Consider the following 72,089-nt stretch of genomic DNA (forward strand, 5'->3'; position numbering starts at 1 on the left):
TGATTTTCTAAACCTGACTGAATTGAAAATTGGGCCAAATCCCATCTTAAAGTTTAGGAAAAGACTCGTTCATCCATATGTTACCTCTCCATTTTGTTCCAAGGGTGTGGATTTTACGGCCCTTCCCATTTAAAGCCTGTTTTTCGTTCTCGTCCCCAAAACTTCCAAAAATTTCAAAAATTTAAGCCCGACCTTTGCGGCTTCTGATAGGACAGATCATTACCTTTCCAACGCATGTTTAATTTTGAAAATCGGTTATACCATTCAAAAGTTATCGAGCTCAGAAATATGACTCAATTTTTATTTAAAAAATGGAAAATGTTTGTGGATATGTATGTATGTATGTATGTATGTATGTGTGTGGAAAAGTTGCACCGATCTGAATTTTTTTTCTGTGTTTCAAGAAGGTGTGAGGGTCGATTCAGAATAGGTTTAATTTTTGACTTCTGACTACCCGTAAGCCAGCTAGAGGACTAGGTAGATACAAAATAGCATATTTTTTGGGCGTATATATCTTAGGTTCAAGAAAAGACAGGAAAACCGCAAATATACCAAATCAATAGGGTTGAGTTAAGCTTTCAAATGGCGCCTAAGCGATCAAGCTGAGATATACACACTGCTAACCAGAGCCAAAAAACTGAAAAATTAAACTTTGAAAATTTTGGCTTTTCTACAATTACTCAAAATTTCAACCTACGAATTGCGCCAATAACTGAGCGTTTGTAGAAGGACTCAGGACGCGTCTAACGGTGTATACCTTATATCTGGGAAAATTCGAATTTTTAAGTTATAGGCTTCATAAGTATAATCAAATCTATTTCTTATGGGAAAAACGGTTTTTCAAGCTCAATAATTCCTGTAATACGTTTAGTTATCATACTAGATCTTGGATGCGTCAGATACTACCTGTCAATACGTTTCAAATTCATGTTTAGTGATCAACATCAGGTAAACCGTTCAGAAGTTATAGAGCTCCAAAAGTATAATTAGTCCAGGAACTGAAATTTTTCACTTCGCAATTTTTACAGAATGGATAGATTTGCTTGAAAATTTGACAACAAGTAGTGGATAGTCCAAGGACCAAAATCTATATGATGCCGAAAGACGCTTTTACCATGGGGTGGTTGCCACCTCATCTCGAGGGTGGAAATTTTTTATTATATTTTGACCGCAAATGCTGGTAAAAATATTAATTATAAGCAAAAAATGTTCATTATACATTTTTTTGATAAAATTAATAGTTTTCGATTTATTGGTTATCGAAGCTGTTAGTTTTATATCGAAAAAATTACCAGAGAACGGCAGTTCTCGCCAGTGGCGCAGAAATACACCCCCCTACACACGACACTATATATACACGAAATTTTCGATTTTCTAAATCTGACTGAATTTAAAATTGGGCCAACTCCCATCTTAAAGTTCAGAAAAAAAAGTCACCCATTTATATGTCAACCATCGATTTTGGTCCAAGAGTGTAGATTTTACGGCCCTTCCTATTTAGGGTCTGTTTTTCGTTCTCGTCCCCACAACTCCCAAAAACTTTAAAAATTTAAGTCTACCCTTTGCGGCTTCTAATAAAACTGATCATTACCTTTCCAACGCATGTCTAATTTTGAAAATCGGTTATACCATTCAAAAGTTATAGAGCTTAGAAATGTGACTTAATTTTTATTTAAAAAAGGGAAAATGTTTGTGGATATACAGCGTGTCTACTTGAGTTGGAAACATATGGGAAACTTTTTTATTATTAATTTTACGAAAAAAAGTTATTCTTTATAAAAAGTTCTGCATGCCCCAAAACCTAAGATTCAATTATCAGATATCAAATTTTCTCAATATTATACGAGGTATGTCAAAAAATATGAATTTCGGCTAAGGGTAAAGTACCTTTATTTCTCTCAATATCGAAAATTCTTATGATAAAAAGTTGTTTGGAATTAAAAACTAAGATGAAATATGCAATTACATGCTTCTTATTGAAAAAAAAATATTTTTCTCAAATTTATGGATACCCAACATCGTTTTTAATTATTACAAATATCATAACTCGTTTATTATTCATTTTACGAAAAAAAGTTATTCTTCATAAAAAACTTTGCATGGTCTAAAATCTAAGACACAACCATGATATATCAACTTTTATTAATTTTATACGAGGTGTGTCAAAAAATATGAAATTCGCTCAATATTATAGCACCTTTAAATTTCACAGTATTTCAATTAGAAGGATGTAATTGCATATTGACACATAGTTTTTAATTCTAAACAACTTTTTTAATAACCGTTTTCAATATTGTGAAAAATAAAGGTACTTTACTCTTGAGTGAAATTCATATTTTTTGACATAACTCGTATAAAATTAATAAAATGTCATATCTGTTGGTTGAATCTTCGGTCTTAGGACATACAGAGATTTTTATAAAGAATACCTTTTTTTCGTAAAAGTAATAATAAAAGAGTTATCGTATGTGTAATGAATAAAAACGAAGTTAGTATCAATAAATTTGAGAAAAATTTGGAAAATATTTTTTTCCAATTAGAAGCATGTAATTACATATTTGAGCTTGGTTTTTATTTCCAAACAACTTTTCATAATAAGAATTTTCGATATTGAGATAAATAAAGGTACTTTACCCTTAGCCGAAATTCATATTTTTTGACATACCTCGTATAATATTGAGAAAATTTGATATCTGATAATTGAATCTTAGGTTTTGGGGCATGCAGAACTTTTTATAAAGAATAACTTTTTTTCGTAAAATTAATAATAAAAAAGTTTCCCATATGTTTCCAACTCAAGTAGACACGCTGTATATGTATGTGTGTTTGAAAGTTAAACCGATTTGATATTTTTCCTCTGTGTTTGAAGAGGGGGTCAGGGCCGATTTAGAACCGGTGTAGTTTGTGACTTTTGACCACCCATAAGCCAGCTATAGGACTTGGTAGGTACAAAATGGCATATGTTTTGGGGGTATATATATTCGGATCAAGAAGAGCCAGGAGAACCGCAAATACATCAAATTAATAGTGTTGACTTAAGCTTTCAAATGGTGTTTAAGCCATCAGGATCAGACATACACACGGCTCAGTATAGCCGAAAAACTGAAAAACTAAACTTTGAAAATTTTGGTTTTTCGACAATTACCCAACATTTCAACCTACGAATTGCGCCAATAACTTAGCGTTTGAAGAAGGACTCAAGACGAATTTAACGGTGTATACCTCATATCCCGGAAAATTTGAATTTTTTAGGTTATAGGCTTCATAAGTATGATACAATCTATTTCCTGTGGGAAAAACGGTTTCTCAAGCTCAATAATTCCTGTAATAGCTTCAGTTATCATACTTGACCGTAGATCCATCAGATACTACTGGTCAATACGTTTCAAACTCATGTTTACTAATCAAAATCGGTTAAGCCGTTTAGAAGTTATTAAGCTACAAAAGTATAATCCAATTAACGATTATTCCCGAATTGATTTATGTAGTTGTAGTGGTTACGACGCTAAATTTGATCTGGCAACGGGCAATCCTACTTCATTTACCGGCCATCTCAATATTTTTTTTTCAATCTATTTCGAATAAAAAAAAATCTAGTGTACATTCGATGGACACTAGATCATTTGGGAGATAATGCAACAAAGGTGACCATTTATAAAGCTTGACGTGTAATAGAGGAACATTGTATTCAACTTCATACATTTAATTTATAAATAACTTTGAAAAACTCCTGATACAAGAATAAAAAACCGCTAAACGCCGTAAAAATGAGTGGCGCATAAAATATTTCAGCTACAAAAGATCTGATATGAATATTACGTGGCGCGAAAATGGATTTTCATTTGATGCAAAACAAAATTCTAGTTTTATTTTAAAAGATTTTTCCATAATATTTGCTAAATTTGAAGTAAACGCGCCACAAAAGAGTTTCAAAATTCAAACTGTATCAAAGTTACTCTTTTGTGGCGCGTTTACTTCAAATTTAGCAAATATTATGGAAAAATCTTTTAAAATAAAACTAGAATTTTGTTTTGCATCAAATGAAAATCCATTTTCGCGCCACGTAATATTCATATCAGATCTTTTGTAGCTGAAATATTTTATGCGCCACTCATTTTTACGGCGTTTAGCGGTTTTTTATTCTTGTATCATATATAAACGAATATACACGTCCCGCAAGTAAAACTTGTCTAGATCATTTATTTGTCAAATGTTCTTTAAATTTTGAGAATAATATTAAATCTTATATTTTTAGATACCATGATATTACTGATCATTCACCTATAGCACTCAGTATTAATAATTTTAACAACACAAATTTAAATGTCATGCAATCAAAAATGTTTAAATATTTTATCAATTACGAAAAACTAAAATTAGATTTAGAACAAGAAAATTGGTTTTTAGTTTACTCTGAAAGAGATGTCAATAAGCGCATGGAATGTTTCATTACAAAACTACAAAATTATATAAACTTAAATACCAAGAAAATAAAAATTAAACACAAAGAAAGATACAAAAAACCATGGATAACACCATCGATACTTAAATTAATAAATGAAAAAAATAATTTATACAAATCATTAAAAACTCATCCCGATGATAAAAATTTACAGAACAGGTACAAAGTAAGTAAAAATAATTTATCAAAACGTATTCAACAAGCAAAAAAAACTTATGCAGAAGGGTTAATAAATACTACCAAAAATATGTCTAAAAATTTATGGAGATGCGTAAATAAACTATGTGGAAAAACAGTTTCAAAAACAAACATAAAACTAATAAAAACACAAAATAATGAAGTACTAACTGACAAAACAGACATATCAAATGAATTTGTTGACTACTATACCGATTTAGGAAAACGATATGCAGAAATGATCTCTGAGCCAACTGAATTTCGAGCAAACATATTGGAAATAAATAATAGTATGTACCTATCTCCAACAACTGAAAATGAAGTTGAAGAAATTATAAAATCTTTAAAAAATAAAAAGTCACCAGGGCACGATAATATTAGATCTGAAACTTTAAAAGAAATAACAAAACAGATTTCAAATCCCTTAACATACATAATAAATTCATGTCTTAATTTAGGCATTTTTCCAGATATATTAAAAATTGGAACTATTAAACCACTATTCAAATCTGGCGAAGAAACATATTGTCAAAATTATAGGCCTATAACCCTAATCTCAAATATAGGTAAAATATTCGAAAGAATAATTAAAATAAGACTCGGACATTTTTTAAAAAAATTTAATATACTATCTGAATGTCAATATGGGTTTCAAGAGGGAAAATCAACCGAAGATGCAATCTGTGCTCTAACAGCTAACATCTACAAAGCTCTTGATAATGCAAAACCATCTCTTTGTATATTTGTAGATTTAGCAAAGGCATTTGATACAGTTTCACATAAAATACTGCTAAATAAACTTCAAAAATATGGTATAAGAGGACTTGCATATAACATCCTAGAAAGTTATCTGCTCAATAGACAACATGTTTCTATAGATGGAGAAATCAGTAAAGGAAGAATTATATCTTACGGAGTACCACAGGGAACAGTTTTGGGGCCAATTCTCTTCAATATTTATATCAATGATCTATTTAGACTGAATGTAACAGGTAAGATAAGTTTTGCAGATGACACAGCTATTTTCTATGATGCAAATACATGGAATAATTTAAAACAAAAAGCTGAAACAGATTTTGCTACAATTCAGAAATGGTTTCAGTTTAATAAACTTACCTTAAATATAGAAAAAACAAAATATATACCATTTATATCATATGTTAATAACCTCCCAAATCTTGGCTCATTAAAAATTGATGCAAAAAATGAAATTCCACATACATACAAGATTAAATACCTAGGTATAATAATTGATAAACATTTACGATGGAACACCCAAGCAAATAATATAGTAAATAAATTAAGAGGATTCTTATCAAGATATAAATTTTTAAAACAATTTTTAGGAATAACTCATTTGCGAATTCTTTATTATGCACTTATACAATCTCAACTTACATATGGCCTTTTAGGATGGGGTGGAATACGCAATAATTACTTACATTCTATAAATATTATTCAGAAATGGCTAATTAGAATTATATACGGGAAAAATTTAAGATATTCTAGTGAGCTGTTATATAACGAAAGTAAATTTTTAAATGTACGTAAATTATTCTATTATAAAGCCCTTATACATATACATGAAAAAAAGATAATATTAAATTTTAGCAGTCATGCCCACCAAACTAGATATATAAAACATAATACAATTCTACCAAAATGTAATAAATCCATCCTTCAAAGATATGTTGGTTACATAGGGCCCAAATTGTACAATTTGCTACCGGATAATTTAAAACAATTTAAAAATTATAAAAAACATAGATACACACACCGGCAAAATTAGCCGAACACCTTAAAAATGGGACATGTTTAATGTCTTGAATTTCCTAAACCACTGGTCCGATTTGAGTGATTCTTTTAGTATGTTATAGCCTTATTATTTAAGAATATCGTTGTAATAATATTGTTGCTAGACAGCTAAATATAATTTTATACCGGGTGTAACAATAATAATGTGTTTTTTTCTTAAAGTTTGGAACACCCTTGCCGATATAAATGAGTCAAATTAAATAAATTATTAGAAGAATTTTTACTAAGCAACAACATTTTTGTTTATGTTAGTAGTATTTTGTATTTTGACAACGGCACCCGATTTGGGCGTCGAAACGTTAATAAAAATCATTTTTTAATAATATTGTGGCTTATTTCTCATTATAAATAGTTAAAATTGAAAATTATGGTGCAACGTGAGACTTAAAGCCGCTCTATCTATAAGCTGAGTTGGGCTAAGCTGGAGCTTAAGATTTGTTGGTGCAACCAGATTAGAGCAGTTATATCTCTATATCTATTCTATTTATTTGTACTAAGACATCTCAATAACTGTCAATTTATGTTGCTATAGTATACATTAGAAGTAATGACAAATTTGTCAATTTAATATTATAAACGCATATATTTTTTAAATTTATACCTACATACTTTATTTTACTACGCCGAAATATATTTTAATTTATCTATATAGTATTGAGACAAACTATTTTTAATTTATATTTGTAGCATGGGTGACACTGATTCGATCAGATGCGGGGATCCAAGAATTGATTCTGATGATCCCAAAGAACGGAAATTTGCAAGGCGACTAAGAATAAAAAGGAGGGTTGAACTTCAAAAACGACAAGACCTATCAATTGTAGATAAAACTACTCAGTAAGTTAATCTTTGATTAATATTACAAATGGTGCACTATTCATCAAAACTAGTATGATTTAATCGGTATAGTGTTATAAACGTTATTTCAGCTTCCATACGAAAAAATAGAGAACAACTTACCCAAACCCAAACCCACAGTTTGGGTTCCGCAATAACATTGAAACTACAGAAGCACTTTTTAGTGTTTTTATGAAATTCAGTTATTGTTATTATTGTACTTTAAACTTTGAGAAGGTCTTTGATCGAGTAAAACATACTGAAATGATAGCCAGTTATATTATATCGACAAGCATTGGTGCTAAAATACTTCCCTGTGGGAGGCCTTTTTTGAACTCTTTACCTACTTATTTTGCCATCCAACGTGACGAAAAAAAAGTGTTATGTAGTAAAGAATCTACGACCCTAACTAGATCGTGATCATTGACAGTGACGTACAATTTGTGGAGCAATGTCTTGTGCCTTACTATGTCATAGGCTGTTGTCAGATCTACGAAATCAGACTCTATTATAAGTTTTTCTCAATATTTTCTACTATGTGTTATACTAGTGTAACGACTATGTGTTCTACTATGTGTTATATTTCTCAATGTGTTCTAGTTTAAGGACTTGACCGGTGCAAGATTTGCCGGGTCTGAATCTTCCTTTTGGTGGGATGAGGTGCTTATTGACTTTTTTTTTCTATTCTGGTCCGGAAGAGTTTCTGGTATAATATGAAATAATGACAACAGAGAAATAGGTCTGTAGATACTAGGATTTTTTGGTCCCGATTATAATAAAATAGTAGTTGGTAGTAAAATTACAATTTTGATTAAATTGGAGTAATGAGGTTTCTTCGAGAAATGCTTCAAATAATCAATTTTTTTTATAGTATCGCTGAAAAGCCAGTATTTGATGAAGAATATCAATTGATCTATAAACAAAAGCAAAAAAGCGACCATTATTTAGAAAGACGTTGTATAGTATCAAAAGCCAGTTTAAATCACAGGAGACAAATTGCATTTAAACGAGAATTAGATAAGAGGATCGATTCTGGTAAGTTTAAAATTTGCATATCATGGAAAGTAGCCAACACAGTCATGATCCTTAAACCAAGAAACCCCATATTAGCACAAAATCCTATAGACAAATATCTTTTCTTAATACTCTAGATAAATTCTACGAGAGGATCTTTAGGGTGAGACTCAGAATTCCTAGATATCAGCCACATTCTTCACAGTTTTCAATATGGATTCAGAGCTGCACACTCTACTAATAATGCATTAATTGAAGCAGCCACCATTATTTCCCAAGCTACCAATGAGCGTCACAGATACGCAGTCGGTATATTTCTTGACGTCCAGAAGACCTTTGATCAGGTCTGACATTCAGGCCTGATCGAAAAACTTCACCTTGCTGGACTGCCAACCATCTTCATTAAACTTATAAATCTCTCAAATCGGACAATATGTGTCAAAGTCGCCAACCAACTATCCACACCATTCATTTCATATTCTGGAGTTCCACGAGGTTCATGTTTAGCTCCAATTTATACACAATCTACAATAGTGACATCTCTCACCCCATTAATCGAACCGAGTAGGTCTAAGGGTGTCTGGTCGGACAAACTTTGATACATGGGAACACTGGAACAGGGGAAGTTTTAATTGTGGAACAGGTTAAAAATTTGGAAGGGCAGACCACGAAAACGTCACATGTATTTTCTCCGACAGAACTTCCAATTGATTTGTTTCCCTTTCACTAAACTCTCATGCAAAAATCAGACTGCTATTTTTCACCTATCATAATCCCTGTCATTTGACATATTCTACGTGTTCCTCCACTCATTATAATTCCAATTTGGTGATAAACAGCAACCTGACTTTTGCATGAGAGTTTAAAGAAAGGGTAACAAATCAATTGGAAGTTCTGTCGGACAAAATACATGTGACGTATTCGTGGTCTGACCGTTCCAAATTTTTAACCTGTTCCACAATTAAAATTTCCCCTGTTCCAGTGTTCCTATATATCAAAGTTTGTCCGACTAGCCACCCTTAAGCTATTAACAAATTTTCAGCTTGCTATTAATCAACTTTTTTTTCATACGCGGGATCCAGACCTAGAGTCTATCCTACGATTTGCCGATGATACTGCCCTCCCTACTGCGGGTAATGCACATGGTACGTTGAGACATCCTTCTGTATTCGATTGAGCCCAAACTCAACTCAACAAAATCGTTCAATGGTATAATAAATGGAGAGTTATACTAAATCCAACTAAAACACAAATAGTTGCCTTCCATTTGGGCTAGGATAACCCTTCAAGGAGAAAAACTCGAATTCCGTTCATAGGTGATCTATTTTGGAGATTATTTTAATAATTGGAACTCACAATTAGAACATTGATATCTCAAATACCCTAGATAGGGTAAGGAATAGAGCCAAACTCCTTGGAGCGTTATCTGGAAAGTTTGGAGGTACATCTAGTAAAACTTTCCCACACACATATAAAACCTACATAAAGCCAATAATCGATTACAGCGCATGTCTCTATGCGTCACTTCATACATGCCACAAAGATACCATCGTGGCAACTAAACGAAAAATCCTTAGAAAGTGCCTGAGACAGGTCGTACCCTTCTGCATGAGTACATCTAGTCGCAAAAATTTCCTCTAAGTATACAGGAGAGGATTAAATCCCTCAGCGGAAAATACGTACTACGTACGATAGCAGGCTCTAACAACAGCTAAAAACACCTTTTAAGTCCTTGCCACCGATTAGGTTACATATTCATATTCACAAGGACGCCCAGACATAAAGTTCCATTCCCTCCAGCAATCTTCCACAATTGGTCAGAAACGAACTTCCTGATGAGTATTACAACATTTTAAAACAATTTCCCCTAAATATTGCAGATAACGTAAGCTGCGTCCCACAAATTAGGGATGGGAAAACCGACCGGTTTAAACCTAGAACCGGTTTTTTGAAATAACCGGTTTTACCGGTTTTTTTGTCCCGGTTATAACCGGTTTTTTCTTTTTAAAGTAAATACCGGTTATTAGGTTTTTACGGTGATTAGGATTAGGTTAGGTATTATTTTGGATCCCAATCATAATTATTATTCTCAAGTAATTATTCCAAACAAAACCATAATTCAAATTTTATTTTATTTTATAAAATACAGAAGCAAACTGAAAGTGCAATCTCACATCAGCCAGAAACAATTATTAAGTTTTATTATAATATTTCGTTGAAAAGGTATTTGTAATCATAATATTTACATAAGGAGTGATCTGGTTGAATTAGACGCAAACATCATCTATTTTTCACACTTAACTCTTGACATTGAAAGTGGGTGAATGACTTTTTCTGATTACCAAAAATAATGCTCTGACTATGAATATCGAATTACTGATTACGAATACGAATCTCCAAGAATTTCGCTACGTTTTCAAAACGATACACTCATACAGGAAGTATTAAATGAGTTAAAATGTACCTATTCTACAAATATATAAACGTGTTAAAAGTAATACATATGTTCTTTCGATAGTACTAATTTTGATCATATTGATATCGAGTCGAATGGAGTATCGAAAACTAAAGTGTATTGTAAATGTAACTTAGTAACCTATTGGATTAAAAAAAAAACCGAAAACCGGTTTTTACAAAAACCGTTTTTTTTTGGCCGGTTATAACCGCCAGGTTGAACCGTAAGCAAAAAAAAACGGTATAACCGAAAACCAGTGTTTTGTCAAAAACCGCCATCCCTACCACAAATGCTGATCCAACAGCCGTTTCCCTAGTAGTGATGTTGATTATAGTTACTTTCGAGTATTCGTTACAAATCGTTACTTTTGTATAAAGTAATTATTTACAGTATTTGTTACTTTGATTACTAAGATTACTTTTGTTACTTTTGTATTTGAGTACCGGTAATCATATCTAGAATCGTATTTCTCAGTAGCTAGGTATTTTTTATAAAGTAATCATTTATATACAGTACTCGTTACTTTGATTATCTACTATGATTACTTTTGTTACTTTTGTATTTGAATACTGGTAATCATATTGAGAATCGTATTTCTCAGTAGGTAGGTATTTTGTATAGGTATTCCGATATAACAACGACCTTCACCGATCTGTTTAAGGGATAAAAATGACTTGATTACTATGATTACTTTTGTTACTTTTGTATTTGAGTACCGGTAATCATATCGAGAATCGTATTTCTCAGTAGGTAGGTATTTTGTATAGGTATTCCGATACAGAGAGAGTCTGTAAAGTGGAATAAATTCAATATCTCAAATACTAATTGTTTTTTTGGAAAATGCTCAGACCCGTCGATTAGTATTTCAAATTGTCCTTTTTGACATTCAATAAAAATGTATACAGGGTGTCCCAATTTAGAGATATGACGTCATCGTCGATTTTCTTAAATGGCAACACTGTCATTTTGATAGCTAATTTGATAGGGTTTGTAAAGTTATACATAACTGCAAAATATCAAATTTTTATTCTCTACCATTTACAAGATAATAGAAAATAACAAAGTTATATCTGTAATTTGGAATATATTCAATAATTAAAATACTAAGGGCCGGTTGTTCGAATGCTAATCAACAATGATCATTATCAAATAATTAATTACTGTCAATGTCAATTGTTAAAACATACATAATTACAATTCTGAGACTATAATCAATTAATATAACAATAATTATTAACATAATTAATAATAAATCTCATAATTGTAATTAATTATGTTTTCAGCAACCCAAACAAAGTTGACATTGACAGTTTTGGTGACAGTAATTAAATATTAATAATGATCATTGTTGATTAGCGTTCGAACAACCGGCCCTTACTGTTTTTTTGAAAAATGCTCAGACCCGTCGATTAGTATATCAAATTGTCATTTTTGACATATAATAATAATGTATACAGGGTGTCCCAATTTAGAGATATGACGTCATCGTTGATTTTCTTAAATGGCAACACTATCATTTTGATAGCTATTTTGATAGCGTGTGTAAAGTTATACACATCTGAAAAATTTCAAAATTTTATTCCCTACCATTTACAAGATAATAAAAAATAACAAAGTTATGAAGAACAAGAAGTAATCAAATAATAACTGAATTTATTTATTTCAATTAAGCAAATGCTCATAACGTTGCCCATTGACAATTTGACAATAATTGAGGGCAACATTATGAGTTTTTGCTTAATTTATTGAAATAATTAAATTCAATTATTAGTTGATTACTTCTTTTTCATAACTTTATTTTTTATTATCATCTAAATGGTAGAGAATACAAATTTGAAATTTTGCAGTTGTGTATAACTTTACACACCCTATCAAAATAGCTATCAAAATGACAGTGTTGCCATTTAAGAAAATCAACGATGACGTCATATCTCTAAATTGGGACACCCTGTATACATTATTATTATATGTCAAAAAGGACAATTTGATATACTAATCGACGGGTCTGAGCATTTTTCAAAAAAACAGTTAGTATTTTAATTATTGAATATATTCCAAATTACAGATATAACTTTGTTATTTTCTATTATCTTGTAAATGGTAGAGAATAAAAATTTGATATTTTGCAGTTATGTATAACTTTACAAACCCTATCAAATTAGCTATCAAAATGACAGTGTTGCCATTTAAGAAAATCGACGATGACGTCATATCTCTAAATTGGGACACCCTGTATACATTATTATTGAATGTCAAAAAGGACAATTTGAAATACTAATCGACGGGTCTGAGCATTTTCCAAAAACACAATTAGTATTTGAGATATTGAATTTATTCCACTTTACAGACTCTCTCTGTATAATAACGACCTTTACGAACACGAAGTACGAAGTAATCAGAGTAATCAAAGTAATCAAAGTAGATACAATAGTCGTTACTCGCTCTGTTACGATTGGTACGAAGTAATCACAGTAATCAAAGCAATCAAAGTAGATATAATAGTCGTTACTCGCTCTGATACGATTGGTACGAAGTAACGAAGTAATCAGAGTAATCAAAGTAACGATTTGCCTCTCTGTATAGTAATCGTTACTTTCGGTATTCGTAAGTAACGAGTAACTACTTTGTAACGAATAGTTACTTTTTCAACATCACTATTCCCTAGTATACTGGTGACATCTTAGTTTCTTCTCTTGTTGGTAGGTAGAATAGAATTGGCAGCGATTCTCATCTAACGCTTTGTCAACATGCAGGCGGTTACGCCGCGATTCACTTGTTTAAACGCTGGTAAACTCGCGGTTGCATGTGTACTAACGTTGAGCAATTGAAGTCAACAATTTTCTGTTGAGCGGTTGCATTTGTTTCTATGTTAACTTGAACCGTGGCGGTTGGGATTTTCAGGTAAACCGCGACGTCGACGTTGGCAAACCACCCTCATGTGAACGAGCTGTTACACTACTCTATAGCTTCTGTACTAAACTAATTAACCGCCTTCTAAAGCCCCGCTAAAGTAGCAGTTTTGCTTCTCCAGTTTGCATTCCTCTGCAATTTCAATGCTTCCCTCCTATGCTCTTGCCAAAAAAAGGGTGAACCCTCACCTTCAAGAGGCTTAGGCCTAAACGACGTATAAATATCATGTTACAATCCGATATCGTTTTTAGTAGGGGAGCAAAGTATGCTAAATGTGCAGTCGCTCGACCGCTTTGGGGACCTATTGTGTTGTGAAGAGTAGGTCCTAAAACCAAAAAAAGTTAAGTAAAATTTTCCATTTTAGTGGGGACTTTCCATTTTTAATTTAATTTTCTCTTTCCAACAATCGTTTTTTCGATTATAGCGCCATCTATCCATAATTTGAAAAAATGTTTCGAACAAAAGATGCTTATTTTTACGTAAAGAATCCAAATCTGGAATAAAAATTTTGGGGCTCCTACTTAAGATTTTAAAGTAACTTCGCACCCTGCCTCCGTGGGGTATCGTGTTTGGTACCATTCGATAGATTTTTCAAAAATATTGATGAAGTGTATTTTGCAGTTTTTCGATCTAATGTTTATCTTGCGAAATATCGCGGGATTTGTATTTAAAATTTTAAATTTACCCCCGACCCCTCTCCGTGGGGGGTCATGTTTGGTATCATTCGATAGATTTTTGAAAAATATTGAACACGTATTTTTTTAGCTTTTTGATCTAATGTTCATTTCGCGAATTATTCGCTTTTTTTTTTGAAACTTTTTAACTCACCCATTTCCTTACGCCCCGCTCAAATCGTCAGATTTTTGAAATATATATTGTTTTGCATGTCCTTAACTTACCTTATCTTAATCTGACAATTTCGAGTATTTTTAAGGATAGATATTTTTTTCGGGCCCCCTTTAACGAACTACCCTGTGTTAAGAGCTAATATATGGTAGAGGTACATCAGCAGTTCACCAATTTTCTCCCCATATGATATTCTGACGCGCTCGAGTAACTGCAAAAATCCCCGCTTGGGCTCCCCTACCATTTTTATTATTTTAATTGTACATTTTTTATTAGATACCAGTAAGAACCAGTTGATCAAAGAAATAGAAGAGGAAGCACGACAAGCGCAAAATAAATTTGAAGAGATTGCCGTCAAATGGTCTCTCATTAAAAAATTTAAGGATCCGTATAACATACAAGAAATGATAAATGTTCAAAAAGGGAAATGTGACGATATAATAAGGCAAAAAGACGCTATCATTGCTACGCTAAAAAATAAAATCAAGGGAGCAGAAATAGAATATACTAAAGAACAACAAAAGCAAACTGAAGAAGTTAATGACTTAACTAAAAGAATACAGAAACAACTAGATTTATTAAAAAAAGCTTATCAAAGACAGATCAAGATCATATCTCTCACGATTAAGGGATTGACAAAAAAATTCGTTCAAGCGAAAAATTACAAATGGTAAATATTTTTCTTATTATTACTATTCACTTTTGCACTATCTCAACCCTAGACTGGACACTATTAACGTTTCCCGTATACAGGGTGAGTCAGTGAGGAGAAAACGAATCGATATTTCCAATATTAAAAATTTCTTCCAATATTTATCTAATATATTATTTTCCAATATCCAATAAAATTCCAATAAAATTATGTTTTAATTCCACAAAAATCAAACTAATTTGATTATTGTTTGTGAAAAATTATTTAAACAATTGCATATGTTTAAAAATAATAGACTTTTATTTTCTAAGTTAAAATATATGAACAAAGAAAGTTTTTGCTAAAAAAATTGTTATTTCAAAGGACAGAGTATGTGTTTTTATTTTGCAATAAACAAATTTATTTATTTATTTCGAAATGTACTAAAAATTAAAATTTATCAATCATCATCCAAGGTCATTGGAATGCCCAATCAGAGCGAACGTATCCGCTGTCCTGCGCGTAGCACCAAAAATTAATGTCTATTTAAAAAAATTACTGACGCCGTGGTGGTTAACCGATTTTAATTTTGCAACTTGGAAATGAAAGGTAATGTATTCTTTTATATGTAAAAAAATCAACTTGCTGTCTGCTTTATTTTCAGTGCTGCAACATTTAAAGAAAATGATTTTTTTTTGTGAAAGCTGGATTGCAAAATTTATTTTGCAAAATCTATTAAACCGATCTTAATGAAATTTACAGTACTGTTTTGTCATATCATAATGTTTTTCTGGGTGAAATATGAAGGTCCTTAGTGTAGCATAAATGGCTGAAAAGCGCAAAATGATAATACTTGTTTTTTTATGGTTTTTTCGAAATTATTCCTATTTTGCAACAAGGGTGACAATTTTTAAAATTTTCAGTTAATCTTGTATTGTAGGAAATTTAATTACTCAACTTTTATGTCGGTGCAACTTTTCTCGAAAATGAATACTTTTAAAGTTATAATCAAAAAACCAAGAAAAAAATCGAATTTTTCCTTCATTTTTTGACATTTTGATTATTTAAACAATGTTCCGGACCTTTTTGAGTGGGAGGATAACTCAAATATTACTATATGAGTTATTTTCAAGCAATTTCTGCAAAAAAATATGAGTCACCTCTCAACATCCAAATGTACTAATATTTTTGCAGATGCGCCCTGGTCTATAATACTATTGAGAGTCGTGTGCATAAAATTTATATTTTTGTGATTAAATAAGCAGTTTGACTTTTTTAAGCGTGCATCATGAGTGGTTGTTTTATTTGTACGAAACCTCTGGGGAAAATTATTTGTCAGTGAGAAAGTCGAGTCACCTTTACTCAGTGTTGTTGGCGAACGTTTTTTCGCCTCTTTATATGGCGGAAATAAAGACGATTCTCTGGAAACCCTAAGACACAAACGATTCGTTAAAACACTCACTTCCTCCAACACAAGATGCAGCCCATTTCCACAGACTCCGAGTGTATCACCAGATTCAGTCATGGCTCGGTAAATAATGCGATCCAGAAGATTGGAGCTGGAAAAATCATGGACAATGTTGGATAAAAATCCAAACTTCCAAGCCTCCAGTATCCCATGAGATTAAATTAAATTCATCTTTTGCAGATGCAATGTAAACTGGAAGTGCTTGCGGTTGCCGAAAAGCAAGTCTCAACTGTTCAACAGTGTGCCTTCATTGTGGTGGTGAAAGCTGCGGCAACATCGCGGACATATCAACATTAATTGAAGAAAATGAATTGGAAGATGAATTACTTACAATGATGCCAACGCTAACTCTCATTATAGCACAAAAATTCACCCCGGATACTGATTCAGATTTTGACTCGCAGATATTTTTCAATATATAATCATAAATAATATTCTTTTGTCTAGAAATTGTCCGTGGATTAGGTCTACTGGGGATACCACACAAAAATAGCGCGCCTCTAGACTCTACCTCATAGATGGCGGGGAAAAGGGTCAAAAATAGGTTAATAATAGCATAGGAATGTTAAAATCATAATAAATGGTATGGATAAAAAAATATATAGATAGAAAAGTAAGAATAACGTTTTGTTTTTATTGTATTCCTATGAGCATTCGAAAATCTGGTCAAGTTTGGAGCGCTGTAAAACCTAGATAAATAAATAAAATTAAAGAACTTTATAGTGGAAATTGTTTGTTGAAAAATCCTCTACAAAATTGCTGTGATGTCATTTTATTGTAAAATAAATTTAAAAAGTTATAACCTCCAAAATATAACTTATTACAAAATTTTCACTTATTTTTGTTTATACGCTGTGAGCTCGTACGTAGAGGGTGAAGCACGACAAATTAGATAAACATGTGATGTACATAAACTTAAAAAAAATTCGTGCTACATAATTTAAAATCGCACCGGCGGCTCTAATCATCAAGAGATTTTAGGGTGTGAGTTCATACAATAATATTTATGCTAGAGAAAAGAAATTATTAATTTTTTGGGCGCCATTAATAGATCAGAATCTATTACTATTTATCTATATAAAAATTACAAAAATGTTACGAAAAAAATGGTATCCCTTTGACTACTAATGGTACTTACCCTTGTTGTCTGTAGTAGGCTGCGTTTCCTAATACAATAAGGATACATAGATGGATTGTGCGAACAGAAAAAGACGAAATAAGTTTTAACATAGTTACCATTTATTTAGATAGAAAATTGTCATTAAACTGAGTTGATTAGAAAAATAAAAAAAATAAGTCTTTCGCGTTTCATCTTAAAAGTTCAAAAAAAAAGAAAAAGGAACGAAACAGTTTATTGCAAAATACCTGGTGATGATCCATTGTTGTTGAATTGCTGGAATCGGGTTAGCTCGCCAGAGTTGTGGATACGACGAAATCACTTTCACTTTTCACTTTCATTTTTAGCGTTAAAGTACTGTTACATAGTTGTTATTATATTACACGAAAAATAAAAATTCCATAGTTCTTTTTGTTTTATGAAAAGAAAATAACTGCATTCATGATTATTAGTGATACTTCTCACTGACTTGATAATTAAACATATTTTATTTAGACCATTGTCTTTAAAAAAAATGGAACTGCGTTCCACGAAGATTGAATTAAGTGCGGTTTATATGAGACATATTAAACGGAAGTCTTATCCGCAAATGTTGAACTAAGTTCTGTTTGAACGAAACATATTACACGCCGTACTAAGAAAACTATTATTTTATCGTACCGGACACAACACAGAATATACCGGTATGGTATTTAAGACAACATATCGCACTTGCGATTTTCACGACAGAATCTTTAAGATTCCATTTTGCCTATTTAGGCACAGACAAGAAAAAATGCAGGTCTTCACTGCATGACCGCTAGAACTTAATTGATTCCTTCTTGTCCTAATCTCGGACAAGATTCCTCTCTGCTCTCTATATTCACCTCCCTTTTTCACAGCTATCACCTAATTTGACCAATAATCATCATTCCGAAATTTTCGTACCAATCACATAGCTGGGAAATAATGTTTAGACCAGCCTTATTATGATCATACGTTTCTTTTTCGGCCAATCACCACGAGTGTCCTTTTTGTAACCGTTTAAGGATTCCCACGAAAGTTACTGCGTCGTACTTTTGTGGAATTCTTAGATTTCTATCACTCAAACATTTAGCAATCTTTCCTATTCTTCTTTTTATGAGGCATATCCTGTGCAAAGTAAATAATTCTTAGGAAAGCTGTCTTCGAGCTCTAAAGTGTCTTTGTGATTTTACTGCCTGCAATAGCTAAATTATCAGCTTGGGCGTCTAGAATTTCTTAAAATATTAATCCTTCGCTTTCTTGTGGGTGGCCCAAGAGAAACGCGTTGGGAAGTACATTTCGTCTTACTTCTATCTATAACGACAGAGACGGACTTTTGCGATATTTAGATTGTGATTCTTCCAGCCTGTTTCACTGCCTCCCCCACGATTTCAACTTCGTGCTAACCAGTTTGAAATCGGAAACGGAAATAAAAAAATGAAACAGCAAAAAAAAATGAAAACCACATTTGTTAGTCACCATATCGTAATATCGTTCAGAGGCCTTAGGCTTTCTCTAACGATCAATACATGTCTTACAATCTAGACATGGACGCGTTAATCATAACACAAAAAATTCACAAGAATACAACGACGCAATTCGTCATCGTAGACACAAAAAAAATAAAAACACAAAAATAGGGCAAGATATGTTAACGTTTTTTCGGTTGCATAGGTTTCTTTCAACCTAGACTAACACCACGAATAACATAAGAATAATGATGTCTTAGCATCATTAACGCCATAAAAAATTAACATGTTATCCTTGACTTGGATGCATAAAGTCTCTCATTCATGACTTATTCCAGAGATAACACAATATAATAACGCCATAGGCAGTTATTACTTACGGACAAAAAAACAAAAAAAAGGAGTTACTGATAGTTCTAAGTTGGACCTTGTAATTCTATAAAGAAAAGCCTGTAATTAGTTTATTGTGGAAAAATGGACACATTGCTTTTCAGAAACTTAATACTCTTTCAAGAACAGGGGGGATTAGGAAAATATTGATATTTTAACTTCGTTGTGGTAACCAGAACAAGCGATAACTGACGCGTATCATACGCCTATCATAGGAACATTTTCGGTGGGGTCAACTTAAGGTAGGGTCATAGTCGGTAGAGTCTATTACTCAAAGTTACACAACCAAACGGAAGTTTTAGGAAATGACATAGGAAGTCATCACCTAAGGTCTGTGGCTAAATTGCGATTATGAATGGCTTCTCATTCCGACGAGTCAACTGGCGGGAATCCGCTCACTTCATCCCTAGCCTTTCTCAGTGTCTGGCCATCCATACCGTAAAGGGGGTTAGACAACATATTTTAATAGAGGGGGCTTAAATTCATAGGTCCTTGAAGTAAGAATAAACTTAGGCAAAACAAATAGGTTCTATTACGAACTATCACTAGTAACTGTACTAAGGACTTCTGATATCAATCTAGATACCAAAAAAAAATAAGAAACGATTTTCAAAAAAAATATAAAAAACATTTTCCCTAAGCTTAAGCTGGATTGCATATAAGCGAAGGTAGTATATCCTAGAAGGATACCAAAAAAGTAAAAAAATAAAAAAAATCAAACTTTTTATTATGTAAAAAAAAGTTTTACTTCTATATCGGACTAACGCACGACATAAAAACATTTGAAGAAGGATTTTTAATATTTCCTTTCAACAAAACAAAAAAATTTTATTCTTATAACTAGGTAAAACAGTTCAAAGAACTGGGGTGTGAGCCAAACTGAGTTGCTCTGGAGATCAACGTGCGGAATCCCCTACACTACTTCCAGAGGCTCGTCTCCTTCGCGACAACATCAAAAAAAAATATATCAAATAGATAAACATTGACCGCAGCGGGACAATTCCCTACTATTGGTCTACACCACACATCAAAAAAAAAGGTTGTCGAGACAGCTCTAAAAAATTTATGCGCGTCTCTCGTCCTGAAGGGAACGAGGCACTTGGGGACGGTTTTGCCGAAGCAAAGTTGTATTCAACGTACTACGTACTAGGGTATCAGTGCATTACTGATCCCACGCCAAAATTTGTTGGAAGAGAAACAAATCCCTTCCAGGAAAAAGTTCGCAATTTGCGCGACTTTTCCTTTAACACGGACCACGGAGGAAATGGGGTGTCGCTAAAAAAAATTACCGAAGTATTTAGATTATAATAGGCTTTCAGATCAAAAATTCATTTGTCCAAAATCATTTATTTGAAATCACACTTTCCAAAATTTAAAAATTTCGACTAATAAAAAAGTTTGGTGCACAAAACACAAAAAAAATTATTTCTCTCAAAAAAACTTTAAGCACCTGTACTAAAAAATAGAAAAAATCAAAAATATCTAAAAAATTTATTTAAAGTTGGTTCATATCGCACTGTAAATAACGGAATATACATTTCTATTCGTTATAGGACAGATCTGAAGCATCTGACGAAACATTGACGGATGAATAAGCTTTTAAATCTTTAATATGCCAATTTCCAGCATTGGAACCATCTGGATTCCTAAGAACGTAAACTAACGAGGATAGTTTTTTAATTATGGTACATAAAATATATTTGGGAGCCAATTTTGCCATGAAATGTTTCGGGGCGCTAGATAAAACCATATTTTTTCTCCAAACTTGATCGCCAACGTTAAACTGTACGTCGCGTTTACGCAAATTATATGTTTTTGCATTTCTCTGATATGCACGAGACAAATTTTTACGCACGGCCGTGAAAACTTCTTTTATTCCCGTTACTTCGGACGCGTAATTATCGCGATCACCCGGTAGGATTTCTATATCAACAAAATCATGGGGTATTTGACCGTAATAATTTCCAGACAACGGTACGTGTCTAGCAAAATTTAAAAATGCCGGTGAATATTTGGTTACTTCATGTTTCGCTGTGTTCATGGCTTGCCGAATTTCATGTATGTATTTGTCCCAATCGCGGTGTTCGTCAATATAACTTCTGATTGCCGTACCAATAGTACGATTGCTCCTTTCAACAAAATTTACTTGGGGAGAATAAACTGCAGAGAACCAGATTTTTTGGACTGCATATCTCTCACAAAGATCTTTCATTATTTTACAATTTAAATTAGAGGCATTATCACACATAAGATGTTGTGGAACTCCAAATATGAGAAACACCTGTTCCTCTAAAAATTTACAGATATTTGAAGCAGTAGCCTTGCGAAGAGGATGTAACAAAGTGTACTTAGAAAACCAATCTGAGACCACCAGCAACCACGTAAAACCGTTTCTACTTCTGGTTAAAGGGCCTATTAAATCAACGGCGATAATTTGCCATGGGTATTCGGCTTTTTTCTCTTTACCCATTTTACCCATTTGCGCCATATTTGGTGCTTTTTGTGCTCCACACGTTTTGCAGGCACGGACATATCTAACAACATCTCTTCGCATTTTTGGCCAGTAATAATTTTCTTGGATTCGAGCAAGAGTTTTATAAACACCAGGATGGGCACAAGTTGCAGGATCATGACACGACTTAATAACATCCTCACGTTGAGGTTTGGGAACAAGGACTTTCCACTCGATTAAATTTGAATTAAAAGGAAGACAAGCCGGAATAAATTTGTATATGAGGTCGTTCTCTACTTTCCACTGTGGAAAACTTTCTGGGTTAGACAAAATCTTTGTACGCAAATCATCGTACCAGGGATCGATGCGATCAGTATCAACTTCCAGATAAGCAATTTGATCATTCTCATGAATCCTACTAAGTGCATCAGGCACCTTATGACATGCTCCTTTACGATGGACGATTCGGAAATCAAACTGTTTGAGACGCATAGCCCAACGAGCTAAACGGCCTGTGGGATTTTTTAAATTTCTAAGCCATAACAACGAATAATGGTCAGTGATGAGGGTAAATTCAACACCATCTACGTAAGGACGAAATTTTTCAACAGCAAACAAAGCTGCAAGGGCCTCTTTCTCGGTGGTTCCATACGAACGTTCTGCTCTTGTCAAAGACCGACTAGCATAGGAAATCACCTTTTCTCCACCGTCTATTTCTTGAGTCAATAGAGCTCCTAGACCGGTGTTACTTGCGTCACACTGAATAGTGAAGGGACGAGAATAATCGGGTTGTACTAGAACTGGGGAAGATACTAAAGCTTCCTTTATGGCGATAAAAGCATTCTCAGCTTCTGATGTCCAAACTATAGGTTCTTTCTTTTTCTTTCCTTTCAAAAGATCATTGATAGGGGAAACAAGGGTAGAAAAATCTTTGACGAAGCGTCTATACCAAGAACAAAGACCAATAAAACGTTTAATATCCGTTGTGTTAGTTGGACGGGGATAATTAACCATAGTGGAAATTTTGTCGGGGTCCGACCGAAGAGAGTTATCACCAACGATATAGCCTAAATACTTCAAAGTTGTTTTGAAAAATTCACATTTGTCTACATTTATCGTAAGGTTAGCATCCTTTAGTTTATCTCGCACTTGTCCTAACAAGGCAACGTGTTCCTCAGCAGTGGAAGAACAAACAATAATATCATCCAAGTAAGTAAAAATAAAAGGTTCGAATTCTGGTCCAAAAATTTGATCTACTAATCTTTGCTGGGTTTGAGCACTATTACAAAGACCAAAAGGCATCACAGTAAATTGAAATGATCCACGGCCAACAACAGCAAAAGCAGTTTTTTCTCGCGAAGATGGATCAAGAGGGATCTGCCAAAAAGCTTTTTTCAAATCTATCGAACTTATATATTTAGCGTTATGCAATAATGACAAAATTCGGTCAATATTGGGGAGAGGATATGTGTCATGACGAGTAACTTCATTAAGATTCCTGCCATCAAAACAAAACCTAAACTCGCCTGTCTTTTTCTTTACAAGCAAGACTGGACTACACCAAGGACTGTTACTCGGTTCTATAACTTTAAGTTTGAGCATCTCCTCTAATTCGCGATTTAAAATATCTGACATGTATGGCGACATAGGAAAAGGACGTTGTCGAAAAGGCTTTGCGTCACCCGTATCGATAGTCATTTTGATCTTATCTGTTCTTCCTATACCATTCTTTTTGTCTACCTCCTGAAAACTATGGATGACAGCATCCGCTAGAGGTCTTAACTCGGCGGCAAGAGAATCAATCGAACACAAAGATTGTGGGAACGAAACATCGCCTTCAGGTTTTGAAGTTACTATCTCGCAACAAGGATTTCTGACACTCCATTTATTTTGTTCGAAATTTATCGCTAAAGAAAATTTTGAAATAAAGTTACTTCCTAAAATAACATTTATTGGTAGCGATGGCACTACAAGACAACTAATCACATGACAAATTCCATTCGCCACAAACGGCAAATCTACAATACCAGAAACCTTTTTACTCGATCCGTCGACTAAAGACACATTCTGACTACACGGTAAATCGATCTCAATGTTGTTTCTCTCAAGAAAATCCAATCCCTTGGATCCGACTACAGTAGTGGAACACCCGGTATCTAATAAAAGCGTAAAGGGTTGCGAAAGAATTTGAACCTCCAAGTAAGGTCTGTTATCGAATGGCTTTGAAGCAATGACCGGAGATAATTTTGACGAATGTTTATAAAAATTTTTTACTGTACCTAACCATTTGTACCAATCAGAGACATTAAAATTTTCTGGAAACTTATTATCGGCCGCAAAACATGAATGTTCGGGGTTTGAAATTTTATTGTGAACACTCTTACCGAACTTAAGGGTGTTGGTTATTCGTTTTTTGAAGGTTTGACACAGTTTGGGCATGTCCTTACCGTAACATTATCTGCGCCACATCGGAAACAAAAATATCTATCAAAACGCTGTTTACAGTCGTTGAAATTGTGCCCGCGTCTTCGGCAATTAAAACAAACGATCATCTTCGATTTATTCGAAGTACTTTTACTAGGGTTTTTCGCCTCAGAATTTCGCGGAGCCGAGCGATCGTCATTATTTTTAAAATTTGCTTTTCCGTTAGGAACATTGGCTTTTCTGGAGGGACCGGGGAACTCATGATTAACATAAGCGACGGACGTTTCCTTCTTGACACTAGGAACGACCACATTATTCTCTAGTTTACGAATAACAGCAGACAACTCCTCAACAGTATTGGTATCGACTAATGCAATCAACGGAATATATTCAGGGATAATATTTTGCCTCAAGTGTTTCACGATAGTTTTCTCTAAAGGCTGCACCGTCAGCCGTTTTGCCAAAGACATAACCTGTGCCTGAAATAAAGCGAACGACTCATTTTTCTTCTGCTTCCTGGATTTGATCTGGTTCCATAAATCCTCGTCGTAGTCTTGGGGAAGAAACGTAGCCTTCAAAAGACCAATCAATTCGTTCCATGAAGAAACGGTACTACGAACACTCCTGAACCACACAGCAGCGCTACCTGTAAATAACTCGACAGCTGATCTGAAAAGAACCTCTTGTCCTACATTACGGGATTCAGCCAGGTCTCTAACTTTTTCTAGGAAAGGGAAAACTCCTTTAGAATCTCCACTAAACTTAATGTTCCAATCAGCTAAATTAGTTGGATGCGACACCTGAACGACGGGAGCTGGAATATTAACGACCGGCTGTGAAGGAATTATATTCGAAGAAACTAATGGCCCAACAGGAACGACTTTGTCATCTAATTGCCCTTCTAAAAGTAAACAATCTGCAGAAGCCTCTGCCTTATACTCTTCTTCTTCCTCAAATTCTACGGGTAACCTAGCTATTCTAAAAAATAAATGCGTAAGATGAGCCTTTGCCCTACGATAGACCGAATCTCTAACGTCTCCTTCGAAATCTCCAATTAAACTACGGATGTCAACAGCAGTTTCGTCTATCTGCTTCTTCTCATCGTTGAATATTAACCTATTTTCCTCTAAATCAATAACGGCCTTTTTACTAAGTAATTTACGAAGCATTGTTTTTTTGTCACTAAGATTTTTCTTAGTCTTAACCCCTCGTATAAACAATTCATAATCAATTTCGTCATTTTTTAAATATTGAACCACGGAGGATTCCATTTTGAATTATATTCTCTCAAAAATTATGCAAAAAAAATTCAACAAAACTATTTAAACTCAAAATTTACTGTAAACTTGGAATTGAAAACTAGCAGTTATTATTTTATTTACCTTTGGAATTTTCTCTCTTCATATTTACATTACTATCTTATTTCTTATCTGCGCATCCATCGAAATTTTATAAACAGTATAAAATCTCTATTCAGACACCTTTAGACAACAAGGAGCCACATTTTAAATAAGTGCTGGGAAAAATACCATTTACGTGTAAAACAAAAAAAGGAATGCAATGACGTTGTTTTTAAGTACTCGTTAACACGGAGCAAAAAGAAACAAAAAAATGACAGAAACCTCTAGGTGCGGTCGCCGTTTTATGAATAAAACTTAGGTTGCGTTAAAAATAAAAAAGGCTTTTTGTGATATTACTAATTAAGAGTTAGATGAAAAACTTAGCGTTATTTTATGAATCAATAATGAGCAGAACAACGTGGACAAAATAAGAAAACAAACTAATAAGAATTAGACAAGAGATAGCCCCACATGTTGCGGCGTCATTTTATGAAGCACGACAAATTAGATAAACATGTGATGTACATAAACTTAAAAAAAATTCGTGCTACATAATTTAAAATCGCACCGGCGGCTCTAATCATCAAGAGATTTTAGGGTGTGAGTTCATACAATAATATTTATGCTAGAGAAAAGAAATTATTAATTTTTTGGGCGCCATTAATAGATCAGAATCTATTACTATTTATCTGTATAAAAATTACAAAAATGTTACGAAAAAAATGGTATCCCTTTGACTACTAATGGTACTTACCCTTGTTGTCTGTAGTAGGCTGCGTTTCCTAATACAATAAGGATACATAGATGGATTGTGCGAACAGAAAAAGACGAAATAAGTTTTAACATAGTTACCATTTATTTAGATAGAAAATTGTCATTAAACTGAGTTGATTAGAAAAATAAAAAAAATAAGTCTTTCGCGTTTCATCTTAAAAGTTCAAAAAAAAAGAAAAAGGAACGAAACAGTTTATTGCAAAATACCTGGTGATGATCCATTGTTGTTGAATTGCTGGAATCGGGTTAGCTCGCCAGAGTTGTGGATACGACGAAATCACTTTCACTTTTCACTTTAATTTTTAGAGTTAAAGTACTGTTACATAGTTGTTATTATATTATACGAAAAATAAAAATTCCATAGTTCTTTTTGTTTTATGAAAAGAAAATAACTGCATTCATGATTATTAGTGATACTTCTCACTGACTTGATAATTAAACATATTTTATTTAGACCATTGTCTTTAAAAAAAAATGGAACTGCGTTCCACGAAGATTGAATTAAGTGCGGTTTATATGAGACATATTAAACGGAAGTCTTATCCGCAAATGTTGAACTAAGTTCTGTTTGAACGAAACATATTACACGCCGTACTAAGAAAACTATTATTTTATCGTACCGGACACAACACAGAGAATATACCGGTATGGTATTTAAGACAACATATCGCACTTGCGATTTTCACGACAGAATCTTTAAGATTCCATTTTGCCTATTTAGGCACAGACAAGAAAAAATGCAGGTCTTCACTGCATGACCGCTAGAACTTAATTGATTCCTTCTTGTCTTAATCTCGGACAAGATTCCTCTCTGCTCTCTATATTCACCTCCCTTTTTCACAGCTATCACCTAATTTGACCAATAATCATCATTCCGAAATTTTCGTACCAATCACATAGCTGGGAAATAATGTTTAGACCAGCCTTATTATGATCATACGTTTCTTTTTCGGCCAATCACCACGAGTGTCCTTTTTGTAACCGTTTAAGGATTCCCACGAAAGTTACTGCGTCGTACTTTTGTGGAATTCTTAGATTTCTATCACTCAAACATTTAGCAATCTTTCCTATTCTTCTTTTTATGAGGCATATCCTGTGCAAAGTAAATAATTCTTAGGAAAGCTGTCTTCGAGCTCTAAAGTGTCTTTGTGATTTTACTGCCTGCAATAGCTAAATTATCAGCTTAGGCGTCTAGAATTTCTTAAAATATTAATCCTTCGCTTTCTTGTGGGTGGCCCAAGAGAAACGCGTTGGGAAGTACATTTCGTCTTACTTCTATCTATAACGACAGAGACGGACTTTTGCGATATTTAGATTGTGATTCTTCCAGCCTGTTTCAAGGGGATATTTAAAAACTCGCGAGCGCCAGTAGTGACAAGTCTGTAAACGTTTACTGGAAATTTGACATAAATGTCAAAGTGATTAATTTAAAATTAAAAATAAAAACATTAATCAAAAATATTAGTTGGTCAAAGCTGTGGTATATATTTTTACCTTAAATATACTTACGTTTTAAATACTGAATTTAAGTTTTTTTAATGTTCCGTAATATGTAATTATAAATTAATCTATTAATCTTAGCGCCATCTACATGATAATTGTGGAAGTACCCGAAGTAAGAAATTAATATTTCATCAATAGAACGTCAAAATGATTAGCAAAATCTTATAAAAATCGATTACAATTTAATTACTTTTTTGCGTTGTAAATATTTAAGCGCTAACAATTAAATAATAAATTTAAAAATTACCGGTGAAAGTTGCATTACTAATCCGCTAGGAGCGACACCAGCGAAGTTCAGAGCGTATAACTTTTTTGTTGGTCACTTGACGATAAAAAGTAATAAAACAAAAATTGTATAAAATTTAATTTACTACATTTTATGTTTCACTAAATTTTCTGTAGGGTTACTAGTTTACGAGATACAGCACGAAAACCTTTTGCACCCCCTTTTTCAAGATGGCGGCCATGGGACAAGGGTGGCGACCCCGCAAACTTGAACTTAAGCTTCTACTGACCCCTCCTACACATTATAAAAATAAAATTGCGTCCTCTAAAAAATGCAAGCTACGGCCTAATACATGTAACATTTTAATGGACTGTTTATAAACATTTAAAAATATTTAAAAAAAATTTTTTTTTAATTCATTTTTAATTTTTTTGCTAGGGAGGACCTACATCAAAATATGTGCGATATGGAAGCTCCCCAATCAGAAGCACAATTCCGTGCATTAGAAGATTTTCAAGAAAAAATGATGAGTATACACGAAGGTTTTGAAGAGGATTTCAGAACTCGTAAATTTGAACTCGTTGGTATAATTGATGCTGCCCGTCAAGAGATGGAGCATATTAAAGTTGCATCCTTATATAATAGCGAGAAATTAGACTACAATTACCAAATACTATCTAGAAGGCAGGATGAGAACATTTTACTAAAAGGTTAACTTAGGTTATTTTACTAAATGAATACTTCGTTAATGTGAGTAAAAATATAACATCAACTATTTTGCCACAACAAGATCCCAATTCATATCACTCTAATTAAAAAATTGTCTCAAAATCATTCTTTCTAAGACCAGTTGTTAAATCTGGACTGATACAAACAATCAATAGTACCAAAAGCAAATCTTCCTGTAGCACTAATGGACTATCCATAAAAATCTTCTCAAATCTCCCAGAAAATGTGTTGGAAGTCCACGTCGGCCTAATTAATGATTCCTTTAGCAAAAGTAAGTTTCCAGAGTGCCTACAGACAGCCATTATTATTCCTCTTCATAAGGGTGGTGAAAAAACTAATGACTGTAACTATAGACCCATTGCTAAACTACCGGTACTCTCCAAAATTACTGAAACACTCCTAAATGCCCGATTTATGTCCTTTCTCATTGAAAATACAGTCGAACCCGCTTATTAGAGTACCGGTTATAAGAATATCCCGGTTTAAGGAATAGAAATTTGAGGTCCCGAAACGTTTCCATTTGCTCCTTAATAAATATATCCGCTTATAGGAATACGTTTTAATGAATTAATACCGCTTAATCGAATATTATTCAAGTGGACGAACAAATTTTTATTCATATTTTCCAAAAAAAATAAAATTATGTCTGGTTTATTATGTTTTTCAGATAATAAATACTTTATTGCGCACCAGTTGGACCCTTTTACGAAAAACAACAGGCCATAAAATACCTACTTTTTACTTGTCTAAAAATTTCTATTGCGACCCACTTGGTTGCAGTTATAAATTTTATTGGTTAATGGTTTATTGACTTCGACAATACAATGGCAGACAAGAATAGAAATGTTCTCTTAGTTATTGATAACCGCCCTGTCCATAAACCTGACATGAGTTTGAATATTTTAACAATCCGTTTTTTGCCTGCCAATTCATCAAAACACAGAATTCGACAAAATAAAGGACGAATATTTTTAAGAGTTGTTTCTTTTGACGATAATTTATCGGTTTTCGCAGATACTGAAGATTTAGAGCAAAACAATGAAACCACCCAACTCAATATTAAAGCGAAAGATGAAGCAAAATATGAAGATTTTTTCGATTTTGTGGATATTCCATCCAAGTCGGCAAGTCCTAACCGTTTGTAATATGTATTATAAAAAGTTTTCTGGAGGGCCAATTCAATGTAATTTTTTCTAATTTGTATAACTTATGCCTGGTTGCACCAACAAATTTTAAGCTCCAGCTTAGCTAAGCTCTGCTTATAGGCAGGACCACCGGAAGTATCACTTACGTTGCACCATAATTTTGGATTCTTACCTTGTTATCAAGTATATCTATTATTATATTATGATATTCCTATTATATTTTATTGTCATTTGTCATTATATTACATTAATTCTTATGATATTCTCGGCTTAAGCCTAAGATCTGTTGGTGCAACCAGGCATTAAAGATTTTTCAAAAAAAAATGAGAAGTAATTTGGGTGTATGCATTTTAAATAAGATAATATATACATGTCTACATATTGCACACATTTCATGCTTATTAATGGATTTATGCACAGAAAATGTAATTTGGTTTTTTAATAAAATAAGTATCACTGCTGTATCATTGACATAAAAGGACCTAAAAATAAATAAAAATATAATGTAAATGTAGGAACATACATAGTATGTACTATTATTATGTAGGTCTAATCAGTAGGTACACTTATTTCTACCAGCCATCAATGATCGGTTATTAGAATATCCCGGTTATAGGAATATTTTTGCTTGGCACGAAGGCTATTCCAATAAGCGGGTTCGACTGTATCATTTTATCACAAAACCAATTTAGATTTTTAACTAATAACCGATGCCATATTTTCTGTACTACACGAGGTTCACCTTTACTGAACAAAAATGTTAACACTCTGAACACAACTTAGGCAATTAGTCAGAACTGTTATCTATAATTGGGTATCACAGCTTAAACTTATTAGTTTCTAAGGTTGAATTATGCCATTTGCAATTTATTTTAATTTTTTACAATAGAATGTGTTTGTTGTATTTCGTTATCTATTGTTGTTATTTTCTGACTCTTTGTAAGCTTTGTCCATAAAATTGTGAAACTTTCAGTGACAATAATGCATATTTCTATTGTATTCTAGGTCAACAAAAGAGAAGAATAAATAAACTGCAAGACGTTATAACTGAAATGCGCCACAAACTATCCTCATACAAGGAAACGACAAATAATAACATTAAAAAAACCACTGAAATGATTAGTAAAATACATCAGCGGATTTTGGAGATTGAAGCAAGGGCTGATCACATTTCTAAAGTTAATGAAAGCAAATTTAACAAATTGTGGGAAATAAATAAAAAACATTGTCTGCAAGTTCTAGAGAAAATAATGGACATTGATAAAGTTCTACATCATCAACAGATGGCTAAGGAATGGGTTAAGCCAGAACAAATTTTTTTAGAATATAGTTCCATGGCTAGTTTTAGGTAAAAAGTTCTAATATTTTTTAATTATATATTTTCATACATTCATACACATAATATAGGGTGTCCCAAAAGTATCGGGACGGTCGAATATTTCGCGAAGTGAACATCGGATCGCGAAACTAAAAAATACGTAGGGGAGAGTAGTACACAGTGAAACAAAAAAAAAATTAAGTTCAAAAAATTTATTTTTGAATTAAAAGGAAAATTTTCAAAGCAGTATGTTAGACAAAGGGCCGGTTGTTCGAACGCTAATCAACAATGATCACTATCAAATATTTAATTACTGTCACCAACTGTCAATGTCAACTTTGGTTGGGTTGCTGAAAACATAATTGATTATAATTATGAGATTAGTTAATCAATTAACATAACAATTAGTAACATAATTGATTAATTAATTTCATAATTGTAATCAATAATTATGTTTTCAGCAACCCAATCAAAGTTGACATTGACAGTTGTGATAGTAATTAAATATTTGATAATGATCATTTTTGATTAGTGTTCGAACAACCGGCCCTAACTCTTTCTTAACATGCTAAGAACGAAATTCTCTAAAAATTCGCATAATAAAAAAATAAAACGCAAAGTAAAAATACCGAAATTTTTTTCACTGTGTACCAGAATTGGTACACAGTGAAACATATCATATCTAGTGTCTTAAATTAAAAAAATGTTTTGACCACGTAAAGCCCTTATCGAACGTCTAACGATCCAATTTAAATATTATACAGTGCGTCCATAAAGTAACGCATAAATTCATTATTTCGCAAACCGGCAACTTTGAAGAAAAATCCCAAAACAGGTCGGTTTTTATTTTTAATTTCTCGTTTTCTGGCATATATATCATAGTAGTGACGGCATCCATCTGGGCGTGATGACGTAATCGATGATTTTTTTAAATGAGAATAGGGGTCATGTAATAGCTCATTTGAAAGGGTATTAAATTCTCTATTCATTAATGTAAACATTAACATAATTATTTATACAGGGTGTTCAAAAAAATATTTTTTTAATTAAAATAATCGAGACAAAAAGAAGAATGTTGTTCTGAAGCTATTTTCTTGTGGCATTTTTACAATTTTAACTATTTAGAATGGGAAATAAGCCACAATATTATTAAAAAATGATTTTTATTAACGTTTTATTGTTATTAACGGCACCCGATTTGGGCGTCGAAACGTTAATAAAAATCATTTTTTAATAATATTGTGGCTTATTTCCCATTCTAAATAGTTAAAAAAGAAGAATTTATGTAATTTATTTAATTCAAAATGCGTTTTCCTACTGTCAGTAAATTGAAAAAAAAAATTTGACAAATAAACATTGATTTTCGCTTGAACAAAATGTTCAAACTGGCAAGAGGCAGGTGGGTGGCAGCTTTAACATTGAATTTAAATGAAAAACAATATTTATTTGTCAAATAAATTTTTTTCCTGTTTTCTGACAACATTAAAACGTATTTTGAATTAGATAAATTACATAAATTCTTCTTTTTGTTTCAATTATTTTAATTAAAAAAATGTTTTTTTGAACACTTTGTATAAATATTTATGTTAATGTGTATATTAGGGAATAGAGAATTGAATACCCTTTTAAATGAGCTATCACATGACCCCTATTCTCATTAAAAAAAATCAACTATTACGTCATCACGCCCAGATGGATGACGTCACTAGTATGATGTATATGTCAAAAAATCGGAAATTAAAAATAAAAATCGACCTGTTTCGGGATTTTTCTTTTAAGTCGCCGGTTTACGAAATAATGAATTTATGCGTTACTTTATGGACGCACTGTATTATTTGTAATAACCGGATTATTGCGCTTTTTGAGCACATATCGTCGTAAAGTTACAAAATTAACATTATATAATATCTCAGCTGCTCGGCGTAGAGAATAATTTTCCTCTAATACCTTTGTGGCAGTATCCATTATATCTGCAGACGTAGGTATTCCCTATTTTTCTAGGCGTTTGCTTTCTAACAATGTGAAATACCAAAATAATAATATTGTTGGTAATAAATTATAATATTGCGATACACAGTGAAATACGTATCAGTGTGTAACAATAACCTAACTATTAATAACCAGTAATAAATAAATAGGTTTAAGCATTGTTAGATATACTCAGTGATTTTAAATATCTGTATATATCCCAACAATGTAATTTTGAATTTTTATTTTTAGACGAGCACATATATTGCTGTACGAAAATCCTCCTACGGATTCTGAAACAAAAACTCTTGACGAAAGTCTAATAGATTTTAATCTGGCCCCTACTGTTTTTTATAAAAATCTACTGAAGAAAATTCTTGGTGTATTATCTGATAAAGGAGGTTTTCTAACCGAAAGTAGACTTAAATCGCTGATAACTCAGTACAAAGATGATAAAAGACATTTGGTTAGATTGGATCATATATTTGACGCCTTAGACTTGAATACTTCGCATAGAACCCTCGAAGTCATTCCGTTCTTTTTGCCGTATTGTTATTGCTTGTTTTGTGCCCATCTGAATACTCCAGAACATTCACTAGCGGGGTAAGTCAACTTCATTATACTCTTATCCATACCTACAGTTATTATACACTGTGTCCGTAAAGTATGGAACAAATTCTTTTTAGCTAAACAGAGCATTTTAAGAAATAATCCTGAAACACGTCGATTTTTGATTTTAATTTACCGTATTTTAAAATAATATTCTAATATACAGGGTGAATTACTTTCGAGTAATGACGTCACCGTCATTTTTTTATGGAACACCCCCATTTTGTCTCAATTTTCGGATTACTCTAGCTGAGCTGATTCCAAAAATGTATCACATGTTGATTCAAATTGGTACAGGGTGGACAAAAATACAATAGCTTTGTGTGTGTTCTTAAAGTAACGCGTTAGTTAAATTAACAATATTATCAAAAATACTTATTGTATTTTTGATATTTTAATTAATTTTTGATTTTAATTAATTTTTGATATAGTTTAATTTAATATCAAAAATTAATTAAAATTTAATAATATGAGCACACACAAAACTATTGTATTTTTGTCCACCCTGTACCAATTTGAATCAACATGTGATACATTTTTGGAATCAACTCAGCTAGAGTAATCCGAAAATTAAGACAAAATGGGAGTGTTCTATTTAAAAAAAAATGACGGTGACGTCATTACTCGAAAGTAATTCACCCTGTATATTAGAATATTATTTTAAAATACGGTAAATTAAAATCAAAAATCGACGTGTTTCAGGATTATTTCTTAAAATGCTCTGTTTAGCTAAAAAAGAATTTGTTCCATACTTTACGGACACAGTGTATATGTTACAGTTCAAGTTGATTTTCAGTTAGAGTTGACTTTTCCTAGTTCGAGTCAACTTCAACTGAAACGAGCAGTAAAAGTTGATTTGAAAAATTTAAATCAACTTTTACTAGTTGAAGTTGACTCTTCCTAACTCTTGTTAATAAAAGTAGATTATACAATTTATAGGAGTATAATCTCACGTGCATTTTTGATGAGTGTGCGTCTCTTTGTTTTGACCGTTTCAACTACTTATTAGTCCACGCTGTAACGTCGCCCCCGTTGGGTAAATTATTCTGATTCGATTTTTTTGCACAAACTTACTCAAACAAATACATCCTTATAACAAATATACAGTGTCAGGCGGTACCACGATCGAAAAATTGTTTAACCAATTTTTGTTAACCAAATTCACAAAAATAATTCTTATCTACTCTACCTCATATTTTATGTATAAGTTTTTATTGTGTGAAAATTGTAAATATAGATAGCAGTACATGAAGGGTTTAAAGTGAGCCTGAAGTAATAATGTGTTTTAAATGGGATTTAGTTTTTCGCACTGTTTTTAGCACACTTTCATATAATCAAATATCCTTAACTTTCGCCTTGTCATGGTGATGAAATGTGAGCAATAAATTACAAAAAAAGTTTTAAAAGTTTTATGGTTTGACAGAAGTTTGAATTTTTAAATATCAAAGTTCTAAAAAATTGTAAAATAAGAATGTATTCCAGTGACGAAGAGTTGCAGTTTTTTATTTGTTTTTTGGTAGATAAAATATTGTATGAAACTGTGCTTGAAGTACTTTTTGCGCACTTAGGCGATGTATAGCACTCGGCCCGCTCGTGCTCTAAACATCGCGTGCGTGCGCAAAAAGCATACTTCACGAACTGTTTTCTAATTTTTTTAGATTATTTTGGTCATTCGGAGTAAAAAATGTCTCTTGTGATTTTTCTCTAAAATTGATAGTTTTCGAGTTATACGCGATTTAAAATTTGAAAAATGCGAAATGACCATTTTTAAGGCTTAATAACTCGATTAAAAACTATTATTATGAAAGTCAGAAAGTCACCTAATCAAAGTTTAAAGCCCCCCCTACAAGATCCTGAAGAAATTTTTGTCATTATTTTATTATTAAGCTGTTGTTTTTAATTATCAACAATGAGCGCTAAAAGCGTATTGAGGCGGCCGTCAATGTGAGTGCGAGTAAGATACTCCATTCCGACCGTCTAATGGTGCATCTCAGTCACACTCACATTGACAGCCGCCTCAATACGATCCTAGCGCTCATTGTTAATAATTAAAAATAACAGCTTAGTAATACAATAATGACAAATATTCCTTCAGTACCTTGTAGGGGGTCGTTAAAATTTGATTTGTTGACTTTCTGTCTTTCATAATAATAATTTTTAACTGAGTTATTAAGTCTTGAAAATGGTAATTTTCGCATTTTTCAAATTTTAAATCGCGTATAACTCGAGAATAATAAATTTTACAGAAAAATCACAAAAGACCTCTTTTGCTCCGAATGACCCAAATTAATGATGTAAAAAATGTCCGAAGTGAATTTCTTTTGTGAATTTATTTAAAAAAAATGTTTAAACAATTTTTCGATTACGGTACCACCTGACACCCTGTGGATTCGTTATAAGGACCTCTTTTTGAGTAAGTTTGTGCAAAAAAATCGAACTGGAATAATTTACCTAACGGGGGTGACGATACAGCCTGGACTATAAATATCACGATTTGAACATAATACATATACAGTAACATTTAATTTCTAGAATCGGTTGTTTGTGTGAATCAACTTTTACTAAATGGCATTGGGAAGGGTATCCTTTAACTAGTTGGAGTCTACTTTTACTAGTAAATGTTGAATAAAAATCTTCATTTTATATTTATAATCAACTTTTACTAAAACCAGCCGTTTAAGTCGACTCGAACTAGGAAAAGTCAACTCCAACTGGATAATCAACTTGAACTGTAACATATATATTAACTAGAATGTGGTTTTTAAATTAATGCATTGAAATGTATTTATGTAGTTTATGTAGTTTTTATTTATTTCATTCGTTACACTTACTATTTACAATAATTTATAACACATTATTCTAAAATAATATATTTGTACAAAGTATTCAAGCGCGCACAGTAAAAAAAATCAGTGAGTCCATTCCATACAAACTCTCTTATTATATTATCTAAAGCCGGTTCTGGATTATTCTCTAAAATGTAGCTTCATTCATGACGTTGCACCAGTTACTTGGATTTTCGTTCGCCGCTATTCCAAACCCGTATCTGAACACATGTACATGTACAAGCCTTCGAGAAAGGTGCGGAAGATTTACCGTTAGGCATGTGGCGCCAGTGTTTGTTGACTTGAGATCTGGGCAGACAGCTAACTATGTAACAGTATATAAAGGATTGATACAATATTTGGAACACAAAATAGTAATACAAGGACCACCAATTTTGCATCCCAGTGTAGAAGAAAAATATAAAATTTTAAATAGTTCTTTTAATAGAGGCTATTTCTAAATAAAAAAATATTTTTAATTTTTCTAGAACGATGGTTTCTTCTCTTTCTGTTGGCTTCAATCAACAACACACTAGTAAATTATATAATGCGAATATTCTACCTTTGGAAGAAGCTATTAAAATGACACAAGAATCAAAGATAGTTATAGAAAATGCTGTTGAGGAGCTATTACCTGGTGTAGATTTTTCGGACATATCAACAGAAGACGATATTTCGATTGGTGAGATAAAGATTTTTGTAACCTTTATATTTACCAACAATTTTTTTCCTAATAATATCAGTTTAATAGAAATATACACGATAAAATTTGATGGTTGCATCTTAGATTTTAGACCATGCAGAGCTTGTTATGAAGAATAACTTTTTTTCTTCGTAAAATCAAACAAGAATAAAAAACCGCTAAACGCCGTAAAAATGAGTGGCGCATACAATATTCCAGCTACAAAAGAGCTGATATGAATATTACGTGGCGCGAAAATGTATTTTCATTTTGATGCAAAATAAAATTCTAGTTTTATTTTTAAAGATTGTTTTCATAATATTTGCCAAACTTGAAGTAAAACGCACCACAAAAGAGTAACTTTGAAACAGTTTGCATTTTTAGGCTTTGCTTCATGGTCTTTTGACATACTCTTTAGAACCAGATGAACATTAAAGTATTTTTTAAACAAAATACATAAATTTAGGAACTGAGTGCAGAATCATACCCTTGGAGTATTGAATTTAAACAAATCAACATTTGTTTACTAGTAAAAAAATACATAGATTTATTTATATGCTTTTTTCCTAGACGGTGTTGAAGCTGATGAGTCAGACTCTATATTAAAACGAAAATCCATGATGGCGAAAAAAAGGATACAGATGAAGGACCTTAAAGATAGAACGGTATGCCAGTTTCACCACCCTTTAGTTATCAGTCGCATATATGTGATAAAAGCTCTGAACGAATTTATAGAATTCTATCACCAGAAGTCGAATCCAATTCCAACCACAGGTAAAGTAATGTTCAATCACAAATTAAACCCTTAATTTGGAATCTCACATTAATCTTAACTTTATTGGGACTCGTATCCCCTCCAAGTAATTGCACACCGCGAATACTCTAATTGTAATCCATCTTCTTCTGCAAGTGGCATCTCCGCGACGCAGGTCGGCAATCATCATAGCTACTTGGACTTTAGAGATGGCTGTTCTGAAAAGTTTTTTTTGTTTTATGTCATAGACTTGGGTGTCAATTAGCCAGTCACAACTTTTTGTTTTCTATTCATACATAAGGAAGGCAATGAGGTCCTTAGAGTTTTATAGCAAACTCTTCCACAGCTCTCTACTCAGTTTAAAAGCTGCAGCTGGCCGCTATGGACTATCCAAGTTGCTCACTACATTTTTCTATTATACATCTTCTTCTTTTTCTTTTTCCATATGTACATAATATATCAAATTATCAGGATTAATAAATTTAGAGCTACCCTCTCCGTGGCTCAGTGGTAAGAGCGCCTGCCTTTGGATTGAAAAAATCCGAAAGGTTGTGGGTTCGAATCTCACCAGGGTCAGGAATTTTTCATTTATTATAAATTAATAAATGAATATAGTTTATGTCCTTGTGTGATCGGTACTCACCGGAGGGACCGCAGACGTTCGAATACAATTAGCGTATCTTTGCAAAGACAATGACGTCGACTTTGCAAAGTAACAAGACACTTACTCAACACACACACTACACATGACACTAGGTACCTAACTGTTCAAAATTACCGTACCTACCATGCCAATGGCCATTAGTTGTCGAGGCATTAGTTAAACAAAAAAAAATTTAGAGGTTAATTTTAGTTTCACAGATAAATTTCATTAAATAATCATATATATTTTTGCTGTTCAGAGACAATAGATAGGATATATTGAAAGGTGGAAAAACATTACATTTTATTAAATGTTCGATTAAATTATAGCTGTATGGAATGTATTTTGTGCACTCAAAGAAAGTGTGATTCAAATCACCCACTTTCTGACATTCAGTACAAAGGTTTGAATCAAATACTTTAATTTTTGCTAGATGTAGAGGGAAACATGCATGTCCAAACTTTATTCTGATTATTGTTGTTATTTATCTTCGAGGTACTACATAATTGTTAAACCAATATATATTTGGAACAGAAGGTTGAATCAGTGAATACTGAGATTTGGATTGTTTAAAAAGATCTCGCCATGATTGACTCCACTGATTTTTAACTCGATGCTTAATAGTGTTAACTAAATCAGATATGCAAAACTTACAATTATTTGAAATACCATACTCAATAGCTTTTTTAGCCAAACTATCAACATATATGTTCTATATGAGCCTTAACCCATAAAAAGTCCTTAGTCCTATATGAGCCTTAACCCATAAAAAGTTCACTCTTCTTTTATTTTTATGAATTTCAAAACGGATTTTCTTAATTAGTAGGATATAAATATTTGAATGGTTATTGGGAAAATCTATAGTTTGAATAGCAACAAGAACAGAGAGTGAATCGGAAATAATTGTTGCAGATATATAACTGAAAAGTTCATTTGATGTACATCTGTATCATTCTCTCAGGTTACGCAACCATGATATTCTACGTCTCGTGAAGCTTCTTTTTCCTTGAATCTTTCCCTGATTAATGAAATGGAGCAAGTTGTATCTTTCTCCACGTGTAATATGTCCGATATATTCCAATTTTCTGGTTTTTTCCTTATTGCAAGATATGCCAATACTTTCTAGCTTGATTTTACTATTAACTCGCATTAACCTTTTCTTGTTGTTTCAAACGTCTTAAACATTAATTTGTCACTCCCTTCCTAATGTAGCTGTAGCTTCCTCCGTGGATGTGTTAGTTGTTGCTCTGAAAACTCAAGGTCTTCTAAAGCTGGAATCCGATGGAGTGTGGTGTGGCAAGCTTCACCAGTTTACGTCAGCAACGAGAAATAGAAAATATATAATAGTAAAAAGGACCAATTTGGTCGGACCATTCTGATGGAGCTTATCCCCTCGAGTATCAAAGGTACACCACAACTGTTAGCGGTAGAAATTTTAGTAAGTTGGTTAGTTCAGGCAATGATAAAAATCCCAACACAACGTCGTCAGACAAATCCATAGTAAAATTTCTACGGCACTTCGTGTCAGCTTCTGACTTCCTTTGAACCGTGTTCATTTACCGACAAACGATAGTAGCCTTCGCACTTATTCACGCCTGCCATAAATAGAGGTTTGGTCCTAGCCTAATAAGGATTGCATGATTGCAAATCACAAATTTTGATGGAAATAACGCTATTTCGAATTGAATTGATTCCCGTCTTAGTTTTTATCTTTTTCTATTAGATTCATATTTTCTATTTCTGTTAACTTGTCACGCCACGTTTCGTTGGATACCATCTTAACATTATCGCCAGAAATTTGTCGCATTGCTCTTTTTTTGGTGATCCTTTGCCAATTTAACACACTCCTTTAAAAACTGCATATGTGTTGTATTGAAATAGGTTCTGAGGCTCTTTACCCAGGATGTTCTTCGTCTTCCTGGACATCGCTTTCCAAATATTTTTCCTTGCAGGATGGCTTGTAGGAGGGCATATCTGGATTCATTTCGCATAATGTGTCCAAAGTATTCCAACTTTCGAGATTTGATAGTGGTTAGTACCTCTTGGTTCTTCCACGTTCTTCTAAGGACCTCTTCATTTGTGACCCAGTCAATCCACGGAATTTTAAGAATTCTACGATATAGCCACATCTCAAATGCTTCTAATTTTCGGCACATATCTTCGTTCATGGTCCATGATTCAAGCCCATGAAAATGGACAGAAGACGTACCATGGCAGCATTCTTAATTTTATACCAAGAGAAAGGTTGCGGTTCTTGCAAAATGCAAGAGCATATCCCCATACGGTTAAAATTGAATCTAGCTTTTCCGATTCGCGCTCTTATCTCTTAGTTGTTGGTCCATTCTTCATTTATTATGGTGACGAGATAGTTGTAGTGCGTCACTCTTTCTACAGTGGTTTGGTTGATGTAGAGTTGACCTTAAGTTAACTTTTTTTTTGCTTATGCTTATAAGTTTTGTATTGTTTAAATTTATATTGAGTCCATATTTTTGACTGTAATACGTGATTCTGTTCATGAGGACTTGTAGGGCTTCTAGGTTGTCTCTAAATACTATGGTGGCATCTGTATACCTGATGTTATTTAGTCAGTACCCGTTTTACCTTTTTCAGTTTCGTGCAAAGCTTCGATAAATATTCTTTCAGAGTAAAGATTGAAAATTAGGGGGGACAAAATGCAGCCCTGCCTCTCGGCAGGGCTCATGATTTTCACATATTCGGTGTGTTCACCTTCATCTCTGAGGTTTGCAGTCCGATTCCAGTAAAGGTTTACGAATTATTTTCAGATCTTGTTTGTTAATTCCTGTCTCTTTTATTATTTGCATCATCTTGGCGTGCTGTACAATATCAAACGCTTTCTCGTAATCAACCAGACATGATGCGTAGACGTCGCAATAAAACCAAGCCTCTCTCGTACCAATAGAAATATGAACCCGAACTGGTTGTAGGCCAGGGTAATAAGACAACAATATACACTGTTCGTGACACTTCAACAGCCAGGGTACTGAAACTTTTTTGAAGATATTTTGCTTTAGGCGCGATTCGATTGAGGGTAAAATTGTACATAAATCTGCGCGCCTGCGCACACAGACAGTACCTACCTATGTAGTTCGTTGCTAATATTTCAAGATAAGTATGTATGTATCTGTAACCGTGCAAATAAGTCATTAAAAGAATATATTAGGGTTTTTAGTAAATGTATTATTATAATTCTTGTGTTTTTGGATTTGTGTTTCTCTGTAGTAAAATAATAAAATATTATGTAGGCATAACATTTTTACACTATTTGTCGCCGTGTTGTGTAATTATATCCGAAAATTACATGTCAATTACAAGGACCTCGCTGGAGTAGTTGGTAGGGCGTTAGCTCCGAGATTGGAAGGACGCGGGTTCGAATCCTGGGCGATTCATATTTTTTTTATTTTTGGTTGTTTTAATAAAAAATTTTTGAAAGTGGTAGATAAGAAAGTTAGTTTAATTTTTAAATAAAATACAAATAACCTGTTAAGTATATTTACTTCGTTTAAATTACCTATATAATAGAAGAATATCTTCTTACGTGCGTACAAAGTACACACACATTTTTTTGACAGGTAATACCTATAAGAACAAATTGTAACTATTTCCTGCGTAGGATATGGCGGCCATTTTTATTTATAAACAATTTAGTGTCAAAAATGGCCGCACCTCCTTTTTTTTCAAATTAATGGAAAACAGTAAGACTTATGGTTTTCCTAGTACAAACATCGAGAGAATGTGAAAAGATTTAAAATGGCGTATTATAAAGTTTAATAATATTCATTTTTTGTTAACATAATTGCGAAAAAGGGCTAAATTTCAAAAAAATTTTTTCGCTGTAACCACTGTAAAGATAAGTCTACAGCTTTGAAATTTTTGTTAAATGAGGGTTTTTTGGTGCTGCTTAATATGTGACAAAAATTTAAAAGCGATTCATTCAATTGTTTAAATTTTATTCAAATTGTTTATCCCAGGAAGCTTTTTTGCAATAAGGTAAGTCAGAAAAAAATAATGTTAGAACTATTCTACAGGTGTCAAAACTAAACTTTTAAATTGGTTTAAAAAAGGTGAATAAAAAATGCATTTATTAGTAATAAATCATTATGCAAAAGTATCGTCAATTTTTCCTTGTAAACTTTTTTAATAACTATTTCAAAAAATCTATTTTTTTTATTGTGTTTTAGGTACACAACTAACAAGTAATATTATGTATATAATAATTGATGAAAAATTGTAATAAACATATACAGGGTGAGTCACCTCTAACGGGACGGAAGATTACAGCGAAATGGTAAAAGATTTGAAAAAAAAATTAAATTAGTAGTTTGTAAGTTGACAAAATCTACATTTAAAAATTATTTTGAAATATACAGGGTTATATACAGGGTACAATAAATGGCGGCGTATCAAAGTTATATTTTTTCTTATGGAACACCCTATATTTTATTGCATTTTTAATTGTCCGCAAAAAATAAGGTATAGTTTCATAAGGCTTCCCTATACCTATGTACAGAGTGTTCTGAGTTATGGTGACTTTCCTTAAAATGTAATGTTTTAAAAGAAGACTTATTGTTAAGTTATTTAATAAATTGTGAAAAAAAATATTTTTACATCTAAATAGTTGGATATTGGTTGAATGTATTCCATGATTAATTATTACACAATTATTTACAGGGTGTTCAACATTTACAGTTTCATTATTAAATTATTCAGTGTGTCATATGATGCTTATTTTAAATGGAACACCATGTATATTAATACACCATTATACTAAACGCAGCCACCTCTTTCGAATGGTATATGGATGTCCTATACCTAGATCTAATAGTTATTGCGTAATTTACAATTATTTAAATTCTTAATCTGTAAATCGAGTTTAAAACAAAAGATGTATCTCATTGTATGACATCGTCATTTTATGACAGTACGGTCTGGTAATTATCAAAGATATAAACATCCGTGTATGATATTCAAATTTAATTGTTCCTAAAAATGAATAATCACGTTATCTACGAAAGAGTAGACATGGTACTTTTCATTGGGGAGTGTTTCCAAAATTGTATCTTAACTTCTTAAGTTTACGCTCAAAAGTATCCTGATAGAAGACACCCCAAAAAGGACGTTTTTGAGAGATTTCAATAGATTCCGTGCTACTGGTATTGTTGCATACGGAAAGTTAAATAAAAAATAAACCAGTTATTTGTGATGACGTCAAGGAGCTTGATATCCTGCTTTCTGTTACGGAAAACCCAAATACTACTAAAGAAAAAATTTCGGGTGAATTGTAAATCAGTCAAACGACTGTTTAGAGCAGGGGTTCCCAAACTGGGGGCGCGCCCCCCCTGGGGGGCGTGAGGACATATCAGGGGGGGCGCGAAAGAAGTTGAACATTAAATTAAATTTAGTTATTTTTCTAAAATTAAAAATTAACTGCTTCAAATACCTCTTTTCGACAACACTGTGAAACGCCGCATTGATGATATGACCGAAGACATACAAATTAGATAGTTGATGCAGTAAAATAATCGCCATTTTTTGCTATTCAACTAGACGAGAGTATTGAGTACTGACATATCACAATGTTATCAGTTAATTGTTTATGTTCGGTATATTCAAAACAAAAGAATGAAAGACGAGCTACTCTTTTCTACAGAGTTGGAGACTGGAGACCACAACAAAAGCTATTAATGTTATGAAAGCAGTGTGAGAGTTTTTTGACAAACATGAACTCCCTTGGCAAAAACTGATCAGTTTATGTACAGATGGCGCACCTTCAATGCTTGGTTTTCGCTCAGGCTATTTACAATTAGTAATAGAGAAAAATGCTGATGTGATTGGGATACACTGTTTTATACATCGACAAGCCTTGGCAGCAAAAACCCTTCCAAATGAACTTATGGCTGTCTTAAAGTTGTGTATTAAAGTACTACATTAAAAAAACAGTGCGTTGAATACTCGACTGTTTAAAACTCTTTGTGAAGATTTAGAAAGTGATCACAAAACACTGTTACTTCATACAGAAGTACGATGACGACTCTCAAAAGGAAACATGTTGGCAAGATTATTTTACCTTTAAGATGAAGTAATCACCTTGGAACATCAAAAGCAAAATGAGCTAAACATGGCCTTCAAAAAACATTGTACCCAAGTAATATTGGCTTATTTGTCAGACATCTTTGACTCGTTGAACAGCCTTAACCTAAAACAGCAGGGTGGAGACTCAAATATAGTAGTTACTCATTGTGATTGAGGCTTAGTTACTCAACTTTGGAGGCGTAAAATATCAGCAAACCCCTGAAATTATTCAAATTTCTCTAAAGTAGAGCCAATCTCAGAAGAAACACGCTTCAAGGACATTTATGAAGGATCAAGTTTGAAAATCCAAATATCAAACCATTTGGAGAGCCTAATTGAAGAGTTCCAGAAATACTTCCCAAACACTTGTGACAATTTTATTTACAGAATGTCAACTGATCCATTTCATGTCAACATAGACTCCCTGCCTGAATCGCTTCAAGAAGATGCTTTGCAAATAAATCCAAATTATTTTTTGCATGATTCCTCTGCCAAATACTTTGTTATAATTGACAAACCTTCATTTTGGTTGAAATATTTCAAAGTGTATCTTAGTGTATCACGGGAAGCTCTTCATTTATATTTGCCTTTTTCAAGTAACTATTTGTGCGATTTTCAACACCCGTGGCAATTAAAACAAAGTATCGGAATAAACTTGATGTTGTTGTTCTGAAGCTATTTCCTTGTGGCATTTTTATGATTAATTATTTATATGGGAAATAAGCCACAATTAAAATGAAAAAAATAATTTTATTAACGTTTCGACGCCCAAATCGGGTGCCGTTGTCAAAATACAAAATATTACTAAATAAACAAAAATGTTGTTGCTAAGCAAAAAAATTCTTCCAATAATTTATTTAATCTGACTCATTTATATTGGCAATTTAGACATATATTATACATTTTAAAGTAGAAGACTTTAAAATGATATTGCCAATATTTATGAGTTGCGTTCCTGGGACGACTTACTGAAAGATAGTTCATTCGATTACATGAAATCAACCCCAACTCAAGAATATCCGTCACAAAAAAATTATAGCATGTGATCTGTCTTTAAAAAGACAACCAAATGCAACGACAGTAAAATTCTCGCGTTAGAGACTTCATAGTAAATCACAAGGGAAAACCAGGAAAAAACCTGTGATACTATCCCGACATCGTAAGTATTTGGTCTTACATTTAATTTACACTCAAAAAATAATACCAAATTCTGACTTGTAACATGTTTAAATTATAAATAATATTAATAATACTAGATATATAGTAATACTAAAATATAAAATATGTACCAGCTCGATGTTATTGACTTACTAATCTTGGTATTTTCTTTCTGTTGACTTCCTCTTTCAGTATGGGCAACCACATCCTACTGCATTCTACCGAGGAATTTGCGACACAATTGGTTTCATTTAGCAGAATTAGAGCCGCTTCTTTGATTTTTCTCTTTTTACTATCTGATTCTTTCAGGACTATACTTGAATCTCTCCACTGAACTCTATGTTCATTATCCCATGCGTGTTGACATATTTGAGATCTATCAAATTCTCTATTTTTAATATAAGATTGATGTTCACTTATTCTAACGTCTAATGGTCTTGATGTCTCACCTAAATAAAATTGTTCGCATTCACAAGGTATTTTATAAATGCAATTCTTTGTTCTTTCTTGATCATTGTTAGGTTTAGTTTTAGATAGAATAGATCTCAATGTGTTTGTTGTTTTGAATGTTGTTGAAATGTTGAATTTATTTCCTATTGTTTTAAGTTTCTCGGATAGTCCTTTTATATATGGTATTGATATTTTCTTCGTATTATTTCTTGTGAATGTTGTAGGATCCCGTTCTAAGTTGTTCTGTTCCATTCGATCCAATCTTGACAATTCCTTATTTATAAACGATAAAGGATAATCATTTTTTAATAAAACAGATGTTAACAATTGTTTTTCTGCTAAAAAGGAATTTTCGTTAGAACAAGTAATTTTGGCTCTATCATATAAGGATTTAATGATTCCCTTTTTAACGTTGATGTTGTGATTTGACTTGTAATTGAGGTATCTGTTGGTGTGTGTTGATTTTCTATACACTTGAGTCTCATATCCAATATCCTTCTTTGAGATCAACACATCGAGGAAAGGTAGGCTGTTATTGTATTCCTTTTCCATTGTAAATTTTATTGTCTCTTCTTGATCGTTTATAATATTCAGGAACGTATCCAACAATTCTGATTTATGAGGCCATATTGAAAACACATCATCTACATATCTCCACCATACTGTGGGTTTTAAATTTTGTTTAGAAATAATATTAGTTTCGAAATCCTCCATAAATATATTAGCCAATAATGGAGATAAAGAAGAGCCCATTGCTAGACCAAAATTTTGTTTATAGAATTCATTGTTTAGTTGAAAACAGGTATTATTAGTACATAATGTCAATAACTCCATTATAGCTGATACATTTAGTCTTGTCCTAGTTGCCAATGTATTATCATTCTCTAATTTCGTTTTGATTATGTTTAAAGTTTTATCTAATGGTACATTTGTAAATAAACTGTTTATGTCAAAACTTACTAAAATATTATTTGGATTAAATTCAATAGTTGATAATTTGTTTAAAAAATGTTTTGTATTTTTTATAAAAGTGTCATCATTATTAGCAAATGGTTTTAGAATGTTTAATAAGAATTTTGATAGTTCACTACAAGGAGAATTGATGGTACTACAAATGGGTCTAAGTGGTATGTTCGCTTTATGAATTTTCGGCACTCCATAAAAATGTGGTGTCTTACTGTAGTGAGGTGTCATTAATTTTCTTTGATAGTATGTTAGATCATTTTTAAATTTGAATAAAGTTCTATATATTTTGTTTTCCAGTGTCTTCGTTGGATCCTTCGTTAATTTGCTATAAGGTCCATTTGTAATTAGATCTGTAATTTTGTCCTCATATCCCAGGAACGCAACTCATAAATATTGGCAATATCATTTTAAAGTCTTCTACTTTAAAATGTATAATATATGTCTAAATTGCCAATATAAATGAGTCAGATTAAATAAATTATTGGAAGAATTTTTTTGCTTAGCAACAACATTTTTGTTTATTTAGTAATATTTTGTATTTTGACAACGGCACCCGATTTGGGCGTCGAAACGTTAATAAAATTATTTTTTTCATTTTAATTGTGGCTTATTTCCCATATAAATAATTAAACTTGATGTTGGTAGTGACTTGTACTGTGCACTTACTAAAATTCAGCCACCAATAAGCATACTAGTAAATAAAATGCAAGCATATCCATCGCACTAACCAACCTAATCTATTTTTCTTTTATTAATAATTTTTGTATTTAATGGAAACTGATATTGTTGTATCTTATGGCAGAATAAATAAATGTTTTGTTTTCAAGCTAATACTTATTTGTTTTTGTTTTGTTCCTATTTAGGCTCATACAATTTATTTTAAAGGGGGGGGGGCGCGAGAAGCTTTCATTTCAACAAAAGGGGGCGTGGTACAAAAAAGTTTGGGAACCCCTGGTTTAGAGAAATCACTATTATCCATATAAAACTCAACTACACCAGTATTAAACCCAAGAGGATTATGATAAATATTTAACTTATCGTTTATGAACTTTAGACTTTATAGAAGATCCTGATTTTTTTTAATATATTGTATACAGACCAATATACCTACTTTTCATAATAATGGTCTAGTAAATAAACATAATTTTCATTTCATTATGATACAGTAAACAAACATTTATTTCGTAGTTTAAAAATCGAGAGTGACTATAAAAATATTATTTTTAAAATCAATTTACCGTTTTAAGAAAATTGTAAATCACGCAAAAACTATGACTCCTAGCTATAGAAAATCCCTATAGGTACCATTCGAAAGAGGAATCTGTGCTTAGTACAATAATTTATTAATATACATGGTGTTTTGTTTAAAATAAGCATCATATGACACATTAAATAATCCAATAATGAAACTGTAAATTTTGAACACCCTGTAAATAAATAAGTACTAATCAATCATGGAATACATTAATTATAAAATAAAAACCAGACCGTACTGTCATAAGGTGACAATGTCATACAATGCCATTAATTAACTACATCTTTTGTTTTAAAATCGATTTACAGATTAAGAATTTAAATAATTGTAAATTATGCAAAAACTATGAGATCTAGGTATAGGACATCCATATACCATTCGAAAGAGGTAAAATTGTTTAGTATACTTATTTATTAATATACATGGTGTTCCATTTAAAATAAGAATCATATGACACATTGAATAATCCAATAATGAAACTGTAAATTTTGAACACCCTGTAAATAAATGTATAATAATTAATCATGAAATACATTCAACCAATATCCAAATTATTAAATGTAAAAGTAATTTTTTATAATTTTTTAAATAACTTGAGAATAAGCCTTCTTTTAAAACTTTACATTTTAAGAAAAGTCAACATAACTCAGAACACTCTCTACATAAGTATAGGGAAGCCTTATGAAACTATACCTTATTTTTTTGCGGACAATTAAAAAATGCAATAAAATATAGGGTATTCCATAAAAAAATATAACTTTGATACGTTGCCATTTATTGGGACACCCTGTATATTTCAAAATAATTTTAAAATATAGATTTTATCAACTTACAAACTACTAATTTAAAAAATTTTTCAAATCTTCTACCATTTCGCTGTAATCTTCCGTGCCGTTAGTGGTGACTCACCCTGTATAATTTATTATACAAAAAAGTAAAAAATTTATAAGGAAAAATTGACCATACTTTTTCATAATTATTTATTATTAATAAATGCATTTTCTATTCACTTTTTTTAAACCAATTTGAAAGTTTAGCTTATGCTCTTTCATTTGACACCTGTAGAATGGTTCTAGCATTATTTTTTCTGGCTTATGTTATTGCAAAAAATCTCTCTGGGATAAACAATTTAAATAAAATTTAAACAATTGAGTAAATCGCTTTGAAATTTTTGTCACATATTAAGCACCCAAAATGAGTATATTTATTAAACTTTGTAATACGCCATTTTAAAGCTTTTTCCATTCTCTCGAAGATGTCTGTACTAAGAAAACCATGTCTTACTGTTTTCCATTAATTTGAAAAAAAAAAGGAAAAAAGGCCGTTTTTTGATACTAAATTGTTTATAAATATAAATGGCCGCCAGATCCTACGCAGGAAATAGTTACAATTTGTTCTTATAGGTATTCTGTCGAAAAAACGCTTGGCTGTTGAAGTGTCATGAAAAAAACCTTATTACCGTGGGCTATTGGGCGAATTTTGACTTTTACATAGCTTGTAAATTCTCGTATGGATTACCTTTAGGAACAATTTTAGAAGATGACTAATCAGGCTTATCGTACGGTATTCATTCATTAATTTTTTTGGCTTCTGTTTTTTTTGAAAGTGCAATAAATATTTTGTTGAATATCTTTATAATTATAGTCTAAGAGCTAGTGAACCCTCCGACTAACGGTCTTCCTGTAAGGGTAGAAATTTGTATAGTGATAAGTCATAGCACACCAAGGCTAAAAACCATGACCTGGCAGGCATCAGCCCTGCACGTGTTTCTACCAGGTGAATCGAAAAGTGCATAGTTTATTGGGTAAAATAAACTTTCTCCTGTAAAGTTTAAATTTAAGTATGTGTTTGAGTAAGTCTTTTAGAAGAAATGTGTACCATGACAGGCGGTTCTGGACAGCATAAGACCTTGCCAAGCGAGAGGAAAGATTAGAGGTTTTTCCTAAAATTATCTTTTTTGCATTGAGCAAAGTTTTTTAGGTTTTTTGAATCATTCCAAACAGAAAAGGTCTTTAGCGACGTTTCTCTTAGTTTAATAGTTTTTGTTATATAAGCGATTCAAAATTTTGAAAATTGCGAAATTGGACATTTTTAACCCTAAATCCATAGGCGTAACCAGGGGGGTTTTGGGGGTTATAACCCCCCATTGGGATGTACTTTGAGCTTTATACGCTAACACCATACCCCTCAGACCTTCCAGTAGTTGTAACCCCCCCCCCCCTTAAGTTCATCCTGGTTACGCCTATGCCTAAATCGGACAGTTAACTAAAAACTTCAATGTTGCCAAGGTAGGTAGATATTCTTTAAACATTCATTGATAAAATCCCGAAGAGTTTTTTGCCATACAATATCGAAAACCCCTTTGTTTTTTAATTGCTAATCAAGCGGGCGCGAACCTGTAGTATAAGTGAGGACGCTTGAGTTTGCATAAATTCATTATCTCGAGAATGGGCAAATTTGAAGAGAAATCCTCGGACAGGTCGATTTTTATTCTTAAATTAGGACTTTTTGGCGTATATATAATACTAGTGACGTCATCCATCTGGGCGTGATGACGTAATCGATGATTTTTTTAAATAAGAGTAGGGGTTGTGTGATAGCTCATTTGAAAGGTTATTTAATTCTCTATTCAATAATACAAACATTAACATAATTATTTATACAGGGTGTACAAAAAAAATTTTTCTTCTATTTGTCAAATTTAATCAAAGTTAATTTAATAAAAAAAATTTTTTGTATACCCTGTATAAATAATTATGTTAATGTTTATATTAGTGAATAGAAAATTCAATAACCTTTCAAATGAGCTATCACACAACCCCTACTCTTATTTAAAAAAATCATCGATTGCGTCATCACACCCAGATGGATGACGTCACTAGTATTATATATATGCCAAAAAGTCCTAATTTAAGAATAAAAATCGACTGAGAATTTCTCTTCAAATATGCCCATTCTCGAGATAATGAATTTATGCAAACTCACACGTCCTCAATTATACTACAGTGTCGCGCCCGCTTGATTAGCAATTAAAAAATAAAGGGGTTTTTTGATATTGTATTGCAAAAAGCTCTTCGGGATTTCATCAATAAATGTTTAAAGAATATCTACCTACCTTGGCGACATTGAAATTTTTAGCTAAATTTCCGATTTAGGGTTAAAAATGGCTGATTTCGCAATTTTAAAAATTTTTAATCGCTTATATAACAAAAAATATTAACCTAAGAGAAAAATCACTAAAGATCTTTTATGTTTGGAATGATTCAAAAAACCTAAAAAAAATTATTCGATACAAAAAAAATAATTTTAGGAAAAACTCCTAATCCTTCCTCTCGCCTGGCAAGGTCTTATGCTGTTCAGAATCGCCTGTCATTGTACATATTTCTTCTAAATGACTTACTCAAACACATACTTAAATTTAAACGTTACAGGAGAAAGTTTATTTTACCCCTAAACTATGCACTTTTCGATTCACCTGGTTCACACGTGCACGGCTGATGCTTGCCAGGTCATGGTTTTTAGCCTTGGTGTGCTATGAATTATCACTACACAAATTTCTAGTCTTACAGGAAGACCGTTAGTCAGAGGGTTCACTAGCTCTTAGACTATTATTGCTATCGATGTAGCTATTCTAAGATATAGTTACCTATTTTTAGGTGAAAGATTACAAAAAAGGCGATACACGATATCCCGTCTACTAGATGATGAGGATATTAGCGAATACTGGAAAAGAATTACTTCTGTTTACAGTGAGGAACGTTTTAAAGTGTGGGATGCTTTACTAAAAGGACTTAAACACTATCATGAAATTTTAAAGGAGAGAAAGGCTATGGCAAAAGAGGTAGTTGAATTAAAAAAGATAAATGAAAGATTATCGAATCAATTGGCTAAGTATCAAGATCATCATGTATTATTACCGCCCATATTATGTTCTCTTTCTGTTCGCAATAAGTAATTTTTGTTATAAATTAATAAATGATTTTATAAGTAATTTAGGAATTTTTTCTAAAGAAACAAGATTTTTATCGATATATTGAGGATCGTTTTGTAAAACTACGAATAGATTAATTTTTTGTCTTTTTTCCTTTTCCTTCTTCCTTTTTTATGTTGAGAAAAATGTAGGTATGTATTTTGTTGAGAAAAAGTCATATTTGGCTGAATTTTCTGCTGATTACATAGTTTCCAATTTTTATATGCCGTGTTCTCTAATTAGTGCTGTAGCCAGGAGGAGTACAACGGCCTCCTTTATTAATATGGACTTACCCAAGTTATTTTATGTATCTTGACCCGTAGAACACGAATTTTTTTGGGTAACAGTTGATCCGGATGTCGATAAGATTGTTATAAACAAAGTACTTGCAGAATTACATAACAACGATTTTTCGCAAAACCAAACATTTTTTAGTATTTTTTGGACCATTCTAAGCAACAAATGTTCTTATAAGTTTTTTCGTAGGATGCACAGTTTTCGAGACGAGATAAACGCGGTTAAACTTTCAAAAAATCGAAAAATTGCAATTTTTGAACCCGTATAACTTTTGATTAGCAAATAAAATAGCAATTCTGCTTACAGCATTTGAAAGTTCAAGTTAAATTATACCGGTTTTGATTATTTGTATTGCTAAAAATCAATTTTTTTTATTATTAAACAAAGCTATAAACAAATAGTGTTTGAGCCTTTTTACGCATGCCCAATGCATGCGTTTTAAGCACTATCTGTTTATTGCTTTTTTTAACAATAAAAAAATAAATTTTTAGCAATACAAATAATCAAAATCGGTATAATATGACTTGAACTTTCAAATGCTGCAAGCATAATTGCTATTTTATTTTTTAATCAAAAGTTATTCGGGTTCAAAAATTGCAATTTATCGGATTTTTGAAAGTACAACCGCGTTTATCTCGAAAACTATGCATCCTACGAAAAAACTTGTAAGAACATTTTTTGCTTAGAATTACCCATAAAAATACAAAAATATGTTTTGTTTTGCGAAAAATCGATGTTATGTAATTCTGCAAGTTCTTTGTTTAGGTATAACAATCTTATCGACATCCGGATCAACTGTTACTCAAAGAATTCGTGTTCTACGGGTTAAAATACATAAAAAAAATTGGGTAAGTTCATCTAAATAAAGAAGGCCGTTTTCTCCCCCTGGTGATAGCACTAAATATTTCATTTATGTTTGTGATTTATATTTACCTACTTACAGATTGACCACTAGCTACCTACTACTCAATCCCTTTGTTCTGATCTCTCTGGTGAATTGCTCCCACGAGTTGGTACGAAATACTGTCAGGCATGTCATCTCGCCCGTACATCTTATGGGCACGACGGTGTTACACTTAGGCAAGCCGCACACCAAAGAAACATGAAACATAAAACGAAAAACATGTTTCATGAAAAGAAAACACTGCTAAACAAATCTCAAAGTCCGCCTATCAACGAAACGAGTGTGATTCATGCTCATGACACATTTTTATTTTCGGAGAGTCTCATAAATGGCCGGACGTATATTTGTTTAGCAGTGGTTTATTTCCATGAAACGTAATTTACGTTTCATGTTTCTTTGATGTGCGGCCTGCCTTACACCTCGCGATTAGGTAACGCAGTAATTGGAGACCACATTTGACCTAATCATGACCTAGATATATTGTAGCTGTCTATGATTTACCTTTATAGTTTTATAGCGAACATGGAATACTCCTAAATGAAGAACGCATAAACAACATCCGATATGCAGACGACACCGTTATTTTTGCAGACAGTTTGAATAGTTTACAGCAACTAATAAACAAAGTAAATAAAGTAAGTGAAAGATTTGGACTACAAGTACCTCAAAAACTAAATTTATGGCCATCAACAAAAATAAAATTAGAGACGCCAAACTGCTTATCAAGAATACACCAGTGTACAGAGTAATACAGTATAGTTATCTTGGAACAATGCTAAACGAACAATGGGATCACCCACAAGAAGTAAAATGTAAAATAGAAAAGACTAGGATTGCATTCAATAACATCAATAACTCTTTAAAAGTTACAAACTTAATCTTCAGATAAAACTAAGGCTCCTATGATGTTATACCTTCTCAATATTTTACTACGAAGTTGAAACCTGGACACTCACTGAACCGATGGAGAAAAAATTTAAAGGCTTCGAGATGCCATGGACGGACAAGATAACTAACGAGACCGTATTACGAAGAATGGGGAAAGAAAGAGAGGTGATGTATACCAATAAAAGGAGAAAGTTAGAATATCTCGGACACATAATGAGAAACGGCACTAAATACAGATTACTGAAGGTAATACTTCATGGCAAAGTATTCGGAAAGCGAGGAATTGGGAGAAGAAGAATATTATGGTTAAAAAACCTGAGGAAATGGTTCTCCACAACAACAACTAATATATTTAAAGCATCAGTTAATAAAGTAATTATAGCCAGAATGATCGCCAAGATTCGAAACGAATAGGCACCAAAAGAAGAAGATTTACCTACTGATCAGACTGAAAAAAGTATTACATAGTATGCGTGTATGTTTGTGTCTGTACAGTGAAAAGAAAACGCAATTGTAGAGTGGTGTATACACTGTATACAAACTGACTTGTGGTGACTGTCCAAAAACTTATATCGGTCAAACTGGCAGAACCTTTGAAAACGCATAGCAGAACACATAAAGCTTTCAATAATAGAAAAAACAAATTCTACGTACGCACTTCGACTTCGAGATTATAATCATTCTTTTAATGAACAGTTTCAAATTCTTAGTATTCAAAATAAAGGCCTTCCGCTATCTTTAGTAGAATCTACGAGATTTAATAAATTAAAAAATACAGATATAATTTTGAATGACCAACTTGAGACAAAGAGCTCCCCAATCCTCAACCTATTTAGTTAGAGACTTTAAAAGTGCAGACACATAGTAAAACTCACATTGAGAAAGGCACTCTACCGAAACAGCTGTAGTGGTTTTACTTACTTACTTACTTACTTAGTCCTAAGCCTTTCGACCTTTAGGTGTAAGGCTGGTGGAGTTGAGTTTGGCATTGTAGTCTCCATGCTTTGCGATCTTGCGTTAGGTTTCTTGCACTTTCCAATGTCAATCCCTTCTTGTTGACTTCTTTCCTGATTTCATCTACCCACATAACTCTTAATATAAGTGCACGGGAAGTACGAAAAACACTCGAAAAGCTGAAGAACAGAAAAGCTGCAGGTAAGGATGGAATACCAAACGAATTACTGAAATATTGTGGAGCAGCAATGACAGAACAATTAACAACATTAATTAACAAAATCATAAAACACAATAAAATACCGGAAGAGTGGAGAACGAGCGAACTAATTCTAGTATTCAAAAAAGGAGATAAAAAGCAGCCAGAAAACTACAGAGGTATCAACTTGTTAAATACTACCCTAAAACTTACAACTAAAATCTTACAAGACGTAATGAATCAGAGGATAAGTTTAGCAGATGAACAACAGGGTTTTCGTACTGGAATAGGTCGTGTACAAATGCAATATTCGTCATAAAGCAAATTACTGAGAAATCACTAGAGTATAATAGCCCAGCATTTCTATGTCTGATTGACTTAAAGAAAGCATTTGACAGAGTAAGACTGAAAAATGTAATCCATCTTCTGTATAATAGAGAAGTCCCTCTAGATATCATAAAAACTATTGAGAACATCTACCAAAACAACAAAATAGAAGTCAGAATAGACGGACAACTTACAGAACCTATAGATATAGGCAGCGGAATAAGACAGGGAGACTCATTGAGTCCTATGCTTTTCAATTTAATCATGGATGAAATAATCAAAAACGTCAACAAAGGAAGAGGATATAGAATGGGAAACAAAGAATTAAAAATACTCTGCTACGCAGACGACGCAATATTGATAGCCCAAGCTACAGATTTAACATAAGAGCAAAAGAATTCAATATGACAATTTCATCTCAGAAAACCAAAACAATAGTAATCGGTAAAGAACCAATCAGATACAAAATTGAAATTGATGGTATCAGTATTGAACAAGTAATGGAAGTAAAATACCTTGGAATTATATTGTCAAGTTACGGAGACCTAGACAAAGCAGTGAGAAATCAAGTACAAAAAGCAAATAGATTGGCAGGATGCCTTAATAACACTATATGGCGAAACCGACTTATTAACACTGAGATGAAGTCAAGAATTTATAAAGCCAGTGTAAGACCAATAATGACATATGCATCAGAAACAAGACCCGATACAGCCACAACACAAAGACTACTGGAAACGGCAGAAATGAGAGTAATGAGAAGAATTACAGGAAATACACTGAGAGATCGAAAGAGGAGCGAAGATATTAGAAGACAATGTAACGTACAGTGTATAAACGAATGGACACTAAATAGAAAAAAAGAATGGTACAACCACATAACCAGAATTGGGGAGACACGTGTGATCAAAATAGCACGAGATAAATCACCAATCGGCAGAAGAAGTATCGGCCGACCGCGTAAAAGATGGAGTGACAACCTTCCATAGAGGTATCCAATCCGCCAATGAACAGAGGAAGAAGAAGAAGAAGACATAATTCTTGGTCTTACTCTTTTGTTTTTCCCCTGCACGCTCGTTTCGATCACTCGTTTTGTTAGCCTCTCGTTTGACATTCTACACACTTGCCCGAACCATCTAAGTTGTCCCTCTACTATTTTTTCATTGATTGGTTCTAGTTTTAGGTTTTGTCTAATTGTTTCGTTTCGTATTTTGTCTGTCCTCTTCCTGTTTCCTATTTTCCTCAAGAACCTCATTTACATAGCATTGACTCTGGATTTTTGTCTCCCCGTCAATGTCCATGTCTCGCTGCTATACATGATTTTTGGTCTAACTACTGATTTAACGACTGCCGTTTTTACTTTCTCCGGTATCTCTTTTTTCCCCAAAAATGTTGTTTTCATAGTGTTAAATAAGCTTCCTGTTCGTCCCATTCTCTCGTTTATTTCCATGTCTTGTTTACTATTTGATTCGATTATTACTCCTAGGTATTTAAAATATTCCACTTGCTCTAGTTGTTTCCCGTCTAATTCTATTGAGTGTGTCTTCCTCGTATTTGAATTTATCATTGTTTTTGTTTTCTCTTTATTAATTTTCATATTTATGTTTGATAGTTCTTCTAGGATTTCAAGATTGTTCTGTAAGTCTCCTCTGTTTCTGCTATCAATATCATGTCGTCTGCAAACAGTAGCTCCGATAGTTGAGTCCGTTTCATTTGCCAGTATCCTAATGTTAGTTTTCTCATTCTTCTCTTGGCTTTCTTTATCACTTCATCCAGTACCACTGAGAATAGCAGTGGACTCAGCACGCATCCCTGTTTGACGCCTTGACTTGTAGTAAATTCTCTGGTTTCCTCGTTATTGGTTCTTACTGTATTTGTATTATTTTTGTACATGTAGTGGTTTTAACTTATAATAAATGTTGTCGAAGTATTGAAAAACAAATTTTTTCAGTGCTTTATTGTTAAAAAAAGATGAATTTTGTTAAATGATTTATGTCTGTAAAACACTGTTGGTGGAATGATTCTTATTAACTACCCAGATAAAAAATCGATAGTTATTGCAAGCGGGATTGGAGAGTTTAACAGCGTAATTGGCACCACCAAAGAATACAAAGCCGCGGGATGGTGCGCAATTCTTATCGTCATATCGCGTAAATTGAAATTCATTCCTAAAAGTCGTCCAAACCAACTCTCGCGGCTTTAATTGTATTTTAAGCGGAGTAGGGAATTGGTCGATTGTAGTTGTGACAGTTTCATTCTCGTTTTAGTGAAATGGTGCATGGTTTAGGAGGATTTTCCATTTTTGAACATTAATTGAAAAGCGCCAGCGTTTATTTTTAAATCGGTGTACTCGACAGAGCGACACTTTCGTTCTATGCTTTTGTTATAGCTTTCATATTTCAGCGTTATTCGACTGTGGATTTGTTCACAGTAGTGAGTAGTGCTTGTGGAAATATGCTCCGAGATAAAATTTATAGTCTAAATCTATTATTTAGTATATAATTTCTTTTTTATTTGACAGGTGGCAGTAGAAGTAGAAGATGGTGGGGTTTTAAAGATATATTAAAAGATGAAATTAAAATGGCATTAAAAACAGCAAAAAAAAACAGTAAAAGGCTTAAAATGAATAAATGATGAGACCTCAGACCGATAAGTACATGTGGGCAATGATCATATTATTAACAATAGACAAACTTAAACAACAAATTCCGGTACCAAGATAAGGAAAACAACGGAAAAAATTTAGGGCACTAGTGGAAGTGCCAACAGAAGTGAAAACTTCTTATAGTATATCAATTACGAGCTCAAAGCTTTTTCCCCATCCAAAAAGAAGTGCTATACCTATATTATATACGCGTTGCGTACGTTCTATGCTATTTATGTAAACATACACATAATATATATACGTACGAAATTTAGTTCGGCAAAGTGATGACGGTCGCAAACTCAATACTTTTTCCCCATGTAAAAAGTACACAACGTCCCTAAAGAAGTTTTCACTTCAAAAATTTGTTTCGTCGAAGCGATGACGGTCACTAATTTAATACTTTTTCCCCATCCTAAAAGTGCACAACGCCCCTAAAGAAGTTTTCACTTCAAAAATGTATTTCGCCGAAGCGATGACGGTCGCAAATTTAATACTTTTCCCCCATCCATAAAGTGCACAACGTTCATGAAGAAGTTTTTACTTCAAAAATGTATTTAGTCGAAGCGATGACGATCGCAATAACGGTCGCTAATTTATTACTTTTTCCCCATCCAAAAAGTGCACAATGTCCCTAAAGAAGTTTTCATTTTAAAGATTTATTTCGCCGAAACGATAACATTCGATAATTTAATACTTTTTCCCCATCCAAAAAGTGCACTACGTTCCTAAATAAGTTTTCACTTCAAAAATCTATTTCGCCGAAGCAATGACGGTCGCTAATTTAATACTTTTCCCATCCAAAAAGTGCACAAGGCCACTAAAGAAGTTATCACTTCAAAAATTTATTTATTCGAAGCGATGATGGTCGCTAATTTAATACTTTTTCCCCATCCAAAAAGTGCACAACGTCCCTGAAGAAGTTTTCAGTTCAGAAATTTATTTCGTCGAAGCGATGACGGTCGCCAATTTAATACTTTTTCCCGTTCCAAAAAGTGCACAACGTCCCTGAAGGAGTTTTCATATCAAAAATTTATTTCGCCGAAGCGATGAGTAATTGACTAATTTTAAGCAACTTTTGTTCTATAGCGGTTTTTCACCAAATTAATAATTTTCGAACTATTTGCGAGTGAATATGTTCATTTTTCAACAAAAAGAAAACACGTTGTAGACACTCTTTTGCAAATACTTCAAAAAGTATTTTATTGAAAAATATTAACTAGCAAATATAAAGATTATAAAAAATGTTCTATGGATGAGGTTTCTAGACCTAGAAAAACAGAGTTAAAGCTAATGAAAAATAGGTACATATCCGTCAAATTCCAAATCGAATATTTCAACGTGCAATAACTAAAAAATGAATCACTTTCTGAGAAAAACTCATTAAAACTTTTTTAGTGTTTTTAAAGTAAAAGCTTTTTTTCTGCTTTTTAGAAAATTGTCTAGCATCAAAAGTAACCAAGTTACGCTTAAAATAAAGTTAGTCCCTTTTTTTGGTAAAAAATAATTGAAATAAAAATACTTAAAATCCCCTCCAAATTAGCATCCCAAATGAAGTTAATCGTTACCGCTACACAAATTGCTTTACTCGTATATGTATTGTTTATTATCTGTAAGTTTCATCTGTTCAAAGTGCATATTTTTCAAAGGGCTGTAGTTGTAAGGGCTTGAACGAGTCACTACACGAGTGTATGCAAATTTTGAACAACCATAAAACCTTAAAACCGAGTTGCTTAGAATAAGTTAGTTTATCCAATAGGGAAATTTTAAATTCGAAAAAAATGTTATACATCACAACAGAACATAATGTTAAACATGTATCAAAATAAAAAAGTTTTTTTGTCTTTCGTTTGGCCCCTAACGATGATTAAAAATTCAAATTATACCAGCCAGCCCAAATCGCGTCGTGACGTGATCTGGTTATATGTTTACATTCTGCCCCAACAACGTAAATAAAATTGTATATAATTTTAACTTAGACATTATAAACGTCAGTAGAAAATACAGTTATGTGACGTCACAAGTGTTTTTGATCATTTGAACTATTCATAGAAAACTTGAAGATACTTTTACAAAATGGTTTTATTTTCCATAGTAAACCTTCCTTCTTCTTCAGGTGCCATCTCCGCTACGGAGGTTGGCAATCATCATAGCTATTTTAATTTTTGAGGCAGTAGCTCTAATTAGTTGTTTCGAGCTGCATCCAAACCACTCTCTCAGGTTCTTCAACCATGAAATTCGTCTTCTTCCGATGCTTCTTCTGCCATCTATCTTTCCCTGCATTATGAGTCGTAGGATACCATACTTCTCGCCCCGCATCACATGTCCGAGATACTGTAGCTTCTTTTCTTTAATTGTAAGTTCAACTTCCTTTTCTTTACCTATTCTTCTCAGTACTTCATTGTTTGTAACTCTATCTACCCAGGAAACCCTCATAATTTTTCTATAGGTCCACATTTCAAAGGCGTTAAGTCGTCTCATTGTCTCTACATTTAACGTCCATGATTCCACTCCATAGTATAGAACACTGTAGATGTAACATTTTGTTAGGCGTACTTTAAGAGCTAATGTTAAATCTTTGCTACATAGGACCTTTTTCATTTTTATAAAATTAGAACGTGCTTTTTCGATTCTGACTTTTATTTCTGCAGTGTAGTCATTATTTTCTGTTCCTAGGTAAGTGTACTTTTTTACTCTTTCGATCTGCTGGCCCTCTACTATCAAGATTTCGTTAGTATTATGGTTGTTTTTACTAATTTTCATAAACTTCGTCTTTTTGATATTGAGAGAGAGTCCGTACTCCCTGCTACACCTTACTATTTTCCTCATGAGTCTTTGCAGGTCTTGTAAACTATCGGCTATTATTACTGTATCATCTGCATATCTGATGTTGTTAACTAAGACTCCATTTACTCTTATGCCGACTGTTTCATCTTCCAGAGTTTCTCGCATTACCTCTTCAGAATAAGCGTTAAATAATAGAGGTGATAGTATGCAGCCTTGCCTGACTCCTCTCTTTATTTCCATTTCTTCAGATGTTTCTTTTTCAATTCTTACTATTGCTCGCTGATTGTAATAGAGGTGTGTTATTAGTCTTAAATCTCTTTCATCTAGGTTTTTATTTTTTAGGATTTCCATGAGTCGATCATGTTTTACTTTATCAAACGCCTTATTGTAGTCTATAAAACAGACGTAAAGAGGATGGTTAACATCCAAACATCTCTGTGTCAGCACGTTGAAGGAGAATAATGCCTCTCTGGTACCCATACCATTGCGGAACCCATATTGAGTGTCACTAATATCCAGCTCCAGTTTAGAGTGTATTCTGGCGTGGATAATTTTCAATAGAATTTTCAAGGTATGTGACATTAAGCTTATGGTTCGGTAGTCACTGCATTTTTTTGCATTCACCTTCTTTGGCAAACACACAAAGGCTGATGTCAACATTTCTCTAGGGATGATTCCAGTAGTATAGATAGCGTTGAACAGTTCTACTATTATGTCCAGGTTTTTCTCGTTGACCAACTTTATCAGCTCGCTAGGCAATTCATCTGGACCAGCAGATTTATTGGTTTTCATAGAGTTTATTGCCTGACTAACCTCTGATTTGGTTATCTCTGGACCTACATCTCCCGTTTGGCTATCTACGGATGTACTAGCTTCTCTCTGGTCATGAAATAGTTCCTCGATATACTCTTTCCATCGTCGTAGTTTTCGTTTTGTCTCCATTATAATATTTCCATTTTTGTCGAGCAATATATTTGAGGTTCTTCTATTTCCTATTCCGGCTAGTTCTTTGACTTTTTTATGTAGGTTGAAGTTGTCATATGTGTTTTGCAGTTCTTCTATTTCTTTACATTTTTCAGAGAAGTAGGTTTCTTTAGCCTCCCTAATTTTTCTTCTTATTTGGTTTTGAAGCTGTTTATAGCGGGTCTTATTAATGGTTTTGTTTTTTCTTCTTTCATTCATCAAGTCTAGAATTTCCTCCGTCATCCATTCTTCTTTCTTACATTTGGTTGTAGTAAGTACTTTCTTACTTGGTTCTAATATAGAGGTTTTGAAGAATTGCCACTGCTGTTCCACGTTGCAATTATTTCCTGGGTTTCTGTCTAGATTTGTGTTGATTTCGTGTTTCAGATTTTCTTTTGTTTCTTCTGACTTTAGTTTCTGTATGTTAAGTTTATTGTTGTTGCGGCTTTTTTGCGTCTTTTTTAGTTGAAGTTGAAACCTAGCAATAAGAAGACTGTGATCAGAGGATACGTCTGCTCCTGGATATGCCTTTACTGCCTGAATTGAGTTTCGATATCTGTGCTTTATTAGGATGTAGTCAATTTGATTTCTGACAATTTTGTGCTCTTTGTCAGCTGGTGATTTCCATGTATACAGGCGTCGCTTAGGTAATTTAAAGAATGTATTTGCGGCTATAACATTATGCTCCTGGCAAAATTCTATTAGGCGATCTCCTCTGTCGTTTCGTTCGCCAAGCCCATATGATCCTACATTAGGGTAGCATTTTCCTTCGCCAATTTTTGCGTTGAAATCACCCATGAAACCTTCCTTCCTTTCCTTCAAAAGCTCTATCAAACTCCAATCTCAACAAACTGGTATATATTATTACAATGACATACGATAAATGTCATTAGAATATATTTTTCCCTTATTCTGCGACGATGAGCTGGCCAAATACCCAAGTAGGTGGAGACCAAGAAACTAAAGAAAGAGAAGAAGAATATACCTAAATATTACCATAATCATAACTATGTAATAAAAGTATGTGACGTCACGTCCAATAACTTAAATATTTTTTTTAAAATATTACGCTTCAAAACTGAAAATTGCTATCTTAATTTAGAAAACAGCATATAACGCACGATAATTAAAATGCGTTGGAAATATCAACTATAATTATCATTATGTATCCATCTTTAAAACAAAGAACAAAGGTTCTTACATGAAAGAATAACTGCATAGTTTTCTTTTAATATTAGGTATATCATTAAACTCTCACATTCTTCAATAACTATGCACTTACCTTAATTAACTTAATGCTACCCGCTTACTCCAAAGACCTGGTTTAGGTATATCAAATGATTATTAGCAATATTAAATAATTGCCTCATTTTTCATATTTTGAAATTTATTCTTGTCAACATCGATACATCATTAAAATACCGCAATAGGCTTTTGTATAATAAAAACTACGTAGCTATTTGGGAACATGTGTATCAGAACACTTATACATAAGGAAGTCGAATGCACATTATATCGGATATTATTGTTTTCACCCATTTAAAAAAAATGTGAAAATGTTGAATTATTTACGTCTCTCTGCCCCAGAGACTTTGTAAACACAACTGCTCCTTCATTAGACCAGATTAGCTCAACAAGGCGAAATTTGTAAACAATACGACGTGTTCTGAGGAACTAGAAACCCCAAACCATTTTAGTGATGACAACTTTAGTGTGGTTCTGATTAATATTCGTTGTATAAGAAATAAAACTGACGAATTATTTTTATTTCAAGATAAATTAGGATTTCCCCCGATAGTTGCGGTTACAGAGCACTGGCTTGAAGTCAACGACTATTTTTTTGTTGAAAAATATACCACAATTGCTAGGTATGATCATCCAAGTTCAACTCATGGGGGCACCCTAATTCTTTCTACAAATAATGATTTTTTTCTGATAACAAAAATATGACTTTCTGCTGAATGAAGCCTTCTTTGAGTTTTCCTTAGTTTATAATAAAAACCTTAATCTTAACATTATTTGCATCTATAGATCACCTGACTCTCCCGTGGAACTATTTTTTCAGAACCTGCTAAATTTGTTAGATGACTTGCCTCATAAAAGCAGAGAAATTCTATGCGGGGACTTCAACATTAATTATGATGCTGATTGTGCTACCCAAATGTCCTTATGCACGTTAATTCTCCTACAAGGATTACAAAAACTTCATCTACCATAATTGATTATATTGTTTCAAATTTCTCGCCCCTTGATGTCTGGTCTACAAGCAGTATTTACGAAGTTTAACATTTTCAACAATCCCTCCTTGAAAACTCGACGTTTAGGTAGGATATTGTCCGCTCGGAATTTTCATAAATTCCAAAATTTATGCTTAACTTCTGAGTGGCATTTTCCTTCTACGGACGTGGACTATAATTTCAACGATTTTTTAGCTGTATCCTCAATAAGGCATTTCCTTTAATTTCAATTAAGCCAAAACATCACAAAATCTGGCCTACCAAAGGTATACGCATATCAGCTAAGAATATGCATTCACTACTGTAAATCAAGAAATTTGCTACCAACGTCTCTGTCACTGTCACTCAAATATCACCAAGTACAGGGTAACCTATTAGCCCGATCAAAGAACAATCTGACCTCAAAAAAATTAAAGGAAGGATGAAAATTTGGGAACAGGTAGTTGAAATTGTCTATTATTTTATAAAAAAAAGTTTACAATTCTACACCCCCTCCATTTTACAAAAATAGGGAAATAAGGGTGGGTTTTTCATTAAAAGTGCTGTATTTTGGAAAATAAGGCAATAATAACAAAAAATTTTATTTAAAAATCATCAAGGTACTTTTATCCTAACATTTTGACTAAAAACTTTGTTTGCGTCTTGATTCGTTTCTAACCTATTGCCCTCTTTAAAGTACTTAACAGGGGCGCTTATTTGGATTGCGCGCGCAACAAAAATGTTACATTTTAAAATTAACTAACTTTTAAATAGATAATTTGGGGCATTTATCAAACATTAAAATGTACGAAAAAAACACAATACCTTTAGAAAAATATCAATTTTAACGTGAATATACTTTCATTGTGAATTACAAATTATTTAATTTAGAAAAATATGTTTTAAAATATACTAATACAAGTTTTGAGAGCAACACATATTTTTTGTCACAAAAATTTACGTAATCATTTAAATTAAAATTCCTTTTAGATTTACGTTTTAAGATGGCTAATTAACACTAAGATTTAAAATTGCACAACGTTACTGTAAAGGATAAAAATTTGTATGGCGATAAAAAATGGATATTTTTTTGATTTTTTTTTAAGTCAATTTTCAAGATTTCAATCAATAATATCTTTGTTGAAAATTCATAAAAAATTTTAAAAATATGCTTGTAGGTACTTGAAAATGTACTCTTTCGAAAGCGGTATCTATTTTTCTTATGCATAGAATACTTTTTAAATAAGGCTCACTCATTATAAACAACTACAAAAAAATGTCATGTTTTAATAAAATCGATGCCATTCTTTTCTGAAAGCCTTTTTTTTAATGAAAATAAGGGAACATATTAAAAAAGGCTTGAATAACATATTACATATATATACAACACGTCTATTTCAAAGGTAAAAATATATGGGGCACGTAAACACAGGTGAAAAAGTTGCTTAAAAGAGAAAACGGCGCGCTTCCTAAACACAGTAGACGAACATAACCTAAAAAATTGGAGCAATGTTCACGCTGCAATGTTTTGTTATCGTTTTCGGCTGTCAAAGTTTTTGAATTTATAACTTATTATCAATAAAAGTGATCTGTTTGTTTTAAAATAATTGTGTAAATATTTACAGTGAGTGCGAACAGTGAAACAAATAATAATTCTTGTTTTATTTGTGAAAAACATTTAGAATGTGATAACGAAAAAATTGTAATTGTCAAACGTGGAATTGAAATATTAAAAAGTGTAAGTTTAGAAAGAAAAGATGATAGACACAAAATGCTTTTGGACTGTAATGAAATTAGAATGTAGACAAAATAGGCTATTGATTATGTATTTTAGAAAGGAACTACAACGTTAACGGGGTTTTATTGTTTCATATAGTCAATGGACCTCTAAATATTAAACACCCGCGGAGTGCTACCATTTAAAGGGGTGCGTTTTTTAGAAAGGGGTGAATTAGTCCCTAGGCACAGGGCGAATTAGGGTGAGTTCTATGCACTTTTGGTACAAACACATCTACAGCAAAATTATTCCAGGTTAAATTTACTATCCAAACATCACATTTTAAAGTCAAAAATATTTCTTTTTACAAAAATATATTCAAAAGAAAAGCAAGAAAAAAACATAAAAGATAGCAATTTTGCTTTTTAGCCCATAACTTTTTTCCGCGAGGATATAGGTATAGATATTTCTTCACAGGAAAAAAACTTCCGTCCTTACTCTTTAAAATGACGTTTAGAAGAAGTCTCTATGATTTATGGTTTCCAAAACAGGATTTTTCAAAATTCGCAACTCACAGCGATTTTGGCCCATTTTTCTTGTTACTTCTCAAACATTGTTCTGTAACTTTTTTCTACGTAGCTTTAGGTATATGCAATGTCACATTTAATAGGAAGAAAAGTCAATTACCTTTAAAACGGTCTATAGTAAGAGGCTGTATTACTATTTTTAAGCAATATATGGTTGTTCAAAGTTTTATACTTGTAATGATTTTTGATATATTTTACGATTATTTTTAAATTTCTCATTATAACTTTTTTTATTGTATATGTAGGTATATACATTGTCTAATAAAAAAGAAATTTTATTTTCTTTATTTTAAAATGGTGTATCATAAAAAATTCTGGGACTATTTTGAAATAAGATATCAAAATTTGACATATTATACACATGCAATAGGTCCCACTAAAGTGGAACCATATGGAAAACTTTTTTATTATTAACTTTATAAAAAAAATTATTCTTTATAAAATGCTCTATATAGTCTAATACCTAAGATGCAATCATCAGATATAAATTTTTTTCAATAGTGTACGAGGTATGTTAAAAAATGTGAATTTCGCTTAAGAGTAAAGTAACTTTATATTTCATAATATCGAAAAGTGTTATTAAAAAAAATTATTTGGAATTAAAAATTATGTTATAATATGCAATCATATTTTTCTAATTGAAAACAATAAAAAAAATTAAATTTTTTCTCAAATTACGGATACTCTTGGATATCCTATGGATATCGTGTTTAAAAATTGTCCTAGAATTTTTTGCAATACACCATTTTAAAGTAAAGAAAATAAGCTTTTTTTATTCCACAATGTATATACCTATATATACAAGAAAAAAAGTCATAATGATAATTTTAAGAAATAATCATTAAAAATATAAAAAAATCATTAAAAGTATGAAACCTTGAAAAAGCATAACTTGCTTAAAAAGAGCCTTATAACCTTATACAGTAGACCAGTTTAAAGGTAATTGACTTCTCTTTCTACTAAATGTATCATTGCGTATACCTAGAAATGCGTAGGAAAAAGTTACAGAACAATGTTTGCGAAATAATGGGGAAAATTACACAAAAATGCTGTGAGCGGAGAACTTTAAAAAATCCTATTTCGAAAATTATAAATCTTAGAGAATCCTACCAAACTTCATTTTAAAGAGGAAGGATGGAAGTTATTTTCTGCTAAAGCAATGCCTATACCTATATCCCTGTGGAAAAAAGTTATGGGGCAAAAAACAAAATTGCTTTCTTTCGTGTTTTTTTGTTGCTTTTCTTTTGAATATATTTTTGTAAGAAAAACTATTTTTGACATTAAAATATAATATTTCGATTGTAAGTTTAACCTGGAATAATTTTCCTGTAGACGTGTTTGTACTAAAATTGCATAGAACTGCACCCTAATTCACCCTGTGCCTAGGGACTAATTCACCCCTTTCTCAAAAACGCACCCATTTAAATGGTAGCACTCCGCGGTTTTTTATAATCTAGAGGTCCATTGACCATACAAGACAATAAAATCCCGTTAACGTTGTAGTTCCTTTTAGCTCTCTTATTTTGAACATAATCAATAGGCTAAAAATATGTATTAAAAAGAGGAGAAACGTTTTCATGCTGCATGCGGAAGTTGTCAAACTGGTAATTGTACAAATCATAAAAAGGAAGACATTCTAGTTTCTGATGATGAAGATGATAATAGTTTAGATGGTAGCTGCCAAGAGACCCAAAATTATGATTTTACAGTTGATTCTATTATAAATGAAGTTGATTCAGACACAAATTTTACATCAGACGAAGATGAAAATGAACTTTGAATAATTTAGATTAATTAATTAAATGTAAACAGTGACGATCCAGTTCGATATACAATAAACGATTTTTCATTTCACCTTTTATCATTTTAGTACTTCATACTCATTTGATCCTTTATAACTTAGGAGGCAACATCAGCGCGCAAAAAACGCGTTTCAAGATTGCAACTTTAATTTTGAATATTCTGTCGAGATATCTGGCACACATATTCGCTATATAGTAAAAAATTGTGGTACAGAGCTCAATTTAAGAAACATGTTAGTATGTAGAAATTACTCTAAAATTAAATTAAATATAAAAAACGAGTCTGCGCCGCTTTAAGAACAAAAAAATACAGTTTCTTCAAATAAACTTTTTTATCCCATGTCTAGATTTTGTGTCACAATGGAATTACTAAAAAACGATTATCTATAACAAGAAATCGAACTTGACTGACATGGCAACATTTAGCGCGCCTATGAGTATAATAATTATTGTATCACATTACTGTGCCTTTGTTTTTGATAGTATAGTGTATAGTGTATAGTGTCACTGACACTGTAGTACTGCCGACACACTGTTGCCGCACTTCTGAAAGTTCGGAGAACTATCGAAAAAATATATTGATGACGCGCTGATGTAGCCTCTTAATAGAGTACATTTCTTTTTAATTAAGTTAATTTAATTTTTAATGAACTTTAGAAAACCTAATTAATATTTAGTAAAAGAAATATTTTTTTGAGAAATTTTGATATATTATTTTCATTTTATATGTTTATATTGAAATAATTAACTTAAAAATACAAGTATGTACTTTAAAATTAAAGTTTTTCAAATTATTAACTTAATTCAAAAAGAAAATAATATAGGATACGTGCACGCGCATGTAATTCGTTCAGGTAAGTACATACTTACAAGAAAAACCAAAGTTTTCAGTTCTTTTTCCAAAAATTCAAAAAAAAATTTCAAAAATTTTTCCACTGGCCGTAAATTTTTTTTGAAAATTTTTGGAAAATCTTAATCTCAAGCCCTTAATATATCTGTAAAGAGTGTGTTCACCAATTTTCAGATTAATTGATACAAAACTAACCGAATAAGACCGTTTTAAAAATTTTTGGTTTTCAACCCTTATTAAAAATAGGCTATATCTCATAAAATAATCGAGATCTAAAAAAAATGTAAAACCAATCTTTAAGGTTAAATCACTCTGATGACTATTTTATTTTTCACTGTTACATTTTTTTATTATTTCATTATTTTCAAATTCAGCACTTTTAATGAAAAACCAACCCTTATTTCCCTATTTTTGTAAAATGGAGACGGTTTAGAATTGTAAACTTTTTCTTATATAATAATAGACAATTTCAACTACCTATTCCCAATTTTTCATCCTTCCTTTAATTTTTTTGAGGTTTTTGTAAAGTTTTTTGTTCCTTGATCGGGCTATATCTAAAACTCATCAAATCAGCTGAAAAAGCCTACTATCAAAATCGTCTGGGAAGCTCTAAAGTGCTGCAAAAGAAACTTGGTCCGTAATAAACGATCTTCGAAATAAAACTCACGCAGCTCAAACATTTGTCCTTCCAAACCCTGAAAGTGTAAACTAATACTTCGCTAATGTGAGTAAAAATATAATATCAACTATTTTGCCGCGAGAAGATCCCATTTCCTATCTCCGTAATTCAGGAACGGTCTCGAATTCATTCTTTAGAAAACCAGTCGATAAATCTGAACTGATCCAAACGATCAATAGTATCAAAAGCAAATCATCCTGTAGTACTGATGGACTATCCATAAAAATCTTCTCAAATCTCACAGAAAATGTGTTGGAACTCCTCGTCTCATGAATTAATGATTCCTTTGAAAAAGGTAAATTCCCAGAGTGCCTAAAGATAGCCATTATTATTCCTCTTTATATGGATGGTGAAAAATCTACTGTTGAAATAAAATATCGTTTTATCACAAAATCAGTTCGGTTTTTTAACTAATAAATGTACGACTGATACCATGTTTTCTGAACTACATGAGGCTATAAGCACTGAACAATAGAGATGCATCAAGTCAAACTAGTTTGATTTTATTCAGCAAACTTGACTTGACTTGAAAACCAAACTTTTTTTTTTTGTAAAAAAGTTTGACTTGACTTGATTTCGATATCTTTAGGTTTGACCTGAAAACTTCTTCAAACAGTTTGAATATCATATTGGGCAACGTGTTTATTTCCAATTCTTCCTATTACTCCGCCGATGGCGGATCTAGAAATTTGCTTTGGGGGGGGGGGTAAAAATAAGACATTGATGGTCGAACCGTTATCTTCTTCTTCTTTTATTTCTCAAACTATCATCTTAAGCGATTTTTCAGTAATTTGGTGTTTATTTAAACAAATTTGCATTTTTTTATCGTAACATATCAATGGAAAAACAATGTTTTAATCGAAGGGATTCAAAAATGTGAATATTTGGCATTATAACAAGTCTTTTTATTTAAAACAAGTTTTTGATCAAATTTTAGTGTAGAAAACGTTAAAATACATGTTCCTCCATTCCCAAAATATAAGTTCTTCGATTTGGCTGAAAATTTGCCCACACATAGCCAAAACACAGGACTTTAAGTGGTTCAAAGAATTTATATAGTTTTACAATACAAGAAAAGTTACATGCAATAATATCAGAGTCAAAATTATATATAGTCCAGTCGGGTTAGCATTTGATCTTGCATGCCGAGCTACCCAAGCAAGATTCTATTTTTCTAATCTTTAGGGGGTCTATAGTTGTGTACATTTAAAATCGCGAATGAATTCCGCCGTTACGTTAGCCGCCATCTTCATTTTAAAGGAGAACCGTTTTTGCTCAATATCTCCGCCATTTTTAACTTTTCGACAAAAAGAGTAAGGACTGAAATTGTTGAAAATATGATTTACTATAATTTCTTTTATTATAATTTTTTTGTGGCGTCAAGATCAAAAACTTGTTTT

The 72,089-nt window shown here is 32.4% G+C and overlaps 1 protein-coding gene across 1 annotated transcript; it reads left to right on the top strand.

Annotated features, from left to right (window-relative positions):
- Window positions 1-7,012: 7,012 nt before the first annotated feature.
- On the top strand, window positions 7,013-52,896 carry LOC114325444 (dynein regulatory complex protein 1-like). The gene is made up of 9 exons (XM_028273517.2): window positions 7,013-7,291; window positions 8,163-8,326; window positions 14,793-15,186; window positions 28,752-29,023; window positions 31,193-31,535; window positions 33,726-34,076; window positions 37,396-37,589; window positions 38,160-38,363; window positions 52,562-52,896. The coding sequence occupies exons 1-9, from the start codon at window positions 7,143-7,145 to the stop codon at window positions 52,858-52,860; spliced, it is 2,370 nt and encodes a 789-aa protein (XP_028129318.1). The 5' UTR covers window positions 7,013-7,142; the 3' UTR covers window positions 52,861-52,896.
- Window positions 52,897-72,089: the final 19,193 nt, after the last annotated feature.

This window comes from Diabrotica virgifera, chromosome 1 (genome assembly GCF_917563875.1).
Source record: "Diabrotica virgifera virgifera chromosome 1, PGI_DIABVI_V3a".
NCBI lineage: Eukaryota > Metazoa > Arthropoda > Insecta > Coleoptera > Chrysomelidae > Diabrotica > Diabrotica virgifera.

Bases quoted from the DNA above. Each gene is read 5' to 3' on its own strand.
- LOC114325444 (XM_028273517.2), top strand. From the start codon at position 7,143: ATGGGTGACACTGATTCGATCAGATGCGGGGATCCAAGAATTGATTCT. The intron at 8,327-14,792 runs GTAAGTTTAAAA...ATTTTTTATTAG, and splicing joins AGATAAGAGGATCGATTCTG to ATACCAGTAAGAACCAGTTG. The intron at 38,364-52,561 runs GTAAAGTAATGT...ACCTATTTTTAG, and splicing joins GAATCCAATTCCAACCACAG to GTGAAAGATTACAAAAAAGG.